Genomic DNA, 72089 nt, shown 5'->3' with positions numbered 1-72089 from the left:
CAAGCCTGGTAGGCTGCCGTCTATAGAGTCTGACACAACGGAAGCGACTTAGCAGCAGCAGCAGCTTGTCTTCTTGGTCCCATCACTTTTAGGGAATATTCATTCATTCACCCAAAGTTCACAGGCACCATTCAAAACGTTTCACGTCCATTTTTCTATTGCTATCATTCGGTCCTGTCTAGGTGCGTGAGGAAGGGAACGGATGAGAAACTGGGGCCCAGAAAGGTGAAGCGACCAGCCAAAGGGCACTGATCAGAAGGGGAGCTCCCAGCTGCAGTTTCCCCACTCCCTCTCCATGCATCCTGGAACAAGAGGAAACCTCACTGAAACGAATTCGGATCTCGGTGGTCAGAATCCTCAAACCACGGCTCTGGGGTCGGGGAAGGGGCGCGGAGCCCATCACTCCTGCAGTACAGATGGGGAGACCGAGGTCCAGAGCCCGGCGCTCCACCGCCCGCGGGGAAGAAGGGGGCGCGTCCTCCCTGGAGGGCCGCGTGGCGCCGGGGCCGCCCCCCTCCTGCCTCCCGCCCCCGCTGCGCCTGTGCCCCCTGCCCTGCCTCTGCCCTCGCCACGCCGCCTGCTGCGGAGCGAGTCATGGTGGCGGCACGGGCGGCGGCGTGGCTGCTCCTGGCTGCGGCGGCCTGCGCGCCGCGGGAGCAGGACTTCTACGACTTCAAGGCCGTCAACATCCGGGGCAAGTTGGTGTCGCTGGAGAAGTACCGAGGCTCGGTGAGTGTCCGCCCGCCGGGCCTCGGCGCCGCCCCGCCGGACCCTGGCCGGGGAGCCGAGCGCCCAGGACCCTGCCGGGTCGGGCTCCGTGGGGCTCGGGGCGCTCGGTCACCCAGCCCTGGCTCCCCGCCCCCACCCAGGCATCCCCCCCGGGCGTGGCGCCCCCCGATCCTCGGCCGGGTCTGTCCCATGACTACGTGGCACGGCCCGGCGTGCGCGGTGAAACCCGAAACTCTCGCTGCTCGCGCCGATTTCCCTCCCAGCGCTTTTGGGCAGCGGGGCACAGCCTGTCACGCACCGGTTTAAAAATTAACAGTAGCAGCCTTTGTCTCTCCCATCCCCAGTTTCCGCGACCGGAACAGAGGCAGTTGGCGATATTAAGTGCAGTGAGAACACTGTGGAAATGAAAGCTCGGTGCAGAGGAAGTAATCACTTCAGATGCACCGGGGCCTTACACATCGTCTTTTGGAACAGCCGTCCCCAACCTTTTTAGCACCAGGGACTGGTTTCATTAATGACAGTTTTTTCAGAGGGTGGGGAGGGTGGGGTGGTTTCAGGATGACTCAAATGCGTTACATTTATTGTGAACTTTATTTCTATTATTATATCAGCTCCACCTCAGGTCATCAGGAAATAAAGCCCAGAGGACAGTGCAGAGTTTAGAGTTCTCTCTAAAACTTGGGGAGCCCAGTTTTAGAGAGTACACTAAGACCCAGAGATGGAGGGTCACACAGCGCTAGAAAGCAGGGAGCCTGGAGGAGAACCGCCCATCCATCCGTGGTCTCCTCTAGGCAACCTTTTAAGATGGCAGCTCAGATTGAGATGGAAGTCATCCAGTAAAATTGCTACCTCCTTATAGAGGGGGCATCTCAGCTCAGAGAGGACTTGAGAGAGGAAGTGTGCCTGGGTGAGTCTTTGAAACAAGAGAGAGTTTTAGCAAAACCAAGAAGAGCATTTCAGGCAAAGAGAACTGTCAGTGCCAAGTGGGAGTCCCTCAGCCGGGACTGTAGCCTGCCAGGTTCCTTTGCCCATGGAATTCTCTCGGCCAGAATACTGGAGTGGGTAGTCATTCCCTATTCCAGGGGATTGTCCCAACCCAGAAGTTGAACCCAGGTCTCTTGCATTGCAGGTGGATTCTTTATCATCTAAGCCACCAGGGAAGCAAGGCTCAGAAATAAACAGCAAGAAGGGTGACAAGGGGTAGTGAAGTCCTCAAGCCATTCTGCTTGAAGGAGTATAAAGCATGACGCTGAAAGATGAGGCTGAAGAGGGTAGGGAGTGATCAAAAGGGGCCTTAAACACTTTATTCAGGGACCTAAATGTTTCACTGCGTGAAACGAAGAGCCCTCCAAGTTCATTTCTCAAGGTAGACCTGGGGCTGTGTGTGGAAAGGATAAGGAGTTGGTCTCTAATGGACCGGTAGGCCCAGCCTCCAGGTTTGGATGAACCACACAAGAAAATGGCTGTTAGCAATCTTCCAGGAGCAAGGCCATCTTCAATGAAGAAAGTACTCTCTACCCCTTGAAATTCTCAATTATGCTGGGAGTCCTGTGGATAGTAGCCCTTGTCCAGGGTCCCCCCCTCCCCAAGGTACTGTGAGGTTCAAATGACTTGCAGTGTGGAAACCCTTGGGTAGAGTGCTGTGTGCTTGTGATTCTTGGGCCCCAGCAGAAATCTCATCCAGGACTCAGGGAAATAGCCAGTCAGAGCAGGACCCATTCCCATTTGGGCCTTCCGTTCCCTCTAGTGCAGCTCATCAGAGAGAGCCCCAGGTTTAACACTTGACCAGCTCTTCTACTTGTTAACTCATTTAGTATTGAGAACCTACTATATACTAAGTACCATGCCAGCCCTGAGGGTACAGGGGATGCAACGGTGAACAAAGTGGCTAAGTTTCAATTTTAATAGAGCTTATATGAGGCCTAGAGGAGACAGACAAGAAAAGAACAGAGACACGAACAATATAATTTCTAATAGTAAAAGGTACTAAGGCAAAAACAGACACAGGCTGTTTGTTTTTAGAAGTAATAAGGCACCCAGGATGTGAGGAACAGAAATCCTGGAAAAAACCCAGAAAGTGGTCCCAGAATTCTGAATGTTTTCATCCTCTAGGTCATTGATAAATCCTAAAAAGCACTGGACTGAGAGGCCTAGAATTCAATCAGGAAGAAATTTAAAAACAAAAACAAAAAATCCACAAACTCACCCAGATGCCAAGAGGTAGAGTTAGAATTTGAGGCCAGGCAGTCCAGTTCCAGAGCCCATGTCTTAATCTCCAGCTTTGGAGGGAAACCAGTAACAGGCCAGGAAGCTGTAAATGATAACTATGAATTAACCCAAGCTTAGTCTGCTCCTTTGGCAGTATAGTCATTCATTCACCTGCAAACAGCTACTGGCTCATTATGTGTATTTTACTACAGGTTTTTTTTGTTTTTTAATTAGAAGAAAAAAAAAAACACTGGCTTCCTTACAAATACTACGTGCCTGCCACAGGGAGACATAGCCATGGGCAAAGTTGAGTGGCTTGTGTCCTCAGGCACAAGCTGGGAGACAGTCCTTTAGACCAGTGTGGAGTGCAGATGAATGCGTGACACTCGGAATGCCCTTGCCTGTGCTGTGAGGTTATGTACATGTAGGCCTGTGCCGCTTAGTCGCTCAGTCATGTCTGACTCTGCAGCCCCATGGACTGTAGCCTGCCAGGCTCTTCTGTCCAAGAGGGTTTTCCAGGCAAGAATATACTGGAGTGGGTTGCCATGCCCTCCTCCTGGGGATCTTCCCAAGCCAGGGATCACACCCAGGTCTCCCGCGTTGCAGGCGGATTCTTTACCATCTGAGCCACCAGGGAAACCCACCCCCCAACAGTGTGAATGGTTTATTTATTTTGCATACACATGTGAGTTTGCATCCGTACTTATATATGTATATATATAAATTAACTGTGTGTATTTGGGTGTATCTGTGTTTTCAAAATTCCTGGGTGGTTCAGTAGTCAAGAACCTGCCTGCCAGTGTTGGAGACAGGTTCAATCCCTGAGTTGGAAAGATCCCCTGGAAGGGGAAATGGCAACTCACTCCAGTATTCTTGCCTGGGAGAATCCCATGGACAGAGGAGCCTGGTGGGCTATAGTCTGTGGGGTCACAAAGAGTTGGACTTGACTGAGCACATAGGCATGTCTGTGTTTTGGTCACTTAAAGATAAGCTTTTTGGATTCAGGCATGGAAATAGAAGTAGGATTTCCCTCTCTCTAAAAGTATGGGCAGACACACAAGATGTAGGTTAGAGATAAACAACCTTTAATGCTCTCAGCACCCAGGGATCCAGCAGAGAAGAGGAAGACCTCTAACTAGTGAAGGGAGCTGAAGGGGTCTCACAATATGGCATATGATGACAAAATGGCCACAGGCTGGGGCCCCAAGAAATGGGTGAGGGAGTTACAGCTCAATGGTTCTCATCATCCAGCCCAGTGGTTCTCAGCTGGTGGTGATCTTTCTCCCCAGGGGACTTTCAGGAATGTCTGGGGGAGACATTTTTGATTAGTAAGACTAGGCAGCTAGTGGGTAGAGGCCAAGGATGTGGCTAAACATTCTACAGTGAACAGGGCAGCCACCTCACAACACAGATTACCCACCCCCAAATGTCAGTAGTGCTGAGGTTGAGAAACCCTGCCCAGCCTGAGCATGTCTAGTGCCCTGAGCTGCCCCTGGCTCTCTACGGAGCCAACTGGTATAATCCCGCCGCTTGTATTAACAGGTGGCCAGGTTGATAGGACTTGGCTGCCCAGATACAGGGTAAGATTTTAAATCCTGCAATAATATGTAACCAGAAGCTGAAAAATAGAGCATTGGTGCCAAAATTGTAATTGCAGTCATATAATCGAGTTCCATCGGCCAGCTTTATATTTATCACCTGAAGGCAATGAATAAATGTGTTATAAGGCAATTATAAATTTAAAGGTTAGTCTAGTGACAGAAGGAAGTGGTATATTTTTTTGCTGGAGGGAGAAGGGCAAAAAAGGATTGCCCCAAGGTTCTTGAGATCCTTTTATCAAGAAAACCACGTCTGTCTATGTACCCATTACATAGGCAATCATTTATATGTGCACACTTACTCATTCACTCAGCACATACATTCTAAGACTTTTCCATGTGTCAGCCCCAGTGAAGTGAACATAGCTCCTGCCCTCAGCAGGTTCACATTCTAGAAGGGAGGACCAACAGGTATATAGGCAACTCCAGTATAGAATGATGACTGCTAGTTGACTGAGCCAGAAATTAAACGCAGGTCTGCCTTTGTCTCCTGTATCACCTCCTGGTGGGAGTTCACCAGTATGTGTGCCTCTCTCTGTGATGGTGTTCTTTCTGTGTGTGTGGGCATGAGTGATGTGTGCCAAAGTATCTTTATGTCCTGGGCCATAGGCAGACCCATTGATGTCTACTGTGTGCTTATTCTGTTTATGGACGTGTATGCACACATATCTGTAAGCCCCTGCATGTCTGATTTCATTTGTGCCTGTGTGTATGTATTTGTGTATATGTGAGAGCATTGTTTACATGCGTATATGTTGTGTTCTTGCATATATGAGAGAATGCTTTTATTGTTGAGGGGTCACACATGTGGGCACGTCAGGGCATGTGCCTCTTCTCTGGGTTGTGTATGTGTTTGGGTTTTGTTTTTGCTGCCCAGGTGTCCCTGGTGGTGAATGTGGCTAGCGAGTGCGGCTTCACAGACCAGCACTATCGGGCCCTGCAGCAGCTACAGCGGGACCTGGGGCCGCACCACTTCAATGTGCTTGCCTTCCCCTGCAACCAGTTTGGCCAGCAGGAGCCCGACAGCAACAAGGACATCGAGAGTTTTGCCCGCCGCACGTACAGTGTCTCTTTCCCCATGTTTAGCAAGATTGCCGTCACCGGCACTGGTGCCCACCCTGCCTTCAAGTACCTGACTGGTGAGTCCCTCAGCTGGCTGGGCAGCAGAAGCTACTGGCTGGCTGGGTGACCTGGGGCCCCTTCTTCATGCCCCCAGCTGGGTTGATGGTCTATTTTAGCACAAATCTGTGAGGATGAACTGAAGAACATTCCTGCCTAGGAATATCTCCACCCTTATTGCCTTGCAGTTTCCCCCAGAGTCACTCTGCAGGCTTCTCTCCACTCTTGTTACCATCCGCAGGGGCTCCTAGAAGGAAACTGGACTCTCAGATTTTAGCTTCACACGGACGACACCACATTCCTGGAGAGGGCTGACAGGTATCTCCTGTCCTGAGGCAGAGGCAGTCAGTCTGGGGACCACAGGAGGGAAAGCTAAAATACCAGCTCTTGGGTAGTCCAGTGGTTAGGACTCAGCACTTCTACTGCCTTCCAGGGCTTGGGTTCAGTGCCTTGTCAGGGAGCTGAGATCTCTCAAGCTGCCAGGCACGGCCGAAAAAAAAAAAAAAGCCCCAAAATACACAAAAGAAGAAAAGATCTTAGTATTTGAGAAACAGATCCCTTCCCAGAAGCCTGAGAACCACAAAATGGGGTCATTAGCCAATCTTGTCATTAAATCCTGTTTCCTTTCTCAGGCTTTTCCCTTCCTTTGGGGGCTCCATTTTTGCCTTCTCCCACCTCCCACTCCATGCTTCTGGTTGCTTTCATATCCCTCACTGCCCTCCCCCAGAATCCATTCACCTGGAAGAGTAAATGACAAACAGCAGTGTTGCAAACCAAAGGTCCCTTACTGAGGCAATTTGAATTTTGCTCTGTGGGTCAGTCCTAATATTTTTCCCCCTCTGTGTGTTTTTATTAGTTCCTTCCCAGTTCCCATAGCTATAGCTCAAACCTGGCCATGTTTTAGAAGCACCTGGGGAGCTCTTTAAAATACATGAGCCTGAGACCTAGTGAAGCAGGACCCAAGAATCTGTTTAATTATAAGCACCCGCTCCACCACCACTACCATGATTCAGATGCAACCAGTCCAAGGACTAATATATGGGAACCATTAAGATTAAATCAGGGACTTCCCTGGTGGTCCAGTGGTTAAGACTTCCCTTTCCAGTGCAGGGTGCGCTAGTTCAATCTCTGGTGGGAGAAACTAAAAGTCCACATGCCTCGTGGCCACAAAACCAAAACATGAAACAGTGTTATAATAACTTAAATTAATACTCCTAAAAAAGGGATTAAATCAGAGAGCAGGTTATAGACTATGCAGTAGTTTGAGGTCATTAAAACTTTTTGTTTTTTTTTGTGGTCACACCATGCAGCATGTGGAATCCTAGTTTCCCAACCAGGGATTGAACCTGTGCCCCCTGTAGTGAAAGCAGAATCTTAACCACTAGACTGCCAGGGAAGTCTCTGAGATCATTAATAAAGGAAGGTCAGATATTGCCTTATCAGGCACTTGACAGAATTCTAAAGCAATGGTTCTCAACCTAGGCACCACATCGGAATCTCCTAGAAAACTTTTAGAAAATATTGATGCCTGAGTCTTACCCCCAGAGATTCTTCCTTAAGTGGTCTATGGGTATGGACTGGACATCAGGACCTTTAAAAGTTCTGCAGTTCATTCTAACTAATAGAACCAGTGCTTCAAGGGAGGGATGGATACCGCTAATGGACTTCCAGGAGACGGGACACAAAGAAGCACACTTTGCTCTCCTTCATTTTCTCTAGAGACTTCTGGGAAGGAGCCTACCTGGAACTTCTGGAAGTACCTGGTGGCCCCAGATGGAAAGGTGGTAGGAGCTTGGGACCCAACCGTGTCGGTGGAGGAAATCAGGCCCCAGGTTACAGCGCTTGTGAGGAAGCTCATCCTGAAGAAGCGAGAAGACTTATAAGCACTTTCCCTCCTCTCCCCCAACCCCTCCCCGGACCGTGCATGAGTGACCAAAGCAAAATGAAATGGTGCTACAAAGGGAGAGACCACTGACTCTCCTCCACTCTCATCCCCCCTACCCCATCACTCCTATTGGGGGAAAATTCTAGTAGCTTGATTATTTGAATCTTAGAGCAACCTCTAGGAACTCCTGACCAGTGAGAGTTCTTGACCAATGACTCACCAGCCGATAGGAACCTCTAGCCCATGAAAATGTGTGGCAAATAGAAGCATTTCAAGCAATAATCTCCTACCTATAAAGCAGGACCAATTCCTACCTCACAGGGCTGTTGTGAGGATGAGGATGAAAAGCCTATGAAAGTGCCAAGGGCAGTGCCAGCTAACCAGGAGGCATTCAATAAGTGGTTTTTGCATATGCACCAAAAAATAAGTTGTGATCAATAAAAACTTGAACTCAACATGAATTTATAGCCATGAGAATCCAGGCCAAACATTTGTAGCTGTTAACTGTTTTCCTATGTATTTTTTTTAATTACAAAAGTAACACAATTCATTGTAAAATAATACAAGATGATACAAAATAAAAAATGAAAGTATCTCCCTCATTTTCTGTGCTCTTGGTCCCTGGAGGTAAATTTTTAGCAATTTGGTACAAAATCTTCTCAGAAGTATTTTAATCAAACCAATCATTATTGCCCGATAAGAATTCACTGACCAAAAATACACTTCAATTACAGGCAAAGGATATGAATAGGTAATTCACTGAAAAATAGAGACGGATCATGAAGATATGAAAAGATGTTCAGCTTCATTCAAGTTGGAAAGATTTTGTTAAATGATAATACCTGTTGTTAGTTAGGATGTGGGAAAACGGGCATTCTCATAAGCTGTTGGTGGGACAAACTGGTACAGGTTTTTAGAGGATGACTTGTCAGTATCTTTTAAAACAAAATGTCTACATGCTTTGCTCCATCATTTCTCCTTTTAAAAGACTCCCAAACTGTGCAAATATGTATGTACAGTAATATACATGTACATTGTTCGTTATAGTGAATATTTTATGCAACCTTGTGTCTATCAGTATGGTTTTGTAGCAAATTATGACACAAAACCAAATGATCCACTAGTACAGTTGTTCAAATGAGTTAATTTCTATGCTGAAAGTTGTCCAAAAGTGAAAAAAGGCAAGTTATAATGAACACGTGCACACACAAAACAACATCCAGCATAAACAAGAATAATATTTTTATTAAAAATTTCAATGTTAAGCGTGAGAGAGGAAGGGAGGGATATGGACAAAACTGTTAATTGTTGCTGTCTGTGAGGGCATAGGGTGGGATAACAGGAGTCATTCGCTTTCTTTGTTAGGTATTTTTTTAATGTTTACATTTTGTATGTAAAATATGTATTTCACTTTTATATAAATCTAAAAAGGAGATATCTAAAAACTGAGCTGATGAGCAAAGTCACTGATCTATAATTTATTGGCCAATGAGAATTTCATGTCCACTTCTCCCAAAGCCACTCTTCTAGAAGCAGGAGACTCAGATTCAAGTTCTGGTTGTGCCCTTGACTCACAGACTGAGAATATGGTTCCCTCTCTGCTGTCTTCCATTTTCCCACTGGACAGAGAAAGGGTTGATCTGCACTCACAATCCTCAAAGCCTACTTTAATATTCCTTCCCCAAAGCTTAGAGTAAATGAAGGCCTTCTGTGGGCTGACCACAAACCACCCCGTGGTGGCCTCCAGCCTGTCCTTGCGTATTGTTCTCCATGCTTTGGCTTGCCACGTGATCATTTCTGTAGAGACACGGGCACACATACACACACATACACGGGGAAACTCAGCTATCACAGAAATGTCTGTGATGAACATCTCAGAACCACATTCTCAATGGACATCTCTCTGACCTCACCCTGCTTGACCTGTCAGCCGCATCTGACGTTGCTGACTGTACTGCTGCTCTCCCTGACACATTCTCTTCCCTCAGCTTTCCTGCCCCTGCCTTCTCTTGGTTTCCCCCATCTCTCCCGGTGCTCCTTCCTTCTGGGTGTTTGTTGGTGACTCTTCCTCCGCTGCCCACTCCTTCCTGTTGGTCTTCCTTGGGCTTCTAGGCTGGTCCCTTTTCTCACTTCGTATGCTCTGCCACAGCCATCTCATTTTTTCTCAAGATCTTGACCACCATCCACACCCTGCTGTTGCTGCTAAGTCACTTCAGTCGTGTCCAACTCTGTGCTACCCCACAGACGGCAGCCCACCAGGCTCCCCCGTCCCTGGGATTCTCCAGGCAAGAGTACTGGAGTGGGTTGCCATTTCCTTCTCCAATGCATGAAAGTGGAAAGTGAAAGTGAAGTCGTTCAGTCGTGTCTGACCCTCAGCGACCCCATGGACTGCAGCCTTCCAGACTCCTCCGTCCAGGGGTTTTCCAGGCAAGACTGGAGTGGGGTGCCATTGCCTTCTCCCATCCACACCCTGATGATACCTAAATCTCTACTTTGTATCTACGCTGGACTCATAGCCACTTGCCTGTTGGGCATGACCAGAGACACCTCTATTCAGTGTCTCCAGAACTAAGCTCATCACCTCTCCCTAACACACCTCTCTCCCTTCTCCACAGCCTTTGTGAACCCCTTAAGCCCTTCCTTTCACACATCACTCACTTGCTCACTTACTGCAATCTCATTCTTTATGCAACTGCCTTCCCTTCTGTCCTCAGCACAGTGCTTGGCCCTTAGCAGGTTAAACTTCATTGTATGGGAAGCATTTTGAGCACTGGCTCCATGCCGTCTCTGCCTAGACCCTATCTGGAAAACCACAGACGAGCCAACAGTTTTCTGCAGAAGTTTAGAGTCCAGCTGAGGGTTTTGCAGTCCCTACTAGACCTTCGTTCCTAGGTTTTGTCAGTTTTCTGCTGTTCCCAAGCCCCCTCCAATGGGCAAGGGTTCCCCTAGGAAAAATCTCACTTTAAGTTATCAACTGTTACCTCAGTCATTGGTTAAGCAATATCTGCTAACAACTTAGTTTTAAATTAATTCCTTGGTTATCAGCTAACACTTAAATAGTTAATATTTGATTTTATACTAATGCCTTCATTATCTTGTAACACTTTACTTATAAGTCAAATACTTTATTTATTAGGTTATATCTTTGCACTTCACAGTTTAGTTGGAGAAGGATTCATTTCTGGCTGTGGATACAGTAAGGGCCTCTGTCTTTTGCTGAACTCTTTCCACCCTCAGATGATTCTCATTCACTATCAACTGGTCCAGGTTTCAGAGAAAGAGTGGACCCATTCTGACTGCTTTTTACCTCTCTGAGCTGGGCTAGAGTGTGGAGGGAGGAAAGCATGTGCCAGGGGAATTTCTATAAAATTATGGTTGGAAGGGACATTTGTTCATCAACAAATACTTCTTGGGCATTGCCTATGTGTCAAGTTCTGCATTAGGTTTTAAGGGTACATCAGTGAATAAAACACCCATGTCCCAGCTGTCATGGTGCTAAGAGAATAAAAGAAAATCCAAACATTAAATAATTACACCAATTATTATACAATTACAATTATGATGAGCACCAGGAAGAAGTACAAGAAACTGTGACCATGTATAATACTGGAATGGGTGGTCATTCCCTTCCACAGGGGATCTTCCCAACCCAGGGATTGAATCCAGGTCTCCTGCATTACAGGCAGATTCTTTGCCATCTGAGGCACCCCTACCTCTGCAGCTGGGCCCATAGTAGGTGTTCAAAAGGCATATATTGCCTGATTAGGCTTCATTGTCATCATCTGCATCTATTTCTGAATGTCCTGGAGACTGTCTCAACCTCTGCCTCAGCTGGGTTCCCCCTAAAAGTCTCAAGTCCTCCCATGAGAGAGCTGACCAGTCTCAGTTAGATGGGAAAGCCTGGTCAGAAGGCCTTTCCTCTAATCTCTTAGAATACGAGTGCTCCCCTCTGAGCACATGACCAACTGCACCCTGCAGTTCATTCTCCAGAGGGGGTCCAAGGGCCACTGTCATCCCTGGTATTAGTAACAGTTGCATGGGACACACATATTTTAAAAATTACTAATTTTTCATATGATATTCAAATTTAACTAGCCATCTTGCATTTTATCTGGCAATGCTAATCCAGGATTGAATACCACACAATAGGAAGTTGAACTATATAGCCTTCTGATCTACCCTGTAACTCCCAGTGAAAGCAGACTCAGGATTAAAGTCCAAGAATTGAGTATACAGTTAACTGGCTAATCAATATAACAAATGACAATATCCCCTTACTAGCTGTGTAACATTGGGACAGTCACTTACTCTCCCTGAACCTCCACTGTTTCATCTAGCCAATAAAAGAAAACCAAGATTTCACCTAATACTTGCTGGATGCAGTGTTAGACACTTCTGTGTGTATGCTGTCTCCCCTAGAATATTCAGACAAGCTAGTGTCTGAAAAAGCACTTTCTAAGTGGAAGTGGACTGTAAAATATGAAATAGTATTAGCATTAGTGTAATAGCTATCTGTAGCTGATAATCTTTACTGAAAACTTGAAGGGAAAGAAGCTTCCCTGGCTTGCTGTTATTGTAGAGAAACAACACTGTCTGGGATCTAGTGTCTAGGGCAATGATTCTTAACTGAGGGTGATTTTGCTCACAGGGGACATTTGGCAATGTTTGCAGACAGTTTTGGTTGTCAAACTGGGTGATGGTACTGCTGGCATCTGGTGAGTGGAACCAAGGATGCTGCTAAACCTCCTATAGTACACAGGACCATCCCCTACAGCAAGGAATTACCTGGCTTAAAATGTCATCTGGTTGAGAAATCATGGTCTGGAGTACTGAGAAACAGAATTTATATCCCAGCTCTGCCACTTAGCTGCTGGCTGACTCGTGGACTTTACTTCTCTGGGCCTCAGTGTCCTCTTCTGAGACCTTGGGGATATTAATAGCCCTGGCCTCATAGGCCTATTATGATGATTAAATGAAAATATGCCCATAAATCACTGGAGTACCTGATACCTAGTAAACATTCAGTAAATCATAGTTCTTCTTACAGTTATTTGGGTACTGCTGTCCCCATTTAAGGGCATCCAAAGTGGCATTAGAGGTAAAGAACCTGCCTGCCAATGCAGGAGATGTAAGAGATGCCAGTTTGATCCCTGGGTTGGGAAGATCTCCTGGAGGAGAACATGGCAACTCACTCTAGTATTCTTGCCAGGAGAATCCATGGAGAGAGGAGCCTGAGGGCTATGGTCCATAGGGTCACACAGAGTTGGGCAAAACTGAAGCAACTTAGCATGCACGCACACATATCCCCGTTTAAAAGATAGGAAAGTGAGACTCAGAAAGAGGAACAGACTTGCCTAAGGTCAAGAGAAAAAGCAGTTCTACTCATGGGGTTGACAAACATCACCAAGAATCTTCTGTTGACAAAGGCTGCAGTTTTCTTGTGTGTGGACCTAATATGAGACACCAAGCTTGCTCTCAGAACAGTGGAAGGAAAAGGAGAATTTTGCTGAGTGCTCACATACCTATATCTAATATCTTAAGATAGGTATTATTATTTCCATTTTTACAGATGAGACTATGAGAAGTCTAAAGTCTCTCGGCAAGTCAATTGCCAAGTAGCAATTGAAATCCAGGCTTGGACTTCTCTGGCGGTCCAGCGGTTAAGACTTTGCCTTTCAATATAGGGGATGTAGGTTCGATCCCTGGTTGGGAAGCTAAGGTCCCACATGACTCGTAGCCAAAAAAAAAACCCAAAAAACAGAAGAAATATTGTAACAAATTCAATAAAGACTTAAAGAATATATTTTTAAAATAAACTCACTGTCCTTATTAATGACCAACTTTTTAAAAAAATTCAAGCTGACATGATACCAAAGTCCTTGCCCTCTCCCTCTATTCTCTGCTTTCTAGGCTCTGGCAACACTCCAACAGGGATGGGGAGGGTCTAAGGTTGGAGACTTTTATTCTGGGAGAAAGCCATTCACTCCAGGGTGCAGCAGTCTTGAAGTAGATTGGAGAGGTGGCTAATCTCAGGCTGAAAAATAACTGTGAATATGAAAAATGCTTGAAAACAAATAGAGTGCTGGACTCATGTCAAAACCAAAGAAGGACGTAGACAAAGGCAGGGTTTGTTTCCTTGAACTTTGGGGACTGGAAGGCCCGAGACAAATCCTTAGTCAGTCAATCAGTCAGTTCAGTTGCTCAGTTCAGTTCAGTTCAGTTCAGTCACTCAGTCATGTCCGACTCTTTGCGACCCCATGAATCGCAGCACGCCAGGCCTCCCTGTCCATCACCAACTCCTGTAGCCCACCCAAACTCATGACCATCGAGTGGGTGATGCCATCCAACCATCTCATCCTTTGTTGGCCCCTCTCCTCCTACCTCCAATCCTTCCCAGCATCAGAGTCTTTTCAAATGAGTCAGTTCTTCGCATCAGGTGGCCAAAGTATTGGAATCTCAGCTTCAGCATCAGTCCTTCCAATGAATATTCAGGACTGATCTCCTTTAGGATGGACTGGTTGGATCTCTCAAGAGTCTCTCTTGGGGACTGGAAGGGACTCTCAAGAGTCTTCTCCAACACCACAGTTCAAAAGCATCAATTTTTCAGCACTCAGCTTTCTTTACAGTCCAATTTGACTCACATCCATACATGACTACTGGAAAAACCATAGCCTTGACTAGACTGGCCTTTGCTGGCAAAGTAATGTCTCTGCTTTTTAATAGGCTGTCTCGGTTTGTCATAACTTTCCTTCCAAAGAACAAGCATCTTTTAATTTAATGGCTGCAATCACCATCTGCAGTGATTTCGGAGCCCAGGAAAATAAAGTCTGCCAATGTTTCCACTGTTTCCTCATCTATTTGCCATGAAGTGATGGGACTGGATGTCATGATCTTAGTTTTCTGAATGCTGAGTTTTAAGCCAACATTTTCACTTTCCTCTTTCACTTTCATCAAGAGGCTTTTAGTTCTTCTTCACTTTGTGCCATTAGTGTGGTGTCCTCTGCATATCTGAGGTTATTGATATTTCTCCCAGCAATCCTGATTCCAGCTTGTGCTTCTTCCAGCCCAGCATTTCTCATAATGTACTCTGCATGTAAGTTAAATAAGCAGGGTGACAATATACAGCCAAATCCTAGTTTCTACCATTCCTGGCTGGGTCCTTGGGTGAGACAAACCTTGCTGAGACTCAATATCTTTATGTATAAAATACCTATACATAGAATCATTTGTTCTCTTATTAGGGGAATTTATTAATTCTTCCTCTCCCTTTAACCCATATGGCTATGCAGATTTTGAAGGTGGCCAGCAGAAGAAACAAGAAGGAGTTGAAATCTATCCTGAATTCTTACTTACCCAGCTTTGCCTTTGGCATAGAGCTATATCAGGCCAGAGGAAGGGGTACTTTTTTTTTTTTTTTGCACAAAAGCACATAAAGAACCAGGTGGCACAAAATGGCACCCCTGCCATTGAGAACCAGGCCTTAGACTGAGTGTAGGGAAACCAGACCTGCAGCAGGTACAATTTCTATCCTAGAGGAGCCTATAGTCTGAGGCTGTGGTTCCTAAGTGATATGATGGTACATGGAAGTGCTCAATGAATGGCAGAGAGAACAGCAGATACTGCAAAAAAAAAAAAAAGAATAGTACTCTGAGTGTTGGTCACAGAAGGGCTTTCTGTGGGACAGGGTGGGGGTGGTCTTCAAGACGGACCTTGGAAAGTATAGAGGAATAAGATAAGCAGAAGAAGAGAACAACATAGGCAAAACTTGGGAAAGGAGGCTCCTTTCCCAGGTCAGATTGGCTGAAAGAGAGGCTTCCTGTAGGAGAGAAGAGGCAGGTATAGTTGGAGAGATATGGACAGTTTCATATTTTAGAGGTCAGACTAGAACCACTGGGGCTGCTCAAACAGCTCAGGTCAAGCCTTCAGAGGATCTCTCTGTTGATAAGTGTGTGATGAGAGAGAATCAAAGTGCAGAGAAAAAAAATCATATAACTCCGCCTCAAAAGTCAAATGAATTCTCTTCTACCTTATACGGGAAATCCTAGAGAGTGTAACAAAACAAGGGGGAAAGAAAAAGCACCAACTATAAAGGAAAAGTAAAACTGCCTTTAAAATATATTGCTTGTGAGGAAATTTTTTCATGTTAACATAAAAAATCCTAAGCAGCCTATAAGAATGCTGGAACTAATAGGTGAATTTAACAAGATCCCAGAATACAAGGTGAATATATGAAAATAATTTGTGTTTCTGTAAATTAGCAACAAACAATTGGAAAATCACATTTTCAAAAAATATCATTTACAATGCATCAAAAATAAGAAAAAGGGAAAAGTTTTAAAAAATGTGTACAAGACCTGTACATAGAATAGTATAAAACACTGCTGAGAGAAATTAAGAACAAAATAAAAGAAGAGATGTATACCATGTTCATGGATTGGGAAACTCGATATTAAGATGTTAATTCTCTTCAAATTGATCTATTGATTCAATGTAATCCTAAGCAAAATCCAAGCAGGATTTTGGGGGAGCAGAAATCAATGAGATGTTTCTAAAACTGATATGGAAATACAAAGGACTCAGAAGCACTAAAACAATTTTGAAAAATAAGGACAAAGTTAGAGGATTTATGCTACCTAATTTCAAGACCTACTTAGAAAGCTACAGTAATTAAGACAGAGTGGAACTGGCATAAGGATAGATTCAGATAAGGTCAATGAAATAGAATAGAGAATCCAGAAATAAATCCATACATACATGATTAATTGAGTTTTACCAAAGGTGTTAATTCAGTAGAGAAAAGATAGGGAAGTTCCCAGGTGGTCTAATGGTTAGGATTTGGTGCTTACAGTGCGGATGCCTGAGTTCTGGTCAGAGAACTGTCTGATGTGCCAAGGATGCACGCATGGTAAGTCGCTTCAGTCATGTCCAACTCTTTGTGACCCTATGGACTGTAGCCCGCCAGGCTCCTCTGTCCACGGGATTCTCCAGCCAAGAACACTGGAGTGGTTGCCATTCCCTTCTCCAGGGGATCTTCCCAACCCAGGGATCGCACCCCTGTCTCCTACATGTCCTTCATTGGCAGGCAAGTTCTTGAACACTAGCACCACTGCTGCTACTGCTGCTGCTAAGTTGCTTCAGTTGTGTCCGACTCTTCGCGACCCCATGGACTGCAGCCTACCAGGCTCCTCCGTCCATGGGATTTTCCAGGCAAGAGTACTGGAGTGGGGTGCCATTGCCTTCTCCTAGCACCACTGGGAAGCCCAAAGTTAAACATATATCTATTCTATTACCTCAAAATTCCACTTTTAGGATTCACCCAAGGTATGTGAAACCATAGGCACCCCAAAAAAGCATATATGCAAAAATTTTATAGTAACTTTATTCACAGTAGTCCCAAGGTGGAAACAACTCAAATGCCCAAGAACTGTTGAATGAACAAATTGCAATTTTTCATATAAAGAGTGTATTTCCATGTACTTGACAATAAAAAGGAAGGAACTACTGTTACATGCAACAATTTCTGTTTATCGCAAAAGCGTTGTGGTGAGCAAAAGAGATCAGACACAAAAGAGGGCATACCATCTGATTCTATTAGGACAAAAATTCAAAAACAGATAGAACTAATCTACAGGGAGGGCAAGCAGGTTGTCTCAGGCAAGGCTAGGGGTGGGGAGGAGAGTTGATTGCACCCCAAGGGACAGTGACAGGTGACGGAAATATTCTGTATCTTGACTGCAGTGGTAGCTCCATGAGTATAAATTCACCAAGCTGCACACTTGAAATGTGTATATTCTATTGTTTGTAAAATATACCTCAGTAAAATTGATTAAAAACAAATCTCAAGAGAAACAGCATTGTATAGTAATAAAAGAAATTGGAAGGAATATAAATGTTAAAGAAAATGGATAATAAGCCATCATATATTCAGTAACTGGGGAACTATACAGCAGTAAAAATGAATGAACCAGATTGAGCATACACATAAGTATGGACAAAGCTCAAAAACATAAGATTGAATTAAAAAAAAAAAAGCAGATTACAGAAGAATGCATTAATGTGATGTTATTTATTTGAGATATAATCACATGTAAAGCAATTCTATACATTATTCAAAGATCCACACATACATGATAAATGCATGAATAAGAACATAGAAATGATAAACACCAAATTCAGGAGAGTAATTGTGAGTGGAAGCAATTTCTTACAAGTAGAGAGTGCATGGGCAGTTCTTGTATTATTCTTTATGTTGTTTGTGTGCTTTAAAGATTTCACAGGAAAACAAACAACAAACTAACAAAAACCTAAACCCAAAGACCACCTCCAGCTGGGAGAGTGTCTAACTGGTATCAGGAGATCTGAGCTTTGGTCCAATTTGTCCTTGGACTTCATGTTCCAACCTGGCAAAGCCACTTCTTTCAGGATGAGAGGCAGGAGCCTCATGCTGGAAAAAAAGGGTAAGAATCCATCATGGGCATCAGAAGAGTGGTCGTGCCTAGACCCGCACTCAAAGGGAATTAATGCATGTTGGCATCCTTTTTTTAAAAATATAATTTATTCATTTTAATTGGAGGCTAATTACAATATTGTACTGGTTTTGCCATACATCGACATGAATCCGCCACGGGTGTACACGTGTTCCCCATCCTGAACCCCCCTCCCACCTCCCTCCCTATACCATCCCTATGGGTCATCCCAGTGCACCAGCCCCAAGGATCCTGTATCCTGCGTCGAACCTGGACTGGCGATTCGTTTCACATATGTTAATATACATGTTTCAATGCCATTCTCCCAAATCATCCCACCCTCGCCCTCTCGGCATCCTTTCTTTGCCTCTCCAATGCAGTGACCTGCAAGCTGAAGGGGACCTGGGTAGGGGATGGGGGAGCCCTGGGGGAGGGGTGTCGGGCCGGCACAGCTGGAGGCAGCAGGGCTAGAGGATGGGGCTGCTCCGCGGTGTCCAGATTTCGGGGACTCGTAGCAGACCACCCAGAGAGCAGACTCGAACCCTCACCGCGGGTTGTGCCCGGATTCTCAGCCTCCTTGTGGACTTCAGTCACTGAGCTGCGCGACCCTTAACAGCAAGGGGCATGTGTTTCCAGACCCCTGAGGATTCGGCTCCGGAGCAAGGAGAACCACGCACAAGAGGCTTCCAGTTACTGCGCGGTTGGCCTGGTGCCACCAACTACTGCCCTAAAGCAGAGAGGGAAAGTGACCTGCGGTCACACCGCAGGTGATTGAAACTTGATACTTGTATACCCTTGGGCAAGTTACTTCACCTCTCTGGGTCCAGTTTTCCTATGGGTAGAGTGGGTAAAAAGTTGTGTGTGTAGACGTGTGTGTATCTGGAAGACTCCATACCAAAGTATCAGTGGATATTTCTACATGGTGAGGTTTTGGGTGACTGTTATTTTTAATCTGGTTTATCCTTGTTTTCTAATTTGTTGTTTCATAATGAATACATATGTATCTAGTTATTTTTATGAAGAGAGCAACAGCACAGAATTGTAAGCATTGAAGGAGACCGTGGAAAGCACTGAGCACAATTCCTAGTTCACAGTGTGTCTCCATAAATGTGAGTTCTCCCTGCTCACTCTTCCCTCTTACACTTACCTGCCCTTCTGGTTGGAGACTCTGGCCCCCAGACCTCAGGTTGGGAAGAACGTGTGGTGGTACAGAATTCTATTTATTAGCTGTGTAGCTTTGGATAAACCACTTAACCTCTCTGAGTCTCAGTTACTTTGTCTGCAGAATGGGAAGAAAAAAAAGGAAGTTTTCAAGGACTACATGACATACAAGGTGGGAAACTGCCTGGCATATAGTAGGTCTGCAGTAAGTGTCTGTAGGAAGGAACATGATGCACATGATAAAGGAACAAGCATTACAGTAGGTTCTAGACCAGAAGAGGTCAAAGATTCTAGCATAGATTCCAAAGAGCCCAAGGGGTCCACAGATAGAGCTCAGCCAGGGAGAGATCCATGAACTTGGATTGAAAAAAGTGACATCCTTGTTTTTACTACCTCTAAGTCAAACAGCATTTCCTTCTATCATGCACATAAGCAATGTCACATAGTATTAACAGAACCTGTGACTTTGTTACCAGTGGTGCATGTGAGCTCAGTCGCTTCAGTCATGTCCAACTCTTTGTAACCCTATGAACTCTAGCCTGCCAGGCTCCACTGTCCATGAAATTCTCCAGGAGAGAATACTGGAGTGGGTTGCCATGCCCTGCTCCAGGAGATCTTCCTGACCTAGGGATCGAACCCACATCTCTTGCATTTCCTGCTTTGCAGACAGATTCTTTATCATCTCAGCCACTAGGGAAGCCCTGTCACCAATAGAAATCATAGTTATTTTTGTATTGCATTACAGTAGCAATATCTTGAAATATTGTTTTTATACTCATTCACCACCTCAAAATTAACAATAGTTAATAAATAAATCTCTGTATCTTATTATTTAATATGTTAAAAAAGAACTAATTCACAAAATAACTATTTTGATAATGGTTCTATATAATTGGTATACTTTGTAATTCTAATTTACTTTTTGTAGTTAAAAATATTCTTCTGAATAGGGGACCATAGTCTTCATCAGTGCCAAAGTGGACTGCTGGCTAGACATTCATGGTACTAGTCTCTCCTGGGCCATTGGCTGCTTTGTAACATTGGGCTTGTTATCTCTCTCAGAGGCATAATCATCCCTACCTGGTTCACTCCACAGGGTTGCTGGAGAAACTAATTCTTGGCAGGAAAGGGCTTTGGAAACTGTTGGCAGCTTCCCAATTTGCCAAAAGCCAGAGCAGAGTGCTTCGTATCTCATAGCTGAATCTCATGTCTTCAGGAGACCTTGCTCCTTTCCACAGGATTCCAAATCCTTCCTCTTTAATCTCTACCTGATAAAGAGGCCAAAGTGCACCTCCCTTAGAGTGTGTCATCCAGTTCCCAGTTTGCAGAGATTCACAGGAGGAATTTTCTAGAGGATAAAACAATTCCTTCCAGCTTTCATATCTGACCTTACAGTGGCCCTTGAAGATACTACCCCTTCAAAACTCCTCCCTTCTCTTTCAGATGGTGATCCCTCTGTGGCCATGGTCCTTGCATTTCCCCTTTCCCTGCCCTGTCCTAGATCATCTGTCTGGCTCCCATTCTGTACTGTGTTTCTGGGCAGACCCAGATCTGATCTCTCTCATGGGGCCCAGTGCCCAGGTCAAGGGCATGGCACACCTCAGCATCTGAGGAGCTGGCCTGGGTGAAGAAACGGAACCTGAAGCACAGAGAGAAAAAAAGCGGAGAAGGAGTAGAGCTACGGCTTGAGATGCCCTGATGCCCATTATTTATCCCATTCACACTGAAAGCAAGAGACAGAGGAACTGCGGACTCCCAAGGCATCACACCAGCTATCTCCTACTCTCCCCACTGCTGCAAGAAATCAGGAGAGCTAAAGATTTTGTAATCATGTGCGAGTCCCTGCTCATCAGAACAATGGGAGGTGTCAGATTCAGTGGCTTTCAAACCTTTTTGACCTGACTCAAAATGAGAAATCCTTTTTACATTGTGATCTGGACCACAGTACATACAGACATATGTAACTGAAACATTTTATGAAAGAATACTTAGCTTTGCTATTTGCACTCTACTTTTTCTATTCCATTAATTTTTTTTCTTAATGCTAGCTGTAACTCATCCACTGATTACATGATTCACAGGTTCTTTTCAGCCTAAGCACTCTGTGATGACTGAATAGGAATTATTGACAACTAAAGCCCAACAGTCCCTAGTCCTGGTTCAGTGTAACTGGGCCAAAATGTGCACCTTAACTTAGAGCCTGGGTCTCCCCAGTGTACCCTGACCGGACAGACAGACAATCTGCAAAGGCTTCCTACAGCTCCTTCAGACTGTAGGAAGGAGCTTTTTCTGACTCTAATAAGAACACTAACCTTGTGATCTGGAAAAGTTATGTGAGAATGGTCAGGCCTATTGGCTTTGCTCCTGGGTAGGTGGAGTTACCATCTGAACATCCACTAGCCCCCTTATCCTAGGCCAGTGTGGGAAAGAGAGAGTGTGAACATGTCAGTGCATGAGCTAGCTGCTCAGGGAAAGGAAGTTGCAGGCAGGGAAGCCAAAGGATGACAACATGTAAAAGTCACTGAAAAAGAGGCGCTGTGGGAACGCCAGAAAGATCAAGGGCTTGGGAACAAGAAAGACCCAGGTTAAAATCCCATGGGCTTAAGAGCTCAGGAAAATGACTCTCATCTGACCCTTAGCTCTCATTTATAAAACAAGTTTGAAAATCCCTGGTTCTCTGGGTTGTTGTGAAGGTTAAGTGAGATCGTGTATTACTCATACCTGTACTGACCCTACTGTGGGGTCGATGACAGGTCCCTCGTCCGTGTCCTACACTAGCCTGGAACTGCCCCGGGATTCCCAGTGACCCTCACAGTGCGTACCTAGCACAATGGCTGATGCTCAGCACAGATGTGGAATCCAAGCCGGTGACTTCTATTTCACCACCCTGGACATGGGCTGTCTCTCTGAGCACCCAGCGCCCGAGTGCGTCCACCGGGAACGGAGTGGGGCCGGTGGGAGCCCCGGGCCCAGAAGAGCGGCGACTCCCTCCTCCCGGCTCTGCGAGTCGCCCCCCGCCCCGCGCTCGGGCGCGATCCCCCGCCCGCCTTCCCGCCCCACTCCACTCCCGCGGCTCCTCGGCCCTCCTCCTTCCTTCCTCTCTCTCGCTCCTCAGTCCCTCCTCTTGGCAAGACCTGTGCGCGCGCCCGATTGCCTCCCTCGATCTTCTCTAGAGTCTTGGGGGCTCTGGGTGTCTCACCGCTCCGTCTGCGCCCATCTGTGTGCCTCTCCGTCTCTGTATCAGTCTCTGTCTGCTTATCTCTGCCTCTCTGTGTGTCTCTTTCTCGGGCTCCTTGCTGTCTCCTCCGTCAGTCCATCAGTCCATCTGGGGACCCGGGGTGGCGGCGGGCCGCGCGCGGGTCGCGATGAGCGGCGCCTGCACGAGCTACGTGAGCGCCGAGCAGGAGGTGGTGCGTGGCTTCAGCTGCCCGCGGCCGGGGGGCGAGGCGGCCGCGGTCTTCTGCTGCGGCTTCCGCGACCACAAGTACTGCTGCGACGACCCGCACAGCTTCTTCCCCTACGAGCACAGCTACATGTGGTGGCTCAGGTACCGGCCCTGGCCCTCACCCCACCTAGTACCCCGCGCCCGTCCTAGCCACCTTGCGCCATCTTCGGCCCAACCGCGTGCTAAACCCTCAGTCCTCATCCAAGTGCGCACTCCAAAGTCAACACCGACCCCCACCCCGCCTTTACCCCCTCAGGCTCTCACCAGCCCAGATCCCCCCTGCAGCCGCTTCTCCGCTCCATTCCCCCACTTTAACTCAACCGTTATTCAGATCCATCCTTGAACCTTACCCCAACTCCACCCTGGCAAAGCTTCATTTCATCCCCACTCCGAATGTCCTCATCCACCACCCTCAACCCAAATTACATAACAACCCCCACCCTAACAGCAAACTCCCATCCTGCACCATTCACAGGATAACTCCTCCTTTATCTGTGGGCCCAGCAGGGTCCCCTTCCTGATATCATCACCAGCCTCATCCCTGACCTTACCCACTCCCCAGTACTGATCCAAGCCCTTACTCTATCAGAAGCCCTGATCTCCTCCTTCACCCTCCCTGCAACCCCACCTCAGCTCTCCTTCCCCACCCTGACTCCTGACATTATCTAGACCTCACTCACAAGCCTTAATACCTCATCAGATGCTATTCCCCAACTCAACCCAAGTCTCAGCCCAGCCTCAGTCCGCTCATATTTAGTCATTCTTTCAGCCACCCTTGCCTGTGAACTTACATGTCAGGTCCTGTGGTGAGTTCTGAGTGAAGGCAGATGACCAGAGATTCAGAGTTGCCTTCAAGTTCATCATTAAACAATGACATAGTGCCACAGCAGAAGCCAGATCAGTGTATTTGTGGGGAACCCCCATCCACAGGACCCCAGTCTCCTCACTTGTTCAGAGAAGGAGATGATAAGGCCAGTGCTGACATTCCTGGTACCTAAGTGTGGAGCTGAGAGGGCAATAGATAAAAGATCTCAGTCTCTCCAGGTCTCCAAAGGCCTCACCCAGAAAACAGGACTTGATCCTGAGTCTGCTCTGGAAAACAGGCATCAGCAAAAATGGGGTGGGCCGTCTCTGGAGACACTGATCTTCCTGTCCCTGGAGATATGTGACTGGAGGCTGCATGCCCTCTGGGGGTGAAAGGACAGCCTGCCTCAAACCGTCTCGAGCCACTGTCTTTTCATTTATCAGATGGGGATGATGATGCTGACTAGGGCAAGGGCCAAATGAGATCAAGATCAAGGTAAAATCAGCTTGGCATATGCCACTAACAATTACAGATATCATTGCTTTTTCTAGACAGCTCGGTTTGTAATTTCAAAGGATTTTTAGATGGCCAGGTTTTCAAATCCTGCACATTTGGCAGCTGTCGCCTGCAGAATTATATTCATATATTCTCTGTTCATCCATATTTTTGTTTGTTGATTATAGCTTTTTCTTTGTGCCAGGTGTTATGCTAGGCACAGTTCAGTTGTGAAGTCGTGTCCAGGTCTTTGCGACCTCATGGACTACAACACGCCAGGCTTCCCTGTCCTTCACTATCTCCCCGAGTGTGTCCTTCACTATCTCCCTCAGGTCCACTGAGTTGAAGATGCCATCTAACTATCTCATCCTCTGTCACCCCCTTCTCCTCCTTCCCTAGTCTTTCCCAGCATCAGTATCTTTTCCAATGAGCTGGCTTTTCACATCAGGTGGCCAAAGTATTGGAGTTTCAGCTTCAGCATCAGTCCTTCCAATGAATATTCAGGGTTGATTTCCTCTAGGATTGACAAGTTTGATTTCCTTGCTGTCCAAGGAACTCTCAAGTGTCTTCTCCAACACCACAGTTCAAAAGCATCAGTTCTTTGGTGCTCAGCCTTCTTTATAGTCCAACTCTCACATCCATACATGACTACTGGAAAAACCATCAGTTCAGTTCAGTTCAGTCGTTCAGTTGTGTCTGACTCTTTGCGACCCCATGGACTGCAGTATGCCAGGCTTCCCTGTCCATCACCAACTCCCAGAGTTTACTCAAACTCATGTCCATTGAGTTGGTGATGCCATTCAACCATCTCATCCTCTGTCGTCCCCTTCTCCTCCTGCCTTCAATCTTTCCCAACATCAGGGTCTTTTCCAACGAGTCAGTTCTTCAGATCCAGTGGCCAAAGTACTGGAGTCTCAGCTTCAGCATCAGTCCTTCCAATGAATATTCAGGACTGATTTCCTTTAGGATGGACTGGTTGGATCTCCTTGCAGTCCAAGGGACTCTCAAGAGTCTTCTCCAACACCACAGTTCAAAAGCATCAATTCTTTGGCACTCAGCTTTCTTTATAGTCCAACTCTCATATCCATACATGACTACTGGAAAAACCATAGCTTTGACTATATAGACCTTTGTTGGCAAAGTGATGTCTCTGCTTTTTAGTATGCTGTCTAGATTTGTCATAGCTTTCCTTCCAAAGAACAAGCGTCTTTTAATTTCATGCCTGCAGTCACCATCAGCAGTGATTTTGGAGCCTAAGAAAATAAAATCTGTCACTGTTTCCGCTTTTCCCCCAACTGGTTGCCATAAAGTGAAGGGACCAGATGCCATGATCTTAGGTTTTTGAATGTTGAGTTTTAAGCCAGGTTTTTCACTCCCCTCTTTCACCTTCATCAGGAGGCTCTTTAGTTTCTCTTCACTTTCTGCCATTAGGATGGTGTCATATCTCAGGTTATTGATATTTCTTCCAGCAATCTTAATTCCAGCTTGTGATTCATCCAGCCTGGCATTTTGCATGATGTACTCTGCATATAAATTAAATAAGCAGGGTGACGATATACAGCCTTGAGGTACTCCTTTCCCAATTTTGAACCAGTCTGTTGTTCCATGTCCAGTTGTAACTATTGCTTCTTGACCCACATACAGGTTTCTCAAGAGACAGTGATCTGTTTCTCCCATCTCTTGAAGAATTTCCCACAGTTTGTTGTGATCTACACAGTCAAAGGATTCAGTGTAGTCAATGAAGCAGATGTTTTTCTGGAATTCTCTTGCTTTCTCTATGATCCAGTGGATGTTGGCAATTTGATCTTTGGTTTCTCTGCCTTTTCTAAATCCAGCTTTTACATCTGGAAGTTCTCAGTTCATGTACTGCTAAAGCCTAGCTTGAAAGATTTTGACCACTACCTTGCTAGCAAGTGAAATGAGTACAATTATATGGTAGTTTGAACATTTTTTGGCATTGCCCTTCTTTGAGATTGGAATTAAAATTGACCTTTTCCAGTCCTGTGGCCACTGCTGAGTTTTCCAAATGTGCTGACATATTGAGTGCAGCACTTTCACAGCATCATCATTTAGGATTTGATATATCTCATCTCGAATTCCATCACCTCCACTAGCTTTGTTCATAGTGATGCTTCCTAAGGCCCACTTAACTTCACACTTCAGGATGTCTGGCTCTATGTGAGTGATCACATCATTGTGGTTATCCTAGTCACTAAGATCTTTTCTATATAGTTCTGTGTATTCTTGCCACCGCTTCTTAATCTCTTCTGCTTCTGTTAAGTCCTTGCCATTTCTGTGCTCTATTGAGCCCATCTTTGCATGAAACTTTCCCTTTCTCCAGTTTTCATGAAGAAATCGCTAGTCTTTCCCATTCTGTTGTTTTCCTCTCTTCCTTTTCATTATTCACATAAGAAGGCTTTCTTATCTCTCCTTGCAGTTCTCTGGAACTCCGTATTTAGTTGGGTATATCTTTCCCTTTCTCCTTTGCCTTTTGCTTCTCTTCTTTTCTCAGCTATTGTAAGGCCTGCTCAGACAACCACTTTGCCTTCTGTAGGTTTTCAGGCACTCTGTCTACCAGATCTAATGCCTTGAATCTATTCATTTCCATACTGTATAATTATAAGGGATTTGGTTTAGGTCATACCTGAATGACCTAGTAGTTTTCCTTATTTTCTTCAATTTAAGTCTGAAATTTGCCATAAGAGTCTGATGATCTGAGCCACAGTCAGCTCCAGGTCTTGTTTTTGCTGACTGTATAGAGCTTCTCCACCTTTGACTACAAAGAATATAATCTATCTGATTTCAGTATTGACTATCTGGTGATGTCCATATGCAGAGTTGTCTCTTGTGTTGTTGGAAGAGGGTGTTTGCTATGACCAGTGTGTTCTCTTGACAATACTCTGTTAGACTTTACCTTGCTTCATTTTTGTTCTCCAAGGCCAAACTTGCCTGTTACTCCAGGTATCTGTTGGCTTCCTACTTTTGCATTCCAACCCCGATGATGAAAAGGACTTTTTGTGTGTGTGTTAGTTCCAGAGGTCTTGTAGGTCTTCGTAGAACTATTCAGCTTCTTCGGCATCAGTGGTTGGAGCATAGACTTGGATTACTATGGTGTCGAATGGTTTGCCTTGAAAACAAACTGAGCTCATTCTGTCTTTTTTGAGATTGCACCCAAGTACTTCATTTAAGACTCTTTTGTTGACTATGAGAGATACTCCATTTCCTCTAAGAGATTCTTGCCCACAGTAGTAAATATGATGGTCATCTGAATTAAATTCGTCCATTTCCATCCATTTTAGTCCACTGATTACTAAAATGTCAATATTCACTCTTGCCATCTCCTGTTTGACCACATCAAATTTACTTTGATTCATGGACCTAACATTCCAGGTTCCTTTGCAATACTGTTCTTTACAGCAGAGGACTTTACTTTCACCACCAGACATAACCACATCGACATCCATGAAACGGACTGTCATGATGGACAGTTCTGAAAAAATGTGGTCCACTGAAGGAAAGTATGGCAAACGACTCCAGCATTCTTTCCTGGAGAACCCCATGAACAGTATGAAAAGGCAAAGAGATATGACACCAGAAGATGAGCGCTCAAGGTCAGTAGGTGACTAGTACGCTGCTGGGGAAGAGTGGAGAAATAGCTCCAGAAAGAGAGCTGGGCCAAAGTGGGAACAGTGCTCACTTGTGCATGTGTCTGGTGGTGAAAGAACAGTACTTCACACCACTTTAGGGCTAGCTGCTTTCACACGTTCACAGCCCTGCCACTTCTGCTCTCCATTGTACAGGTGAGGAAACTCGTAAGAGGTTAAGTTACTATTGTAGATTACTTCAGTGAGAAGAAGTATCAGAGCTAGGATGAAAACTCAGGGCTGTCTGGTCCCAAGCCCTGGCTTGACCTGCTCCATGAATGTCTAAGGCTCAATGACTCTCATAAACCTGCTCAGATCATGAACTCCTTATTGCCAAATTCATGCTTAAATTGAAGAAAGTGGAGAAAACCGCTAGACCATTCAAGTATGACCTAAATCATATCCCTTATGATTATACAGTGGAAGTGAGAAATAGATTTAAGGGACTAGATCTGATAGACAGAGGGCCTGAAGAACTATGGACAGAGGTTCATGACATTGTACAGGAGACAGGGATCAAGACCATCCCCAAGAAAAAGAAATGCAAAAAAGCAAAATGGCTGTCTGAGGAGGCCTTACAAATAGCTGTGAAAAGAAGTGAAAAGCAAAGGAGGAAAGGAAAGATATACCCATTTGAATGCAGAGTTCCAAAGAATAGCAAGGAGAGATAAGAAAGCCTTCCTCAGTGATCAATGCAAAGAAATAGAGGAAAAACAATAGAATAGGAAAGACTAGAGATCTCTTCAAGAAAATAAGAGATACCAAGGGAACATTTCATGCAAAGATGGGCTCGATAAAGGACAGAAATGGTATGGACCTAACAGAAGCAGAAGATATTAAGAAAGGTGGCAAGAATACACAGAAGAACTATACAAAAAAGATCTTCACAACACAGATAATCATGATGGTGTGATCACTCACTTAGAGCCAGGCATCCTGGAATGTGAAATCATGTGGGCCTTAGGAAGTATCACTATGAATAAAGGAATAAAGCTAGTGTAGGTGATGGAATTCCAGTTGAACTATTTCAAATCCTGAGAGATGATGCTGTGAAAGTGCTGCACTCAATATACCAGCACATTTGGAAAACTCAGCAGTGGCCACAGGACTGGAAAAGGTCAGTTTTCATTCCTATCCCAAAGAAAGGCAATGCCAAAAAATGCTCAAACTACCCCACAATTGCACTCATCTCACACGCTAGTAAAGTCATGCTCAAAATTCTCCAAGCCAGGCTTCAGCAATACGTGAACCATGAACTTCTAGATGTTCAAACTGGCTTTAGAAAAGGCAGAGGAACCAGAGATCAAACTGCCAACATCTGATGGATCATGGAAAAAGCAAGAGAGTTCCAGAAAAACATCTATTTCTGCTTTATTGGCTATGCCAAAGCCTTTGACTGTGTGGATCACAACAAACTGTGGGAAATTCTGAAAGAGATGGGAATACCAGACCACCTCACCTGCCTCCTGAGAAACCTGTATGCAGGTCAGGAAGCAACAGTTAGAACTGGACAGGGAACAACAGACTGGTTCCAAATAGGAAAAGGAGTACGTCAAGGCTGTGTATTGTTACCCTGCTTATTTAACTTCTATGCAGAGTACATCATGAGAAATGCTGGGCTAGATGAAGCACAAGCTGGAATCAAGATTGCCGGGAGAAATATCAATAACTTCAGATATATAGATGACACCACCTTTATGGCAGAAAGTGAAGAAGAACTAAAGAGCCTCTTGATGGAAGTGAAAGAGGAGAGTGAAAAAGTTGGCTTAAAGCTCAACATTCAGAAAACGAAGATCATGGCATCCGGTTCCATCACTTCATAGCAAATAGATGGGGAAACAGTGGAAACAGTCGCTGACTTTATTTTCCTAGGCTCCAAAATCACTGCAGATGGTGACTGCAGCCATGAAATTAAAAGATGCTTACTCCTTGGAAGGAAAGTTATGACCAACCTAGACAGCATATTAAAAAGCAGAGACATTACTTTGCCAACAAAGGTCTATCTAGTCAAGGCTATGATTTTTCCAGTGATCATGTATGGATGTAAGAGTTGGATTATAAAGAAAGCTGAGCGCCAAAGAATTGATGCTTTTGAACTGTGGTGTTGGAGAAGACTCTTGAGAGTCTCTTGGACTGCAAGGAGATCCACCCAGTACACCCTAAAGGAGATCAGTCCTGGGTGTTCATTGGAGGGACTGATGTTGAAGCTGAAACTCCTATATTTTGGCCACCTGATGTGAAGAGCTGACTCATTGGAAAAGACCCTGATGTTGGGAAAGATTGAAGGCAGGAGGAGAAGGGGACGACAGAGGATGAGATGGTTAGATGGCATCACCAACTCAATGGACATGAGTTTGAGTAAACTCCAGGAGCTGATGATGGACAGGGTGGCCCGGCGTGCTGTGGTTCGTAGGGTCACAAAGAGTTGGACACGACTGAGCAACTGAACTGAACTGAACCTGGTCTACTCAGATCACTTCAAAAGTCACTGGCTGACTCTGCTGTCTTCTGGGCACTGCTGTGGCACTTGGGGATACAGAAATGAATAAACCCCTCAGCACCCAGTCAGAATCCCATTGCACTCCTACCACCCGATTCCCCATATACCCCTTGTGGTTCCTCTCCTTGCCTTGAACCCTCTTGAGGCATGGAGTGCCTTAGTGGCTCAGACAGTGAGGTTGAAGGTTGCATGAAGTGAGCTATGAGGTCACGTTGCACATCAGTGTGCTTCAAAGTTTATGACCCCAAGGGCAGCCTGCAGGGCTGACTTTTCCTGAGTGCATGGTAAGTCACTTCAGTCGTTTCTGACTTTTTGTGACTCTATATCCTACAGCCAGCCAGGCTCCTCTGTCTGTGGGATTCTCCAGGTAAGAATACTGCAGTGGGTTGCCACGCCCTTCTCCAAGGGATCTTCCCAACTCAGGGATCAAACCCATGTTTTCTGTGGCTCCTACACTGCAGGTGGATTCTTTTACCACTGATCCACAAGGGAAGCCCCCTAGGCTTGGCTAGAACATGGTTCATAAACATCACAGACAATTTCAAAGTAGAGAAGGGAAACTGGGGTCCTCAGGACATTTAGGTGATCAGTGTACTCCAGACCCTGAAATAACCCTTCTGGCATGTTCCTGTCGAGCCCCACCATTGCAGGGTGGAGACCTTGTTTTGCTCTGGACTCCATTTGGCCCTTTTCATGAAAGCTGGCCTTTAAAAAATTTTCAGGTAAACTGTTTCCTTGGATAGTGATAAAGGAGAATTGCTGTTTTAAAAGCATGTCTCAGGAAATGAAGATTCCCTGTGGGGAAGCAGCTGGTGTTATCACGTGTCCCGTAGACTTTCCAAACACCCATTATCAGTAGTTTCCTTTTTTGATTAAGATGTGAGCCCAAGGGCTGCAGCCTTGCTGAAGGGCAGAACTGGCATTCAGGCACTGTAGATACATTATCTCATTTAATCCGTATGGACACCTGGTGAGATAGTGACTTTTATGAATGAAGGAAAATGAATATCAAAAGGTGAAGGAGTTTTTAGCTTATATGTGAGAGAGCCAGGATTCAGACTTAGAACTGCCTGACTCAAAAACCTTAACAAATGTCAGATCACCCCTCCAGTTCTTTCCCAGAAGTCACAGTGAGTTACCTATCTTTCAGAGTTGTAGGTCTGTGAAATTCTAGAAGGCTAGTGGCTCTTCAGGCCAGTTACCCATCATTAGCAAGAATCTTTAACTTCATTGAAAGGTGGATTGATCCAGGTCTTGTGCAAACCTGTCTGATAATAAAACCCTCATCACCTCTTGAAGCAGTACATTCACCATGGGACAACTCTGATCATTTGAAGTTCGTTTTTTGAACTTATATTTTTTTGGTCACATCGTATGTTATATGAGATCTCCTTTCCTTGACCAGGGATTGAACCCAGACAATGACAGCAAAAGCCCAGAATCCTAACCATTAGACCACCAGGGAACTCCTTGGAGTTCATCTTATACTAAGGACAGATTTTGCCCCCTTGGACCCTCCCCTGTTGTTCCCAGCTCTGTCCTTGAAGCTGGTTCCCCTGTCCCCTGGAAGACGTTCAGTGCAGTGCCTACTACCTGACTGTCTGCTGATCTAGAATGCATCCCCCCAACTCTCTCACCCACTCCTCAAAGGATCCTACTTTTACTGGCTTTTTCCAGCCAAGTACTCATAGATGTCCCTTGTAAAGGGTGTGGTCCCAACCTGAACACGAATCTTCCAGATCAGTCAATCAGTTCAGTCGCTCAGTTGTGTCTGATTCTTTGTGACCCCAGGGACTGCAGCACACCAGACTGTGTCTATCACCAGCTCCCAGAGTTTACTCAAACTCGTGTCCATTGAGTCGGTGATGCCATCCAGCCATCTCATCCTCTGTTATCCCCTTCTCCCACCTTCAATCTTTCCCAGCATCAGGGTCTTTTCCAATGAGTCAGTTCTTCGCATCCAGTGGCCAAAGTATTGGAGTTTCAACTTCAGCATCAGTCCTTCCAATGAATATTCAGGACTGATTTCCTTTAGGATGGACTAGTTTGATCTCCTTGCAGTCCAAGGGATTCTCAAGAGTCTTCTCCAACACCACAGTTCAAAAGCATCAATTCTTTGGCATTCAGCTTTCTTTCTAATCCAACTCTCACATCCATACATGCTACTGGAAAAACCATAGCTTTGACTAGATGGACCTTTGTTGGCAAAGTAATTGCTCTGCTTTTTAATAAGCTGTCTAGGTTTGTCATAGCTTTTCTTCCAAGGAGCAAGCGTCTTTTAATTTTATGGCTGTAGTCACCATCTGCAGTGATTTTAGAACCAAAAAAAATAAAGTCTGTCACTGTTTCCACTGTTTCCCCATTTATTTGCCATGAAGGATGGGACCAGATGCCATGATTTTAGTTTTCTGAATGTTGAGTTTTAAGCCAACTTTTTCACTCTCCTCTTTCACTTTCATCAAGAGGCTTTTTAGCTCCTCTTCACTTTCTGCCATAAGGGTGGTGTCCTCTGCATATCTGAGGTTATTGATATTTCGCCCAGCAGTCTTGATTCCAGCTTGTGCTTCATCAAGTCCAGCATTTCTCATGATGTACTCTGCATAGAAGTTAAATAAGCAGGGTGACAATATACAGCCTTGACGTACTCCTTTCCCAATTTGGAACCAGTCTGTTGTTCCGTGACCAGTTCTTACTGTTGCTTCCTGACCTGTGTACAGATTTCTCAGGAAGCAGGTAAGATGGTCTGGTATTCTCATCTCTTTCAGAATTTTCCAAACAGGGTGTAATTCTCTTTAAGAATTTCTTTGTTGTGATCCACACAGTCAAAGGCTTTGGCATAGCCAATAAAGCAGAAATAGATGTTTTTCTGGAACTCTCTTGCTTTTTTGATGATCCAACAGATGTTGGCAGTTTGATCTCTGGTTCCTCTGCCATTTCTAAATCCAGTTAACGTCTGGAAGTTCACAGTTCACGTGCTGTTGAAGCCTGGCTTGGAGAATTTTGAGCATTACTTTGCTAGTATGTGAAATGAGTGCAATTGTGGGGTAGTTTGAGCATTCTTTGGCATTGCCTTTCTTTGGGATTGGAATGAAAACTGACCTTTTCCAGTCCTGTGGCCACTGCTGAGTTTTCCAAATGTGCTGACATATTGAGTGCAGCACTTTCACAGCATCATCTTTTAGGATTTGGAATAGCTCAACTGGAATTCCATCACCCCCACTAGCTTTGTTTGTAGTGATGCTTCCTCAGGCCCACTTGACTTTGCGTTCCAGGATATCTGTCTTTAGGTGAGTGATCACACCATCATGATTATCTGTGTTGTGAAGATCTTTTTTGTATAGTTCTTCTGTGTATTGCCACCTCTTCTTAATATCATCTGCTTCTGTTAGGTCCATACCATTTCTGTCCTTTATCGAGCCCATCTTTGCATGAATTGTTCCCTTGGTATCTCTAATTTTCTTGAAGAGATCTCTAGTCTTTCCCATTCTATTGTTTTCCTCTATTTCTTTGTAGCGATCACTGAGGAAAACTTTCTTATCTCTCCTTGCTATTCTTTGGAACTCTGAATTGAAATGGGTATATCTTTCCTTTGCTCCTTTGCCTTTTGCTTCTCTTCTTTTCATAGCTGTTTGTAAGGCCTCCTGAGACAACCATTTTGCCTTTTTGCATTTCTTTTTCTTGGGGATGGTTTTGATCACTGCCTCCTATACAATGTCACGAACCTCCATCCATAGTTTTTCAGGCACTCTGTCTATCAGATCTAATCCTTTGGGTCTATTTGTCACTTCCACTGTATAGTTGTAAGGGATTTGATTTAGGTCACACATGAATGGTTTAGTGGTTTTCCCTGCTTTCTTCAATTGAAGTCCAAATTTGCCAATAAGGAGTTCATGATCTGAGCCACAGATAACAGCCTTATAAACAGTGAATAGATCTAAAGAAAGGGAATAATATTTAATTAAAATACAAAACTAAAAAGTATTAAATGAATACTAAACAACTACAGAGTACTACATGCTCAGTGTGGGAAAAAAAGAGGAAGGCCAGGAGAAACAGAAAAGAAAAGCAATCATGGGAGATACCCCGTGTCTTAGCTTGGATTCTAGAAGACTGGGAAACAAAAGCTCTTAAGGCAAGCAGTTTACATGACAAACGATCCTAGAAAATATTGGTACAGGGTGGGGAAGTGAGATGGGAGAGGGAAGGAGCTAATGATGGTGTGCCACCAAGCAAGTCACCACCAAGGGCCACCAGCGTTTAAACTGCTATCCTGTGCCAGCCACTGTGGTTAGAAGATGCGTCTCAGAGTCATCCCAGCTGAGGGCCAGGAAGCTGGGTATTTACATATCAGTTTCTTTTAGTCATTGGCTGTATGCTGCAGGGAGAAGGGAGGCATCCATTTTCCTATACGTTTCACCTGTTCAGTGTGCAGAGATTCTTCTGGGCCCAAGAAAGCTTTCAGACAAAGAGATACATATGCTGGCATTGAAACCTTGGCCAGAATATTCCAGACTTTTAAGATCCAGTGGGACACGGACAGGTCATCCACAGCCTGTGCTATACCCAGAGACAGCCCATTAACATTTACTGTATTTCCATCCAACCTCACCTTGTTATGTTATATATGTACATGTTATATTTATGTATTTAAGTTAGGGCTACACTATATATTTAGTAGTGGGTCCTGCCTTTTTCACTTCACATTAACTCATCAGAATTTATCCTTGATCTTAAATTTTATTTGAAAACATGTTTTTAATGACTCTATACTATTCCATTGTAGGGATAACCAATAATTTATTTAGCCCTGGGAAAGCAGACTCTCCAAAGCTCTAAGGTATTTCTGTTTACTGGAAGATAACCATCAGCTAGCTGGGAATGACATCCAGCAGAAATGGCAAAGGCAGGAATCTGAGGCTGGGGTCAGAGTTGGGCTAGGGAAGGCAGAAAAGCTGCAGAAGGAGTCATAGGCAAAAGGGGCACACAGCCAAGCCTGGTCCTACCACTGGGAGAACACCCCACAGTGTCTGACACAAATTAGGTACTAAATAGCCATTGCTAAGTGCATACTATGTGCTAGGGCTCGTGCAAGGGGAGAACAGAGCCAGTTAAACGTAGCCTCAGTATGCCTACAAAGAACGCATGGGGAATATGTTGAACTACTATGTGCTAAGAATATTATAGATATCATTCACGCTCACTACCACTTGAAAGGTGCTGTGTTTTGATCATTCTCACTTTCTAGGCAAAGAAGCTGAGACTCAACAGGCTTAATAATTTCATCAAGATGTCATATCAAGTTAGTTACAGATCTGGGTCCTAAATTTACCAGGTGGATCTGTGAGAGTTCCAAAGCTCTTTGCTCTTTCCCTACCACACAGACTCCCTGACCAAGCGGAAGGAGTGCTAATGACCCCGAGTAAGGTGTTCTAGGTGGGTAGGCCTGGCCTGGGAGAAGAAAAGAAAGAGAAAGGGGACCAAGGAAAGCATTGAGGAGGAGACATTGAGATGGGCCTTCAAGGACAGGTAAAATTCCGATGTGGGGAGATGATGGGAGGGATCACATGAAACAGAAAGACGGTGGCTCCCTGAACAAGCCAGAAGGTAGTAGTCTGGAGACCAGATGACCAGGGCCTGACTTGGTGCAGAGGCAATGAGGTTGAGGGGTGAGGGACCAGCAGCAGGAAAGGGGTTCTAGATGTGGAGTCCACACTGCCGTGATGACCCACTAGAGACTGGGTCAGAAATTACCTTGAGGATGGAAGGACAGTTGATATTAAATTGAGGCTTGCTATGTGTCTTGATTTTTAAGAAATGGCAGTATGGGGAGGGCTCTTTAAAATCATCTTTAGGGACTTTTCTGGTGGTCCAGTGGCTAAGACTCTGCCCTCCCAATGCAGGGGGCTGGGTTTGCTCCTTGGTTGGGGAACCAGATCCCTCATGCCACAGTTAAGAGTTCACATGCCGTAACTAAGACATGGAGCAGCCCAATGAAGTATACAGAAATAAAAAATAATTACTGAAAAAGATCATCTCTCGCTTCTTGGGGTGGCAACAGGTTGAGGAAAGGAGAGAAGAAAGGGAACACAAACTCAGTCTCAACTACATGATGGCACTGTATATGTATATGGATAAAGCCACATCAAGTTATGTACGTGGTGAGGACTTGCCACATAGCTGATGCTCTTTCCCAGGCTTAGGCCCCAAAAGTCTGTTTAAGGGAAGCAGAGACAGAACAAAAGTTAAGGCTGGCTGATTCCTATAACACCTACAACATTTCTCCTGTAACATGCTGCCTTTTAAGTCCTTTCCTGACACTGCTTCCTTGTGGTTTTCTGTCCCCAGTATTGGTGCTCTTGTGGGCCTGTCCATAGCAGCAGTGGTCCTCCTGGCCTTCATTATCACTGCCTGTGTGCTTTGTTACCTGTTCATCAGCTCAAAACCCCACACAAAGTTGGACCCAGGCTTAAACTTACAGACTACAGGTAAGAAAGAGGCCACGTGATTTCCTTGTATTCAGCAGGCTAGCACCTTTTCAGAGGGGAGATATTTGGAAATGATGTTTGGACTATTTGCCTCATGTGTGTTTCTGGAATATATTAAGAAGCACCAGCACATTTTGCAGGAGGTTCTGATATGAACATTTCCATCACAAACTCTTCATGTGCTCATTGATAATCAAAATAATTCTATATTTGTTACAGGGAGATATTACTAAACATCCTGCAATATAGAGGACAGCACCCTACAGTAGAGTTATCTGACTCAGAACTTCCCTGGTGGTTCAGCAGTTAAGACTCTGTGCTTCCAGGGCAGGGGACACAGATTCTATCTTGGGTTAAGGAAGGTCTCACAGGCTGCATAACAAGGTCTAAAAAAAAAAAAAAGGTTATCTGACCCAGAATGTCAATATTGTTGATGTTGAGAAACCTTAGAATAGAAAAAGACTCCAGAAAGAGACTAATTAAAATATAGTAACATGAATAAAATGTTTAATTTTTTAAATAAGAGAAATATTAGCAAATTTGCCTCCAACAGATGCAAATAACACAAAAGAGACTATGTATAAAATTTAAAAAACAAGTGGTGGACTGCAAAGATACTGTAAATACAGATGCATAGTCAACCCTTTTTATTTGCAGATTCCATATTGGTGAATTTGTCTACTTGCTAGAATTAATTTGTAACTTCAAAAATCAATACTTTCAGTGTTTTTAAGGTCATTTGCAGACGTGGATGTGCACAGAGCAAAAAAACTTTGAGCTGCCCTGTTACACTGAGGTTGCCCAGCTGAGGCTGCACAAGGCCAAGCTTGCCTTTTTGTTTCAGCTCTCATACTATGAACAAGTGTCCTTTTCATGGTATATTTAGTGTCACATTTTTGCATTTTTTGTGTTTTTATTGGCAATTTCACTGTTGAAAATGGCCCCCAAATATAACGTTGAAGTGCTATCTAGTATTCAACATAAAAAGGCTGTCATGTGCCTAATGGAAAAAATACATGTGTTCAATACACATGAGTTAAATGTTATCAATTAGTAATATATATTAAATAAGGTATCTTTAAGCAGAAACATACATAAAGCAAAGTTATATATTGATTGGTTGACAAAAATGTGACCAGAGGCTCACAGGAACCTAAATTTGTATTTCCCTAAGGAGCAATTGATTCAGTATTTGCTAATTCAGTGTTAATGGTAACTTAATAGAACAAAATAACAGTGACTAATGGGCTTCCCTGGTGGCTCAGCTGGTAAAGAATCCGCCTGCAATGCCGGAGACCTGGGTTCAATCCATGGGTTGGGAAGATCCCCTGGAGAAGGGAACAGCCACCCACTCCAGAATTCTGGCCTGGAGAATTCCATGGACTGTATAGGCCATGGGGTTGCAAAGAGCTGGACATGACTGAGAAACTTTCACTTTCACTTTCCTCGTGGCTCAGTGGTAAAGAATCTGCCTGCCAAGCAGGAAATGCAGGTTTGATCCCTGGCTTGGGAACATCCCCTGGAGAAGGAAGTGGCAACCCTCTACAGTATTCTTGCCTGGGAAATCCATGGACAGAGGAGCCTGGCAGGCATTCTTCCCTGGGAAATCCATGGACAGAGGAGCCTGGCAGGCTATAGTCCATGGGGTTGCAAACACTTGGACACGACTTAGTGACTGAGCATGCATGCACAATAAATAATGAGAATCAACTGTATATAAAATAGAGACAAGATTGATATCCAGGATATATAAGTGTACCTTTAAACACATGAGAAAAACATAATCCACCAAAAAATACAAATGCCCAACACACATAAAAAGATACTCTACCTTACTAATAATCAGGAAAATGCAATTTAAGAATGCTATACCTTTTCAAAGAATGATTTAAAAAACAATTACATTGGCAAAAATTAAAAATGGATCCCACTGATAGTGAGAAGGTTACATGGGGGAATGGGTAATCTCATATACCACTGGTAAGGGTAAATTGGCAAAACCACTTGTAGAGCATTTTGGCACTATCCATTTAAACTGAAAATGTATATAGCCTATTCATGATTCCACCTCTAATTATCTGCCTTAGAGACAGTTGCACTAGGCGAGGACTTGTCAAGGTGGATACCATGACAATTTGTCACACTGGAAATAAACTAAATGTTCATCAACATAGGAGGAATGAAAAATAATACTGTCATTAAAAGGAATGCATTAACTCTAAATAGGCAATTTCATTTGCTCCTTGCTGGGGTCCAGCCTCAGCAGAGTCCAGGGATACCCTCAGGATGAACGGCGTCGGCGAACGAGTGAATGACACGGGGAGACCAAGCTTTGGTGAGCGAGGCCCGTAACTTTATTTTCAAAAAGAGCTTTTATACCCTGACTTGTACATAGAGGAAAATGAAAGATGCAAAGTCATGCAGAATCAGCTCAAACATTTCAGCAGTTTTGCCCTTATCGAAACCAGGATTTTTTCTGCATACCTTTCCCATAAACAGGGGTCTTATGTTGTGTACATTATCTTCTGGCCTTGGAGGCCTGTTGACATTTTATGACCCCTTTTTGATAAAGGTTGATCAACCAGAAAACTTGTTTTCCCTTGAAGTGTTTTTTCTTTATACCTCTAATCTGTGTGAGCCTCAGAAAGTACTAAACAGAGTTACATTCTCATGGAGCAAAGGTGCACTGGGTTACAAAAAAGAACTTATTAGCTCAAAGGTCTGATGTGGTTAATACCAAGGCTGCTACTTGTTTTTCTTACATTCCAACTATATTAACTAATGCACTCCCAGGCACACAATGGATAAGGGATATGGGAACTTGGCAGCAAGCATTGGCTCAACAATGAAACCCTTCACCAGTATTATTTTAATAAAACTTTTTCATCCCTTGAAGGGCTCTATATTTTTAGAATGCTTAGGCTTCCCGTGTCATGGTTTGTGAACAATCATATGCGTAGTTGCAAGAGTCTGGATAAAGCTGCCAAGCAAGCTAGAATGCTAACAGTGGGGTTTGAATTGAAATTCTCCTTTCATGCCCAGGAGACTTATCAGCTAGAGCCCTAAGTTGATTTTCTCCAGAGAAAGGTGGTCGGGGATAGCCCCCTGTTAACGTCAGAAGAGTTGGTGAAAGGCATCATATAATAGACAATAGACAGATTTTGGTTTGGGGCAGATGCTCGAGCAGGTCCAGGGAGTCCCTCGAGTCCTGATCTGCCTTGCCTGTCAGGTCTCCTCCGCATGACCTTGTCATGGGTAGGATCTCCCATGCTGGCTCCCGGCAGCTCCTCATAATAACCAGGCAGTGTATGGATCTTATTAAAATCTATTTTACAGATGTGGAGACTAAGGCCCACATACCTAGTGAGTGAATGATAGAGCCAACTCCATCTCCACCTTCCTTCCTCTCCTTATCCCTGTGCTGAGGAAGGGAAGTCCCTACTTGATGCCAGACACTGTTTGAAACTGTACATGCCCTATCTTGTCTAATTTTCCAAACTACCCCAGTGAGGTAGGTATTATTATCGCCCATCTTACAGATGTGAAAACATTGTTTCAAAGAGGTCAGATGACTTGCCCACAGGGGTCACAGTTTGTAAATTGCAGAGCTGTAATTCAAATGTGTGTGTTTTTCTGCCTCCGAAGTCCTATTCTTTCTACCTCACCAGACCAGGTGTGTAGGGTGCTTGTACCCTGCTCCACTCATCTCCCCCCATCCTATCACCTGCAGCCTTTCTAAATCAATGAAACACAGCTCACCTGGCAGTCCTGTGAATGAAGACCACCCTCCTGCTTTTCACTGCTCAGCCACTGGCTAGATTTTTTGCTTATTCAATCACCAGGGTTTGATACAACTTGTGTTCTTGCTTTTTGCTTCTTATTTTTAAAATGGAAAATGCACTTCCTGTTTATTAAGTAACAGTTTTCAGCTCTCTCTGTCTTTTGCCTAAACTCAGCTCTTAGTTCCTTCCTTTCTTCTTCATGGAGTGCTGTCCTCTCCTTCCTCTGAACCCGCAGCATCAACCCAACATTTGGGCTGATCAAACCCAGCATCAGCGTTTACAGCGTTTACCTTACACTCATCAGAGCTTTCCACCTTACACAGACTTTCATCTGTTTTTGTCTCCTTCTACAGTAGGACCTGTAGAGAGAGCGTGTGTGCATGCATGTGTGCTAAGTTGCTTCAGTCATGTCCAACTGTGCGACCCTATGGGCTGTAGCCTGCCAGGCTCCTCTGTCCGACATGGCATTCTCCAGGCAAGAATACTGTTGCCACGCCCTCCTCCAGGGGATCTTCCCGACCCTGAGATTGAACCTGAGTCTCTCATGTCTCTTGTGCTCACAGGCAGGTTCTTCACCACTAGCGCCACCTGGGAAGCCCATAGAGAGATCATTAGCCCCATTTTACAGAGGAAATCAGAGCCTTGGCCCAAGTCTACACAGCTAGTGGGCTTGTGATGTGGGGATGACAACCCCGATTTCCCTACTCTAAAACCCACAATCATTACACACTGTACCTTGGGTGCTAATCTCTGAGCCTGGGGGCGAGGGTGGGGTGGGGAGTTCCTTGACAGGAGCGGAGTGAAAATAGAACAGTTTCTGAAGATAGGCTCCTTTTGCTTCCCAGGTATTCTCTACTGTCCCGTCAACCCCATCCCACCCATCCCTCAAACTTGGGATGCAATGAAGACCATAGCTCTGTCATTCTTGTACTTTGTGAGGAACTAGCTTGATCAGAGACTGACCAAGCACCTACTTTTGTGCTAGGCACTATGCCAAGGACTTTAAACACATTATCCCATTTAACCTGTTCAGCTACTTTAGGTTATTATCAACTCTATTTTACAGATGGGGTGAGTGAGGTAAGTATTCTAACCTAGGTACCTTTAATAAGAGATAAAAAATGGGAGGTGGGGGGACTCATCCTCCTCTGAAAAATGTTGGTGGGGATATCATTAATCAATCATTTTCACTAACTCATCTCTCACCTCTCTCATTCATTGCTGGTTTGAATACAGTTAACAACCACCTCAGAGAACTACTGGGCATTAATTGGCTTGTGGCTCTGATGCTCAGTCGTGTCTGACTCTTTGCCACCCCATGAACTGTAGCACACCAGGCTCTTCTGTCCATGAAATTCCCCCAGGCAAGAATACTGAAGTGGGTTGCCATTTCCTACTCGAGAGGATGTTCTCGACCCAGGTATTGAACCTATACCTGGGTCTCCTGGATCTCTTGCATTGGCAGGTGAAGTCTTTACCGCTAGCACCACCTGGGAAGTCCCTCTAACTCTTAGGGCTCCTGGGAATCGAGCCTGATGTTCTCAGTTTATCAATGGGTTGCTGAGGCCCAGAAAGTGACAGTGATATGCCCAAGGTCACCCAGCCAATTGGCCAATACTTTGCTTCCAGAGCCAAAGATCTTTTCCTATAGTAGGCCCTCTGACCTTCCAGGAAGTGTTGCACTTCCTCAGAGCCCACTGCTTTTTACTTAACCACACTTGGGGAGGTGGTACCTATGACCCAAACAAGCCTCAGCGATGAGTCAGTCTTGCCTGCTGCCTGCTAAGTCATTTCAGTTGTGTCTGACTCTGTGCGAACCTATAGACGGCAGCCCACCAGGCTCCCCTGTCCCTGGGATTCTCCAGGCAAGAATACTGGAGTGGGTTGCCATTTCCTTCTCCCATGCATGAAAGTGAAAAGTGAAAGTGAAGTCGCTCAGTCGTGTCCGACCCTCAGCAACCCCATGGTCTGCAGCCTTCCAGGCTCCTCTATCCATGGGATTTTCCAGGCAAGAGTACTGGAGTGGAGTGCCATTGCCTTCTCCAAGTCAGTCTTGACTTATCTCCAATCAGGGAGAAAATCTGAGAACTCCTTTCCTGATGGTCACCACAGGCTAAGACCCCAGGCAATGGGGGGACTGGCCAAAAGGTCCCTGAAAAAAGATGGGAAAGCACAACCCTGCTGGGATGTCAGAGAACCTGGCTCTGATTCTGGCTTTGTTACTCTCACTGTGTGGCCTTAGGCGAGTCACTTCTCCCTGGACCTTAATTTACTCTGTAAAATGTGTACAATAATACCCACTAAGAAAGCAATAAAACTAGAGATGATGCTTACATTGGAGCTCGGTTTCTAATACATGGTGGCTTTTAAAAGTGAGTAACCCTCATTTTTATTATTGTTAGGCATTTAGATTTTTACACGTTAGTCGCCTCAGACTGTGATGTGTCAAAGATAGGAATCATGTCTTAAATGCCTTTGAATCCCCAGCACCTAGCAGATTTCCTAACCTATACTAAGGGTAGACTTGCTCTGTGGAAAGAGCCCAAGCTTCAGAATCAAGCAGAATTGAAAGTGTATCCTGGATCCAGTACTAATAGCTGTATCAATGGTAACCTTCTCTGTGTTTGTCTATAACATGAAATAATAACATTCACCTCAGAGAATCGTTAGAAAAATTGAATAAGATGATTGTGCCAGCGTGTTTTAGCCAAACATGAATCTTCTTATTGTAACTTGAAAATTGAATCTTTTATATGTGCCTGTAGGCATCCTCCTCTCCTCTTGGCTAGCACCTTTATAAGATGTTTCTCCTTCCCCCAGGCTTCAGGCACCACTGAGGGACTTTAATAACTTTCTTTATATATCAGCCAGAGGAAGAGGCAGAAATAGTGTACTCAAGAGTTGGACCACTCCCTATTTTGCTGGTTTCCCTGGAAGGGGATTGAAGAGTTGTGGATTTGAAGACCCTGGGATACTCATGTGAGGGAATCCATGGCATCTGGGAAGGAGAATCATGTTAAAAAAAAAAAAAAAAAGGCATATTGGGCCCACAAGTTCAGTGTGAACCTGCATTTTGATGTATCTGCCAAAAAAAACATGAGTGAAATCTCAGGTCATGTTAACAGAATTATAGAGTCTAGAAGCAAGAGAATGATGGTCCTTCTCTACCCCCAGTTGAATTAGAACATATCGGCCATCACATCTACTCCATGGGTTCACAACTTTGGGTTCCAAATATATCACTCAAGGGTCCCCAGATATAGCAAAGAGGATTCTTGAGCAATTTCCAGTATTTCAAAGGTTTCACTGGGACGAAGTTTTGTTGTGAGCTAGAAGTGTATTAGGCTAAGGAGGGTAATTAGCATGGGCTCTTTCCTGTTAATCAGAACTCTTTGATTAACAGAAAATGGTCATGGGGCGTGAGGAGGCTAGTACCTAATAAAGGCAGTCCATTAAAGAGACAGAATTCTTTACAATTTGGAATTCAAGGGAAAACAAATAGAAAAATGAGGCCAGCCCTACTTTCCACCCCATTTGATAGAATAGTAACTGAGATCCAAAGATGAGAAGGGGTTAGCCCAAGGTAGTGTAATAATTTGATATCAGGATGAGGATTTAAGCCACGGTTTTATAACTCCTAAAAGCCCGAGGATTCCTCCCAACCCTTGACTGCCTGCGGCTCAGAGCCCCACAATTTAAGAAGAACCTTGACTTATCAGTCAGAAGGTGATCAGAGGTGAGTGACCAGCTTGGTCTGAGAACCAGATTATGTGCATATGGGCTGAAGAGCTGGGGACATTTGGCCTTGAGCAAAGTAGGCTCAGGGCTCACATCCCAGGACTCCAGGCCTCTGCAAGGCTGTCCTGGGGCATGAGGAAGAGATATTTTATGAGACATCAGAGAACAGAGTTGAATCAGTGGGAGAAGCCATAGGGAGGCAGATGTTGATTCAAAAAAGCTAGGTCTTTCTTAGACTAAGACCTGAAATTCTTTCGTAAAGTGCACTCTGAAAGCTACATGAGGGCTATATTTGATTCACCAATTTGTAACTCTCCATTTAAAAAGCACCCCCAAGCCTGGAAGATAACCAGGAAAAGGCTAAATGTGGGATTCATTGAAGGAGATTCTTGAATTGAATAGAAAATTGAACTAAATCCTTGTGCCAAATGGAATGCCTTAAAATGCAAGCTTAAATAACAAAAAATCCCCAAGAATCTACAAAACACACAGAGAGAGACACAGTAAACAACCTCCTAAACCTAATAAGTGCACTTAGCAAGGTCATAGTACATAAGGTCAGAACCAAATATCAATGGTATTTATATATGTATCAGCGACGAACAACTAGAGACTAAAATTTTAAATATAGGGACTTCCCTGGAGGTCCACTGGTTAAGAATCTGCCTGCCAATCCAGGGAACAACAGGAGTTCAATTGCTGCTCTGGGAAGATTCCACATTCCTCGAGGCACCTGAGCTCTAATGCCATAGCCACTGAGCCTCTTCCCCAAAGCCTATGTTCCACAAGAGAAGGCACACTGCAACAAGAGAGTAGCTCTCACTTGCCACAGCTAGAGAAGGGGTGCGTGCAGCAACAAAGACCCAGTGCAGCCAAATAAATAAATGTTTTCTAAAAAGACAGACCTTTAAAAAATAAAATAAAATATCATCTATAGTCACTCTAAAAAATGAAATAATGAGGTATAAAGCTAACAAACATGTATAGGATCTATACAATAAAAACTACAAAATGCTAGTGAAGGAAATCAAAGAAGGCCTGAATAAATGGCCTGAGATACACTATGTCAGGGGCTTCCCTGGTGGCTCTGGGGTAAAGAATCTGCCTGCCAATGCAGGAGACACAGGTTTGATACCTGGGTCAGGAAGACCCTCTGAAGGAGGAAATGGCAACCCACTGCAGCATTCTTGCCTGGAGAATTCCACGGACAGAGAAACCTGGCGGGCTACAGTCCACAGGGTTGCAAAGAGTCAGACATGACTGAGCCAAACACATACACACACACACACACACACACACACACAATGTCATAAATTGGAAGACTCAACATAGTAAAGATTAAAAACCACAGCAGCTCTTTGGTATATATAGACAAACTGATTCTAAAATTTATATGGAAAGACAAAGGAGATAGAGTAGCTAAAATAATATTGAAAGAGATAAAGTTGGAGGAAATCACCCTACTTGATTTTAAGACACTATTGAGCAACAGTAGTGACGACAGTGTGGTACTGGCGGAGGGACAGACACCTAGATCAAGATAAAACTGATTGAGTGTCATTTCAGGGGTGAAGAGCCCTGGTACCGTAGTCCTTTATATCTCAGTGCAGAAAAGAATTCAGCAAGAGGCAAAATGATAGATAAGAAGGGATTTATTAGAATAAGAAGCTTGTGAGGTTTACAAGCCAGCAGGTGAGAAGTGCCTCACCCCAAGAACTTACTGGGCTACAGTTTTATAATCAAAGGAAAAGTGGGGAGGGGGAGAAGAACATTGTCTGTCTTGAGTAGATGTCATGCTCCTATCATCATCTTCTCCTCCTTTGGGCAGGGGAGTTTTTTGTCCGCAATGGTCAAACTTAGGTCTACAAATTACTGTCTTTCATGTGTGCAGAGAGCATGTCCAAGGGATCATTAACTTACTGAACACACTGGGCAGGATGTGGGGCATGTCTCATCTTTCTGTGGCATGGTTTTGTTGCTAAGCAAGACTGCCTCGTTTTGTGGTTAAGCAAACCCACTTTCTTGAGTAATCATTAACTTACAGGGGTCTCCCATATTTTTTAAATCCACCATGTAATTTTTGTGGTTAAGCAAACCTGCTTTCTTGAGTGATCATTAACGTATAGGTGTCTCTCATATATTTTCTACTTACAGTCCCCTAGTGAGATTAACTATTTAATCATCTACTTTGTTCCTATCAAACATATAGACCCACGTGCTATATATGTCCAAAAGATTTTTGACAAAGTATAAAAGCAGTGCAATGGGGAAAGAATAGTCTTTTCAATATATAATGTTGAAGCAACTAGACTTCCATGGGTTAAAAAAACACCTTTTACATAAGCTGATACTTTATATAAAAATTAACCCAAAATAAATCATGGACCAAAATGTAACCTATACAACTATAAAACTTTTAGAAGAAAACAGGAGAAGATCTTCATGACCCGGGGTTAGGCAAAGAATTCTTAGACATGTCATCAAAAGCACAAAAAAAATACGTTAGTCATCAGTGGTATAAATAATAAATTTCTTTTCTTAAAAAAAAAAAAGTCATTGATCTAGATCAAAATTCAAAATGTTTTTGCTGATAAAGACTCTATTAAGAAGAAAAGAAGAGCCTCTAACTGGGAAATAATATTCACATATCTGACAAAGGTCTTTTACCCAGAACATATAAAGAATCCCCTGAACTTGACATTAAGAAAACAAACAGGGCTTCTCTGGTGGCTTAGTGGTAAAGAATCTACCTGCCTGCCAATTCAGGAGACTGGCTCCATCCCAGATGCAGGAAGATCCCACATGCTGCAGAGCAACTAGGTGTGCACATGAGTTCCCACATCACAACTACTGAGCCTGTGCTCTGAAGCCTGGGAAACACACCTCCTGAGCTACTGAAGCCTGCATGCCCCAGAGCCTCTGCTCCACAAGAAGCGCCCCCGCAGCGAGAAGCCCACGCACCATAACTAGAAAGTAGGCTCCGCTCGTCACAAACAGAGAAAAACCCACACAGCCACGAAGATCCAGCCCAGCCAAAAATAAATTAATTAATTAGAATTAAAGACAAACAAAAAATAAGAAAACAAGCAATGCTGTTAGAAAATGAGCAGAAGACTTGAACTGATACTTTACTGAAGAGGAGATACAGATAGCAAAGAAGCACATGAGAATATGTTTCCTCTTCATTAACCATTAAGGAAACACATATTAAAGCCACAATGAGATACCACTTCTCACCTATCAGAATATTGAATTAAAAACACTGACAATTCCCAGGGAGGATAGAGCAACTGGATCTCTTACACATTTTTGGTGGGAATTAAAATGATATATAGCCACTTTGGAAGACAGTGTTTTCACAAAGTTAATCATCCTCACTATGTGTATTAGTTTCCTATGACCACTGTATCAAATTACCACAAACTTGGTGGCTTAATATAGTAGATATGTCTTCTCTCACAGTTCTCAGGGCTGGAAATTCAAAATCAGTTTCGCCGGGCAGAAATCAACGACTCCACAGGAGAGTCTGTTCCTTGACTCTTCCAGTCTCTGGTGACTGCCAGCATTCCTTTGCTTGTAGCTCACTCTAGTCTCTACTGCTGTCTTTACATCACTATCTGTGAGTGTCTATCTCCCTCTGCCTTTCTCCTATAAGGGCACTTGTGATGGTATTTAGGGCCCATCCAGATAATTGAGGTTAATCCCATCTCAAAGTCCTTACTTTCATCACATCTGCAAAAACCATAGAAGTTAACAGTTACAGGTTCCAGAAATTGGGACCTGATATATTTGGGGGTCACCATTCAGTCCACTATGCCACTCAAAACAATATTATTATTATTATCCTAGAGAAATGAAAATATATGTCTGCACAAAAACCTATACACAACTGCTCATAACAGCTTTATTTTTAATAGACAAAAACTAGAAACAAGCCAAAGGTTCTTTAGTGGGCAAATGGTACAACCATATAATGGAATATATGCAGCCATAAAAACAAATGAACTATCAATACACATAACAGCTTGAATGGATTGCAAGGGTATTAAACAGAGTGAAACTAGCCCATCTCCAAAGGTTGTACACTGTATAATTCATCTGTGTAACATTTCTTAAATGACAAAGTTACGTATGGAGAAGGAGTTAGTGGTTACCAGTGTTAGGTTTAGGAGGAAGTTCTGATGTAAAGGGGTAGCATAAGGAAAGTTTTCTTTGTGGTGATGGGACAGTTCTTTGTCTTGATTACAGCAGTGATTCTATAAAGCTGTACATATGATAGGGCTTCCCAGGTGGTGCTGGTCGTGAAGAACAGCCTGCCAACTCAGGAGACATAAAAGGTGAGGGTTCGATGGTTGAGTCAGCAAGATCTCCTGGAGGAGGGCATGGCAACCAATCCACTCCAATAATCCTGCCTGGAGAGTCCTATGGACAGAGAAGCCTGGCGAGCTACAGCCCACAGGGTCACAAAGAGTTGGACATGACTGAAGAGACTTAGCATGCATGCACACACACATACCTGTGATAAACTTTCATAGTACTGAACGCCCCGAAAAGGTCCATATTAAAAAAATGGGTAAAATTGAAGAGAATTTGTAGTTTAGTCAGTTATACTATATTAATGTCAGTCTCCTAGTTTTGAAATTACTCCATGATTATATAAGATATTATCATTGGGGAAAGCTAGGTGAAGGGTACAATGAAACTCTACTACATTGTAACTTTTTGTGAGGCTTAAATTATCAAAAATAGAGAGGTCAAAACAAACAAGAAATTTTATTGGCTCTGTAAATGAGAAGTCTGAAAGTAGGGTGAGCTTTAGGAATGGTTTAAGTGGAAGTTCAGTGTCCTCGGGCTTATGGCTCCATCCTCTGAGACTCTCACAACTCTGCCCTCTTGTGTTAGCTTTCTCCTCAGACTGATTTTTCGCATGGTAGTCAGTTGGCTTCCAGAAGTCCTTGGGACTGTGTTCTTTTTGTTCCCATCTCGCCAGGGGAAGAAAGAAGGAGCGCTCTCTTCCTTCATCCCTCCCCTGGGGGAGGAGGAGGCCTGACTCTGATTGGACCACCTCAGGTCATGTGCCCATCACTATATCCAGGGAAATGCTATGCACTGAATGCCCGCCCCTGTGGCAAAGGGACAGGATTACTTGACAGCCTCATATCAATCGGGCCCCTCTGCTGGAGCTGAGATGGGGTGAGTCCCAACCAGACATAACTGCTGGGTGGAAAGAGGGTGGAATGGATCTTGCGTAGCCAACTCCTGTGTCCCATACAGCCTCCTTCTTGAAATTCCCTCTTTCCTTGTTTTCAGAGGCACCATTCATCCTTGGTCTCTTCCATCAGTGGGTTTTAAAGCATAGGAGTGTTCTACATAAAGAAGGTATAAAATGCCATTCCAGACAGAAGAAACAGTAAAAGCAGAAACTCAGAAATATGAAGGAATGGACCCATTCAGGGAACAATAAAATTTTGGTATAGTAAAGCATTGAGTTCTTCAGAGAAGAGCAGTAGTGAAAAAGCTAGAGAAGGGTTGGGGCCCATACCTAAAGAACCTGGAATGCCACCTCAAGTATCACAGGTCATGGGAAGACATTGAGTGCTTTTGAGAAAGAGTCGTACATGGACTCACTTAACCTTAGAAAGATCTCTCTGGAAGATGGCCCAATCAAAGGCTGTCTTTTGGTCTGGGCAGAAGAAAATGAAAACCAGATCTAGTGTGGTGCCTTGAGGATGGAGAGAATGGGTGGGTACAGCAGATAGTGATATGGTGGAATTAACAGGACCTGGAGTGAATTGCTTGACCTTGGAAATGGGTAGGGAGAGAAGGTGTGAGAGTTAACACTTGGATACACTTGATTTCTAGCTTGAACACTTGATACATCTTTTATTCAAAAAAAGGCAAGAGTGCTTAATTGTGTCAAATGCTCCTAATAAGTCAAAGGAGACGATGATTTATAAGTAACCATGGGATTTAATGACAAAAAGTTTTAAGTTGTGTTACAGACAGAAACCAAGAAGGTTGCAGCAGAATGTCATGAATGGGAAGTGGGAAATAACACAGCCAAGTGAGCTTCCTATCAAGTCCAGGATAAAACGAGGAGAGGATCAAGCAGTCGGTGAAGAGGGTCATGAAATCTATTCTTAAAGTAAAGAACAATATGTATTTTTTAAATTACTGTACTTCCCCGCAGGCTAGCTGTGAAGTCAGCCTGAATCATTATTTAACAAGTGAGTTTTTAATAGTACCTACCCTATGAGTTTCGGAGAAGGCAATGGCACCCCACTCCAGTACTCTTGCCTGGAAAATCCCATGGATGGAGGAGTCTGCTAGGCTGCAGTCCATGGGTTGCTAAGAGTCAGACATGACTGGGCGACTTCACTTTCACTTTTCACTTTCATGCATTGGAGAAGGAAATGGCAACCCACTCCAGTGTTCTTGCCTGGAGAATCCCAGGGACAGGGGAGCCTGGTGGGCTGCCGTCTATGGGGTCACACAGAGTCGGACATGACTGAAGTGACTTAGCAGTAGCAGCACCCTATGAGTTTATGGTGAAGGTGAAGTCTTCATATCTGCTAGCAAATGTTTATTGTCTATCAGCTCCATTAAACTTTAAGTTCATGAGAAACATTGATAGCTCATAGTTCACAATGTGGTATATTATTAATGAATATTTGTTTAAATGAATGATGCATTTAAGACTCTGAGCCCACCCCTGTCCAAGGTAAGCACTCAGGGAAGCTAGCCAACATGTATAATATGATCCTGATGGAAAGGAAGGGCTTACAGGAGGAAGCCCCATGCCCTTGGCTTGCTGTTTTCCAGACCCTGATGAGGTACCCCTTGATTGCCAAGGTGGAAACATGGGCAACTCAGTGGAGGTGCCAGGAGTGAGCTCTCAGGCAGAGTCACCCCTTCCTGAACTCACGGCTGGACTGCAATGAGGAGCAGGCTAAGGATCCCAAATGCCTCCTCCAGCACTGCTTCATGGCTACAGTGACCGCCAGTGACCTTCCAGGGAGCCCTGAGGAAGTTCCCGTCCCCAGTCTATTACACCCAGCCCCATAAACATCCAATAAATGTCTCTACACCATCCTCTTCTGGAGTCTCTTTTTGGTGTTAAAAAAGGAAAAAAAAGGGTGGGAGTGGGGATAATCAAAGGGACTTTGGAAACCTAATAGAATAAATGAGTGCTTTTCCTAACAAACCCACTCAGGTTCCACTGTGAACCCAGCTACAGTGCTCTGCCTGGCCCACTGTGGGCTCAAGGGAGTTTAGACATGGGTCCCCAGTAAAATGGTCATGACAACTCCATGTGATCAGGGAGAAGTCTGGGGCCTGTGGAGATTCAGAGAAACCCCTCACCTAAACCGGGGAGTCAGGGAATTCTGACTTAGTCTTCCTGCCACAGAGCAGATGTACTTAGGAAATCCAGGGAAGATGACTGGGACTCAGAGGCAGTGACTTCTGCCTCTCCAACAGCTCAGCATTGCTCCTGGAGTGAGTCCCTCGCCAAAGAACGGAATAAGGGAATAGAGCATACTCACTGGACTTCCCAGGCGGTGCAGGGGTAAAAAATCCACCTGCCTGTGCAAGAGAGACAAGAGACATGGGTTTGACCCCTAAGTCAGGAAGATCCCCTGGAGAAGGATATGGCAACCCACTCCAGTATTCTTGCATGGAAAATTCCATGGACAGAGGAGCCTAACGGGCTACAGCCCATGGGGTCATGAAGACTTGGACATGACTGAGCACAGCATTAATATAACTACAGAGAACATACACAGGACCCCGCCATGTGTAATATCGTTCAGCCCCGCAGGTGAATGAGAGTGTGAATAATCGAGTGAGGGAATGAATGGTTAATAGGATCCGCAGCATGGCTTTGGTAAAGTCCCCTAGTCTCTCTGAGCCTCAGTTCCCTTGCAGGGTTATGGTAAGTGTTGAGATGATGTATATGAACTCTCTTCCTAAACTTGAAAGTGCTACAAAGACTTAAAAAATTATAGGTGAGTATTTTTCAATGTAACACAGTGATTAGGAGCAGGGACTTCTGAGCCCAATGCCTGGTCCAAATCCCATCTCTGCCCTTACTTGGTAAGTGACATTTGTACCTAATCGTCTGTACAAGCAGGGATAACAGTAATATTTACCTCATAACATTTGGGGGAGGACTAAATCACTTCAACCGTGTAATTAGAACAAGGTTGGCAAATGGAAAGCATTGCGTTAGCTCTTATTAGGTTTTAAAATATTATTAGTCTGACAGTGAAGGAATCTTAGGGCAGGATGCTACTGCCGCCCCTCTCTCCCAGCTACGCTCCTTATCTTTATTTTGTCAGTGGCTTTAGGCTTTTCATTGAGGGTATAAGGCAAGGATGGGGAGACTCAGAAGCCACAGAAAGCGGTTCTTGACATTTTTGACATTGACATGATCTGCCACTGGATTTGGCAACAGTGAAATGGTCACTCTTAGACCTCTGTGCGTGGGGCCTGAACCAGCCAAGGACACATGACAGGTGGAAAGGCCAGGTGAGTCACCCTCAGAAGTGCCCTAGGCTGCAAATCAAGAGATTTCAGCTCTGGTCTTGCTTTATTTGTGGTCTTGTGTGGCACGTGTCTGTGTAATTTTCAGCACTCTAAACCCAGCACCTTTTCCCCTTATTGTGCTTTCCGTGGTGTTTATCCTGTTCAGGTTACCAGAAACAACAGGGAATTATCCACAGCTTCTCCCCTCAGGGAGTCCATGTGACGGGTGAGATGGGCACACAAAAGCGCAATGGGCCCACTGTGACCCTTCATGCGGCTTGAGGGAGGAATAAGCGATGTCTGAGCTGAATCATCAGAGATGAGTCAGTTTCCAGGTAAGACAGGATCATTAGAAATTATGGCCAGAGTACAGTCTGTTCAAAAACAGTAAGAAAAAAGCCTAGCACAGCCTAAGCACTGCAAGTCATTTGTTGTAGAGAGAGCTTAGGGTATGTGTGTGTGCACGCATGTGTGGCGGGAATGGGTGACAGGTAGGGGGTGTAGTCACTGATGGACTTCGTGACCTTTCACAGGACAGATCCTGTCTGTCTCTTGGTATCCACATCAGGAAAATCCTCAGAGATTTTTCCTCAGAGCACCTTCTGGAAGGTTAAAGGAAGAATCCTATAAGGACCTTCCTTTTAGGCTGCTCTTGGTCTGTTAGGGGGAGAGGATCTGTAAATTCTAAAAATTTAAATGGTCATCAGTGGCCTAAGCAGTGGTCCTCAAACCTCAGCCAAGGTCAGAATCAGCTGGAGGACTAGTTTAAAACACAGATCCTCGCCCCCCTTTCCCCGCCCCCTCTGCTGTCAGAGTGTCTGATTGGGTAGGTCTGGAGTAAGTCCTCAGAATTTGCATTCCTAATAAGTTCCAGGCGGTGCTGGTCTGGGACCACCCTTTGAGAATGACTGGCCAGGAAGAACAAAGAGAATTCAGAGCTGGGGAGGCTAGAAGGAGACCTCACACTGAGCAGGGCCCCAAGGCCTAGTGGAATCTCCCCAGCAGAGCCAGTGTGGGCGGGGTGGGGATAGGTGGAAAACAGATTTGTGTGCTGCCTTTGCTGACCTACACATCCCAGGCCCCCGTAAAGCTCCTCCCCATGGCCCTTGTTCAGCATCTCTCATTTGAATTCAATCAGCCCCCAGAGCTGGCTCACACTGGTGTTGGCCTGCCTCAGTCCCGGGTTGGAAACAAGCTGCCCAACCTGTGCAGCAGGAACCCCCTCCCTCAGGGCAGCCAAAGAGGAAGGAAGCGGGGTGAGCTGACGCACAGACAGAAATAGTCTGAGGTCACCGCTGCTCTCAAGCACACATCGACCGGCTGGCAATTATTTCTCGTAAATTGCTTTCCTGGTTATGTTCAGAACACGTGTGTGTGCCTGCCTGAGAACAAACACTCAGAGGGCACGGGTGGAGGTGGCTTGCTGGGGAGGGGATGCTCCAGATGGAGTGGAGCCCAATTCTGAATCTTTGACCAAGAATTAGGAGGACTGAACCTTACAACGTGGAAATAGTAGAACCTTCCTCTCGGTTTTATAGCACTCCTGTCAGGTGGTTTTCCAGCCTCTCCTCAAACACGGACATTTGTTTGTTCCTTCAGCATCACTGATAATGATTCTCTGCCAGAATCTGGGCTAAAGAAAGTCCCAGTTTCCATCCTCAAGGAGTTCATGGCTGTGGTATCTACAAGAGATCCCTAACCCAGCCAAGGGCTTCAGGGAAGGCTTCTTGGAGAAATTGATGTGTAAATTAAGTCTTGAAGGAAAGGGAGTTTGTGGCACAAGATGGAGAATAGCATTCAAGGCAGAGGGAACTGAAACACAGTGACCCGGGGCTAAGAGAGAGCAAACGATGATTTCAAGAAAACAATCAGTAGTTGAGTTTGGTGGACACTATAATGTGGGAGATGGTAAGGGATGAAGCTAAAGGGGTATATGGGCCAAGTCCTGAAGTCTTGCCATATCAAGGGTCTTGGGTTTCATCCTGTGGGCAAGGGGGAGCCTTGGGAAAGAATTTAAAGCATTGGAAGGAACTCGGTACCATATGTGACAGCTTTTTACGTTCTTTGTGACACTGAAGTGAAATTTGCCACCTAGGAGCTCTGCTTTTGGGATCTAGTCAATAACTGCCACTTTGGTTCCTGAAATGTCAGAAGTCTGACAGACAGTGATGGTTCTTTTGCCTGTAATAAATGGCTCAAGCCTTGAACATCTCTCCTCTTGTCAGGAGGAGGTCATTCCATTGCCCATTGGGACATTGTTCCTCTTGGTCTGGGTCCAGTTAGCGCAGGGGCCAGAGTGCGGACAAACAAATCCCAGGCCACAGGTCAGAGCCCAAGGGAAATGTGCCTTGCTCTATCCCAGAGATCTGGGAACACTTGCAAGGGTGTGAATGACTCCCTACATGCCTTCTACATACCTCATAACGTCTAGCCTGCCCAGAGTGCATGATCCACGTAGGGAGTGTTGACTGAGGATGTACTGTGGGCCCACCATGGTGACAAGTTCTTGAGGATACATGATGCAGTCCTGCCCTTAGGGATTTACTCACTAGAGATGAAAAGTAGGTTTGACCCATGAGACCCCTAGAGAGCAATAAGATTTTGAAAGCAAATGTCAAGCTGTGGTGTATAGGCCATGAGAGTTGCAGAGATTCTGAAACAGGAGGAAAGAAGTAGTCTGAACACCTTTATGGAGGATGTGGGGATTGAATCTGACCCTGGTGGACCATGGCAATATTCAAAGGGTCTCAGTGAGGTAGGGAAAGTGTTCTATAATGTCAACTTCATATTTAAAGAGAGTACCATTTGTGGCTCCACTGCTTTGGACAAGTAGACCATTCACCAGCCCCACTCCCAGCCATAGTCATTTAACAAACTACATTTAATATGTTTGGGGTGCCTTACCCTGAGCTCTAGGAACAAAGAAATCAATCAGTCATAATTCACATCCTTGGGGAGCTCTTAGGCTATTGGAGGAAGACTGATAGGTTAATACACAATTAGAATAGTTTGGAAAGTGCTATGATTTTGTTATTTCTCCAATGGCTGAAAGATGGCTTACCATTAAGATAGGTTAGGCAAACTTACATGGTGTTACATTAGTGCAATGTAACTTTGCCACCCCCTCCCATCAAGTAGTGGAATGTATTTTCCCATCCTTTGTTTCTGTGCTGACTTTGCAACTTGCTTTGACAAACAGCAAGTGGCAGAAGTTACACTGTGCTATTTTGAGTCTAGGCCTCAAAAGACCTTGCAGCTTCCTCTCTCACCCTCTTGGAATGCAGTGTTACCATGTAAGGAAGCCTGGGCTGGCCTGCTGGTAGAAGAGACCATGCAGAACGTATTTGAGCTCTCCACTGAGGCTCCCAGGCCAACCAGCACCCAGCTGAACTACCAGTTAACTGCAGCTACTGAGTGATCCCAGGTGAGATAAGCAGAAGAACCACCAGCTAAGCCCAGCCCAAAGCCAATTCATAGACTCATTAGCAAATATTAACAAATGGTTATTATTTTAAGCCATATGTCTTGGTATAGTTTGTTACACAAGGATAGATTACTGATATAGTTCTTTTCACATATTTCATTACAATTGTGAATATACCTGTCTTCTCCATTATTTGGTGAGCTCCTCCTTAGAGTTAAAAAAAGGTCTTTGTGTTATCTTCTGTTTGCTACTCTAGACCCAGTCTCTTCCTTTCTTGACCTTGATCCATATCTTAACAGGAGGATTTGTATGGTTTACCTTAAGGCATTACTGTGCCCTTGGATTCTAGTAGGATTTGGCCAACTAAAGTTCAAGCAGAGTATAAATTCCCCTAGCTTCCTCCCTGAGGTTACATCATGGATTGGCTGCATCTCTATACCAAGAACATAGCTCCTGTCAGACTGCCCTTACCACAGCTCTCTTTGACTCCAGATTCTTGTAATTGCTCCCTCCTTGCTCCTTTAAGCCTAAGGGTAGTAACTAGTGCCTCAATATTAGTTGCCCTGCAGTATTGCCCTATTCCTCTTCCCTGCATTACATAATCCCTTTATTAAAACCCTTCTCGAAGTATCCAATTTGAGAAATGCCATCTGTTCCCTCCCAACATCCTGATTGATCGTGTATTATTGATCCACCCCAGCTGCCACCTAGCTCATGGTATATGCTCAATAAATATCATTTGGTGAAGGAATGAGATTCCAAGGGATCTGCTGATATACTTTGGTCAAAAAGACCTAGGTCTGCATCTGGGCTCTGTGGCTTCCTAACTGTGTGAGCTCGGGCAGATTTCTTCTCTCCTCTGAGCCTCATATGCTAACTAACAAACACCAACACTGCTTGGATTATTGCTTGGATTATAGATAAAGTTTGTAAAATCTTTGGATCACAGTAAATGACAAATATGACTTTGGTGGGGAGGTAAGAGGGATTTCATAACCATTTTCTCATTTGATTCTTACTACACCACTATGAAGATCACTATCCCCATATATTTTTGGTTTTTGGAGAAAGAAATGGCAACCCTCTCCAGTACTCTTGCCTGGAAAATCCCATGGACTGAGAAGCCTGGTAGGCTACAGTCCGTGGGGTTGCAAAGAGTCGGGCACGACTAAGCGACCTCAATTCAATTCAAATTCAAGCAAAGTAAGATCAGGAAGAAAAACCACCTGCCCAAGCCCACACACTGAGCTGGAGGTGGAGTCAGAGTTTGAACCCAAGGCTCGGACTCCCAGTGCAGTGCTGTTTCTGCCCTACAGGTGAGGAAGAGGCATGCCCTCCATCCGTCCTATAAGCCAGTTGGGAAAGAAAACAAAAAACAAAGTGGGCACTCCTAGAAGCCAGCAGGGGCTATCTGCCCCTGCCTTTTCTTCCACAGAAATTTTTGAGCTTTTCCAAGAAAAGGTCTTGGCCTGGCTGCCTTCCTCATGAACTCTGCCCTTCCAGAGCCTGGGGATTGGGAGAAATCACGGTTGGCCAGGAAGCCCCAGGACATGAATGCCGCGCATTTTGTAGGGCAGTCCAAGGTAGCAGACATCCTCTCCTTCACCTGCACCTGCCTGGCAACCATTTCTTGCACTCAGGGCTTCCTTGGCCAACAGGGCTTCAGCCCTCAGTGAGTGAGCCCTTCTCTGAACTACCCTGGCACGTAGTAGGTGCTCTTTAAACCTGTTGGAACAAAAGAATGACTGCGTCTATTGACACAAACATTCATTCCACTAATACCAGATGTCCCCTCTGTGCCTCGCCACGTGTTGGGGTGGGGGACCCAGAGACAAATCAGTCCATGCCTCACAGATTGCATGATCCTCATCTTAGTATTCACCACCTCCATTGTGTTTGCTAATAGTTTGATCAAACACTCTCAGGGCGCAAAGCGTCCTTGGAAACCTACTCTTTCAATTGTCTCATTGTACAGACGGGGAGACCGGCGTTCAGAGAAACAGCATTCCGGTACAGACCAGAGAGCGGATCAGAGGTCAGGAATGCCTGCCCTGCCAGTGACTTGCTGAAGACTCTCGACCTATCTGTGGACCTGTTCTCCGTGTCTATAACACGAGGCAAAAAGCAGAATGCACTCGGCGCAGAGGCCTGTCCGAGTGCAGAGCTCTGTCTCCGAGAAGGCCTTTCTCCTGGGAGAAGGGAGCTTTCTTTGTGAAACCTTCAATTTCAAACCCTGCGGCAGCCGGTTCCCAAGCCCCGCCTCCTCTCCAGGCTGCCGCGCGTTACCATGGAGACCGTAAGCCCCTCGCAGCTCCCTGCTGTTCCGCACCCCTCCCCCATTCACCTCGTCTTTAAGCCGTTTCTTCTGTGGCTGCAGCTCTACCCCAGGGCTGATAAACTCCCGAACTTTCCCAAGACAGGAATTATTATCCCATTTGTAACTGGGGAAAACTGAGACCCAGAGAAGCGAAGGGATTTGCCCCACGTTACCAGCAGCATCATAAACAAAGCTTTCCTCCACAAGAGACACCCCTTCCTCACCACAGCCACACCTCCGTGTGTCCGTATGCAATTGTATCCAGGGAGGTTTATTTTCTCTTTTTTCTTCTTTCTTCATTGTTGGTAGTTTAACTTTTTGTTCTAAGACGATTGGAACATGTTCTGACTAAACCTAGAGCGACTTGAAGTTCAGTCTTTACATTAGTGACTTTAAATCTATTCTTGGATATGTTGTTTAAGTCCTTTGTTCACTGAAAATAGTGCTGGATGATAAAACCTGCCAAAAAGCTTTCGCAGAATGTACCAGCCCTGATTATGCTCATGCAACAAGGAAAATCACATTTTAGAGCACTGCAGTTTGCCAGAAGGCATTAAGAAAACAGTACACGAACGTGCAAAATTTACTCAACAAACTTCCAAAAATTTGGACACATTATACCAAATAGTTAAAAGTGTTTTTACAACTCTTGAAGACAAGGGTATCAAAACTTTGGCATATGAAAAATAGAATTTATTCTGCAAAGCTGAGTTCCAGTCCCAACTGGCTCGTTTTGAACTACACATTACATAACCTAAAGGTAGAATACCACCCACTACAGTGTGATGGAGTGATGTAAATGGACTTTGGAAGATATGACATGTGCAAAGATGTTATTTATTGTTATTAAAAGAAGATTGGAGAAGGATAGTGTAAATTTTCCCCAAGGGTCTCCAATTGTCAAATGATTAGTTTCCAAAATTTTCTATAACTACCATATGTGATGCTAAAGTCTATGATTCTGGAATCCTGATCCTGATTCGACTCCCAGAACTCTGTGAGTTTCACTTTCTCTGATTCCATATAAGTATGAAGTTTAGATATTAGACCAGGGCAGGATGGAGACCCAGGTCAGCCTTCTGGGCTCACCCCTGAAGCCTTAGCCTAGTTCCCATCAGACCTGTCTCCAGTTCATCAGCCTTCCCCCAGCCAGCTTTTGTTGAGGCTCATTGCCTGTATTATCCATATTCATGACAAATATTCTCCCATTAGATTCAATTAAACCATTTCACCAACACTGCAGGAATAAAAGCCTCCCATGATTATTAGGCCCAGCAGAGGAGGCCCCAATTTAGGATGAGTCCGCCTCCCAACTCCTCACCCTATACCCTAAACACCCTAATTCCCTCTCACCCCAGATCAGCACAGTGGCTTAAGGAGTATTCCTTCCTGTAGGTTCGGGTACATGATGTTCCCTCTCTGCTGGCTTCACAGGCAGCTACTGACTCACCCCAGGTGGCCAATGTACCAGGTAGCCACATATTCACATGGGGCTGCTCACAGGGTGTAGCAGCATATGTGCGTGTGACCTCATGTGTGTGGACATCACCAGAACACCAGTCCTGGGGTACAGGCCACTACTGTTTATAGGGCTACTTTGAGGTATTACCTTCCTCTCTATCTAAAGAGAGGATTCTGGTGCTGTGGGCTTTTGAACCAGTGTATCAACAATAAACTGTTCAACAATAATGTGTGATGGAAAGTGGTATATAAATACACTGTACTACTAAGGTGTTCATGGTCAGTCCCATACCACACTGTGGCCTTGCTGTGTGACCTCAGACAGGATTCCAAGAGATTGGCTATGCAGACAGATCATCATCACCATCTTCATCATCACCATTACCAGTGTCATTGTCATCATAGTGCTTTTAGCTCGTAGAAGCCTCACAAAACCTGGGGGGGTAGGTATTGCCCCAGTTTGCCAAATGAGAAAACTGAGGTTCAGAGAGGCTTAGTGATTGTTCCAAGGTCACACAGCAAGTCAGAACATGAATCATGTCTAGATCTCCTGTTTCCAGAGTCTGCTCTGTCAAATGGCCTCTGTTTCAAAGGAACAGGCTGAAAGCAGAACACTGATTCAACAGAGACACAGAATGTCAGGCCAGGAAGAGGTCTTAGTGATCTGCACATCCTTTCCCTCCCTTCACTGATGACAAAGCTGAGGCCTAGAGGGAAGAAGTGCCCTTCCGAACTTCACACAGTGCCATCTGTGAAGCCTTATTCAAGAGCCAGGTTTTGAATGCAGTTCCCTTGCCTTCTAGTTTAGTGAATATTCCCCACCCCACCATGGAGCTCATTTTAAAGTTGATGTAACTGAGATGGACAGCAAGCAAATACATGATCCACCCAGCTACTGGGATGAGGGCCTGGCTAAGATGTGGGCCCGACGGCAGCAGGACGGCTGGAAGTAAGAGGCTTTGCACCTCCATCCTATTCTCTCACAATCAGGAAATGTCTCCAGACATTAAGACCCAATTACCTCTTCCTGATTGGAAATGATTGCAAGAGACTTAAATTTGTCAGTTATTAGAATAGCTGGGGCAAGAGGTCTGAAGACAATTAGTCTAGACCTGGACAGATCAAACTCGTCAGCCCAAAGAACTGGACAGTCTGCAATCATTAGCACCTTGATCTGAGCCCACACCTAGATGCTAGGGAAGTCCCATGTGCCTTGGCCCTTGAGACAGCCTTCCCACCATGCAGATACCCCTCAACTGCATCCTGACTCCAGAGTCAGCTCAAACACTATTCTTATAGGAAGAACTTTCTGGACTTCCACAGCCCTTACGACTTCCCCGTGTCACAGCCCAGACCACATTGGGTTGTCACTGTCTATGTGCCACTCTCCTCCATTATAGACTGTCAACTCCAGGGTACGATAAGGCTAGTCTAACTCCAGGGTACGATAAGGCTAGTCTTCATAGAGAGGCCTCAGCAAAGTTAGCTAATTGAATAAATGAATGGAGAAAAAGTAGAAGAGAACATCCAAGAACCCACCCTTACCCCAACTCCTGCTCCATTTCCATTCACGCCAGGCCAAGGGCAGCAGTCTCTGCCCTAGCTCAAGTCCTGGATTTGGCCTTTAGATCAGGTTTCTCTGGTAATGAAGCCTCACTGTCCCACAGCTTCCCCTGGCTTCCCCTGCTCATGATCAACTCCAAGGATCCTGAGTTGCCTTTACTAACATCCCCAGAAGTTGAACTCCAGCCCTAAGAATTCCATCTACAGATGGCCCCCTGGGCAGCAGCTTAGCCAGGCTACCCTAGAGTAGCCATAAGCTTGGCATGACCTCTGGGCAGATGCTGAGATAAACACTGAAAACACAGAAATGGACAAGGTGGTCTACTGGGGTCCTGAGTCTGCAAGGTATTTGAGCTATATCTCAAAGAAGAAAAGGCAAAGTCAGGAAGGAATAGGCATCTATGTGCAAAATTGACAGAAGCCCATGAGCCAGCCTGGTGCCTATTAGCGCAAGGCTCTAGCAACCAACCCTCACTGACCTCTTGTAGGGCACTGAGTAGGCAATGTAGAAGATTTAGAGGCTGAATCAGAGAGAAGCCTAACCCTAAGGTACAACTAAGCAAGGAGGATGCCAGGACTTCTAGAAGGAGATGTTCTAGGAACCCAAACACATGAACATTCCAGAAATTCTAATATTCTAACACACTAATATCCCAGCATACCACACTCTTTTACCCTGCCATTCCATTACGGGGGGCACTCCACCCCACCAGCATTCCTCTTTTGACCATTCTAATGTTCTGCCCCACCAACATTCCTCCATACCACCATTCCAACATTTTAAAATACCATTATGTATTACACTTGAAACTTTCAATCTTCCAACTTCCTTCAAGTAAAAGCATTTGTTCTTGGTTCATTTACACCAATGACTCCTTTAGAAAATTAAAATCCATGGCTCCTTCTCCCCAGGGGCAGGAAAAAAAAAGTATGTACACATAAATTTTGCAGATCATTGCAGATTTTCAATGACTATTGGCAAGGTACATTGATTCTAAGAATTGTTTAATTTTATCCCATATTAAAATCTAGGAAAACATTTCAGTAAAACAAGATCATTAAGACAAGATTGAGAAAAACAAAACAGAGACCAAGTGGAGCCTGGGATGGTGCAAAAAGTGCAGAACTTAGTGACGAATTCAGCTAAACTCATGTCCCACATTTTTAGCTCTAAGACTTTCAGGAGCCAAGGCAAAAAGGGAAACCTGTTCACTTACACAGTTCATTGTGTTCATGAGATGAAAACAAACCACTTATTCCTTAGGAGACATACAACTATTCTTGGTATGAACGTCAGACCAGAATTTCTCCTGAGAGCCTCGTAAAGAATGACAGAGTGGAGCATGACCTCAACAGGGCTCTCACGCAGCCCCAGAGATGTGTTATGTGATAGAGACCAACTTGGTCCAGTTGCTCGGTTTTACCACTGAAAGTCTTAAGCCCCAGAAATGCTTTAGTCCCAGGCAAACTGAGATGGTTGGTCACCCTATTTGTGAACTACAGTCCAGTCAAAACTTACCTGGGCTAAGGTTCTACAAAGCTGTGTAAAAATTAACCTTGGGAAGCCTTTCGATCCCCCATTACGTGCAATATAGAACCATTTCTCAACAGCCTGGCCAATTTGTCCTCTAGCCCTGGCACAGATTTCTGTTTCTTTAGTGAGGTATTTGATGAAGAGATTGGCTTGCCTGGGGCCAAAACTACTAGAATAACACTCACTGTGGCAAAATGCACACACACCAAGAGGCATATAGAGACTGATGTCAACAGAAGGAATAGCATTTGCCTCTCCCCTGACACACTCATCTTGAGGCATATGCTGAGTGAGTGAAATATTCAGTATGTTAATTGGGGTTTTTCTTTCCATGTCTCTTTTTATTCACAGTAAGTAAAGCTGAATTTCTGTAAGTTAAAGGAAAACAGTACCCACTTCACATGGTTTGTGTGAGAGTTAAGAGTTAATATTTACAAAGCACTTAACACAGTACCTGGCACAGAGTGCTTGCTGTTGTTATTAATATAGATATGGTGGCACTCAACTCTGTGTCTACAGCAATCCTAATATAAGTTGATGGCAATTTGGGAAAAAGAAATTCAATGACAGGGATGAGTTTTAGAGCCCCAGCCCTAAGTTGGAAGTTCATAGAGGGATACTCTCTAAGATTCTAGAGGAGCTGAGGACTGCCTGCCTTCAGACAATCCTCCTTGAGCCCTGGTTCTGAATCCAAGATCTTAAGCGTGAGTGGCAGTGAACCCTCTTTGGTGAGGGCCATGACCCTTTCAGTCCATGCCTTGCCTTAGAAGACACCCAAGTATCACCCAGAAAGCAGCAACCTTCCAAGCTCCCCCATAATGTCCAGACTGCACAGCCCTGGCTGGCTGGGATCTGTCCACAGGTCTGTACAATATGAAATGCTATGCAGATGTGAGAGACCAAGATTAGTATACAGTGGTGCCAAGTTTAGAGTCCAGAGGGATAATGAGACTGGAGCCTGGCCAGTGCCCACAGAGGAACGGAGGGAGCACTTAGGCAATTAATTAAGAAGACACAGAGCAGGTCATATTTGATAATTATGTGGAGGTCAACAATTGGTGAGAAACCCCAAAACAGCTGGGTTCCCGATTCCTCCTCCAGCAAAGCACACGTTTCCCAGAGGCTTACTATCTCAGAGATTAAAGAAATAACGATTAATTGATTAATTTAACAAAGAGTAGATGCCTACTCTGGTCTAAGCAGTGGGCTAATGTCCATGAGCTCTGACCTAACTCCGAAGGTGGAAGGTGAAAGTTCCTTGACTGCTGGTCAAATCTTAGCCCTGCCACTTACCAACTCTGTGATTGACAAGTCACTGACCTTTTCTAAGGCTCAATTTGTTGTTGTTTAGTCCCGTAGTCATGTTTGACTCTGTCGGGACCCCATGGACTGTCGCCCACCAGGCTCCTTTGTCTGTGAGATTTCCCAGGCAGAAATACTGGGGTAGGTTGCCATTTCCCTCTCCAGGCACAGGGAACAAACCCAAGTCTCCTGCATTGCAGGCAGATTCTTTACCACTAGCCACCTGAGAAACCAAGGCTCAATTTTTATTGTTGTTTAGTCATAAGTTGTGTCCAACTCTTTTGCAACCTTGGACTATAGCCTGCCAGGCTCCTCTGTCTCAATTTACATACCTATTAAATGGAACTGGAAGAAAATAATAGAATGGGAAAGACTAGAGATCTCTTCAAGAAAATTAGAGATACCAAGGGAACATTTCATGTAAAAATGGGCTCAATAAAGGACAGAAATGGTATGGACCTAACAGAAGGAAAAGATATTAAGAAGAGGTGGCAAGAATACACAGAAGAACTATACAAGATCTTCATGACCCAGATAATCACAGTGGTGTGATCACTCAGCTAGAGCCAGACATCCTGGAATGTGAAATCAAGTGGGCCTTAGGAAGCATAACTATGAACAAAGCTAGTGGAGGTGATGGAATTCCAGTTGAGCTATTTCAAATCCTGAAAGATGATGCTGTGAAAGTGCTGCACTCAATACGCCAGCACATTTGGAAAACTCAGCAGTGGCCACAGGACTGGAAAAGGTCAGTTTTCATTCCAATCCCAAAGAAAGGCAATGCCAAAGAATGCTCAAACTACCGCACAATTACATTCATCTCACACGCTCAAAATTCTCCAAGCCAGGCTTCAGCAGACGTGAACCGTGAACTTCCAGATGTTCAAGCTGGTTTTAGAAAAGGTAGAAGAACCAGAGATCAAATTGCCAACATCCGCTGAATCAATGAAAAAGCAAGAGAGTTCCAGAAAAACATCTATTTCTGCTTTATTGACTATGCCAAAGCCTTCGCCTGTGTGGACCACAATCAACTGTGGAAAATTCTGAAAGTGATGAGAATACCAGACCACCTGACCTGCCTCTTGAGAAACCTATATGCAGGTCAGGAAGCAACAGTTAGAACTGGACATGGAACAACAGACTGGTTCCAAATAGGAAAAGGAATACGTCAAGGTTGTATATTGTCGCCCTGCTTATTTAACTTATATGCAGAGTACATCATGAGAAACGCTGGGCTGGAAGAAACACAAGCTGGAATCAAGATTGCCGGGAGAAATATCAATGACCTCAGATATGCAGAGGACACCACCCTTATGGCACAAAGTGAAGAAGAACTAAAGAGCCTCTTGATGAAAGTGAAAGAGGAGAGTGAAAAAGTTGGCTTAAAGCTCAACATTCAGAAAACGAAGATCATGGCATCCGGTCCCATCACCTCATGGCAAATAGATGGGGAAACAGTGGAAACAGTGTCAAACTTTATTTTTCTGGGCTCCAAAATCACTGCAGGTGGTGACTGCAGCCATGAAATTAAAAGACGCTTACTCCTTGGAAGGAAAGTCATGACTAACCTAGACAGCATATTAAAAAACAGAGACATTACTTTGCCAATAAAGGTCGTCTAGTCAAAGCCATGGTTTTTCCAGTAGTCATGTATGGGTGTGAGAGTTGGACTGTAAAGCAAGCTGAGCACTGAAAAATTGATGCTTTTGAACTGTGGTATTGGAGAAGACTCTTGAGAGTCCCTTGACTGCAAGGAGATCCAACCAGCCCTAAAGGAGATCAGTCCTGGGTGTTCATTGGAAGGACTGATGTTGAAGCTGAAACTCCAATACTTTGGCCACCTGATGTGAAGAGCTGACTCATTGGAAAAGACTCTGAAGCTGAGAAAGATTGAGGGCAGGAGGAGAAGGGGACGATAGAGGATGAGATGATTGGATGGCATCACCAACTCAATGGACATGAGTTTGGGTAAACTCTGAGAGTTGGTGATGGACAGGGAGGCCTGGCGTGCTGCAGTCCATGGGGTCGGAAAGAGTCGGACACGACTGAGTGACTGAACTGAACTGAACTAAATGGAAATAATGCTAAATAAAACCTACACTACAGGATTATCCTGAAGATTAAACAAAAAAAAACTAACAAACATTTAGATACAGTTCAGTTCAGTTCAGTTCAGTTCAGTCGTTCAGTCGTGTCTGACTCTTTGCGACCCCATGAATCGCAGCACACCAGGCCTCCCTGTCCATCACCAACTCCCAGAGTTCACTCAAACTCAAGTCCATTGAGTCGGTGATGCCATCCAGCCATCTCATCCTCTGTCGTCCCCTTCTTCTCCTGCCCGCAATCCCTCCCAGCATCACAGTCTTTTCCAATGAGTCAACTCTTTGCATGAGGTGGCCAAAGTACTAGAGTTTCAGCTTTAGCATCATTCCTTCCAAAGAACACCCAAGACTGGTCTCCTTCCGAATGGACTGGTTGGATCTCCTTGCAGTCCAAGGGACTCTCAAGAGTCTTCTCCAACACCACAGTTCAAAAGCATCAATTCTTCTGCACTCAGCTTTCTTCACAGTCCAACTCTCACATCGATGCATGACTACTGGAAAAACCATAGCCTTGACTAGACGGACCTTTGTTGGCAAAGTAATTGCTCTGCTTTTTAATATGCTATCTAGGTTGGTCGTGACTTTCTTTCCAAGGAGTAAGCGTCTTTTAATTTCATGGCTGCAGTCACCATCTGCAGTGATTTTGGAGCCCCCCAAAATAAAGTCTGACATTGTTTCCACTGTTTCCCCACCTATTTGCCACAAAGTGATGGGACCAGATGCCATGATCTTAGTTTTCTGAATGTTGAGCTTTAAGTCAACTTTTTCACTCTCCTCTTTCACTTCCATCAAGAGGCTTTTTAGTTCCTTTTCACTTTCTGCCATAAGGGTGGTGTCATCTGCATATCTGAAGTTATTGATATTTCTCCCAGCAGTCTTGATTCCAGCTTGTGCTTCTTCCAGCCCAGCATTTCTCATGATGTACTCTGCATAGAAGTTAAATAAGCAGGGTGACAGTATACAGCCTTGACGTACTCCTTTTCCTGTCTTTGCAACCCCCTAGACTGCAGCCTACCAGGCTCTTTCGTCCATGGGGTTTTCCAGGCAAGAAGACTAGAGTTGGTTGCCATTTCCTACTCCAGGGGATCTTCCTGACCCAGGGATCAAACCCAGGTCTCCTGTGTCCCCTGCATGGAAGGCAGATTCTTTACCACTGAGCCGAGTGGGAAGCCCTTTCCATATGTAAAATTCATTTAATGACAATAACTCCAGGAGGTAGGTACCATTCTTATCACCATTTTCTAGATGATGAAATGGAGACACAGAGAAGTCGATTAAGTTGCTCCCAGTCACACAGCTAATAAGTGGTGGAGCCAGAGTGAAAGCAGGCAGTGTGGCTGCAGAGCCTGTGTTCTCAGCCACTCTGCTATCCTCTATTTTTTCAGTGAAGTGCTTAGCACAACTCCTTGCTCATTGTAAGCACTCAGTTGAGGTTAGCTGCCAGTATTATGATTGTATTTTTAACAGTTTTATTGAGCTATGCTTTACATATTAGGGTTACATTTTGACTATAAGAAAAGCCTTTCTCACACTGAGCTGAAATCCCCCTCAGATCAAGCTCCTTCTCTGTGGGTTCCTGTTGTACCTCCAGAACCTCTTTAGAGGCTGTTTTTCCCTTGCCTGGTTACCGCCTCTTAGAGATTTGCAGTCACAGATCAGACCTGTTATGGTAGGACTTGATCTGGCTTCTTTCCTGTCTGTTGGTGACTCAGTCATTGGCCCATAGGATTGACAAGCCTCTGACAAGTCCCAGAACCACCACAGGTCAGGCCTGGCTGCCTCCCACCCCAGACCACAGCGCCTACATAAACTACAAAGTGTGTAGTGTCCAGTGGAATGAAAATGAAAAGGCAGGACCCCTTGTTCAAAAATCATTAAGAATCTCAAGACGGTGATGGCAGAGCCTTAAACTGAGCGTGGATCCCTGTGCAATCACCCAGGTGGCATATCCATGAAACTGGCACTGCACAGCACCCAGCATCTTCAGCTGTTCATCACCTCACCCCGTCCTCAGCCCATCCTGCCGTGTGCCCACATGGAGGCGGGACCTGGGAAACTCCTGCCACACCTGAGAATCAGGAAGCATTTGACATCAAGAGCATTAAAGCCCACTTGGGCTCTAGACTCTATCAGTTAGCTACAAGCCTACCTGAAACCTCAGTAGCTGTAAGATTCAGTCCTCCTCCCTGTCTCCTTGGCTCCCTTTGTCAGAGACAGCCCTCTGGGTTTAGTGGATGTTGGTGCAAACACCAGACTAGGAGTTGGGTATTTAGCATCGCCTTGCTAGACAACTGGAGGCATTGCATGCCCTCTCTGGTGTCAGTTCCTCTACCTATTAAACGGTTAAATTCAGTATCAAACGAAATGTTTTTTCACTGAGCACTCACCAGGAAGGTTCACATTATAATAATCATATCATCAAACTACTTATTATTTGCCAGACACCATTACGTTACCAGACATATCACACCACTGTATGTTCCCCCATTTAATTGTTAATCCCTGTAACAATCCTATGAGTTATTTTCCAGAACTCTAAAATAAAGACTTGACAGGGGTAGCGATTTTTGTCTGATTTTTTTCACTGCTAGAACAGTGCCTGGCACACAGTAGGTGCTCAAAAGCTATTTGTGGAACAAAAAAATGAGGAAACAGGCTGAGAGAGGCAGCGATGTGATTTGTCCAAGGTTTTTATCATTAGGAAATGTCAGGGTCAGGATTTTAATCCTGCCTAGCTCCAAAATCTATGCTTATGCTTATTCACCTGCCATGTGGGTGTGATTCACATTTTATAGGTGAGGAAATAGGCTCAAGTGAATGGGGATCTCTGCTGGTTCTTAAATCCTGTGTTTCTTAGCAGATGGTCTGCATTTTGCAGGAATAACATCACTTTGAAAGTTGATGTCATTCGTCTCCTCTGCCCAGGACGATTCTGGGGTCTCAAGAGGACTCTTCTCACAGAAGCAGGGTCACTGGCAAAGGCACTCCAGGTTCAAATCCTGCTCTGCTACATACTCACTGTGACCTTGGACAAGTTCTTAGTATTTCTGAGCCCCAATTTCTTCATCTGTAAAATGGATCCTATACTTCCTAGACCTCCCTCCAAGGATGTCCCTTCCTCCAGAAGGTGCCCTGCACACAAGGGACCCTTAATAAACCTTATTACTCCACCCCAGAGCAGCGTCAAGGTCAAAGATTGCTGCTGCTGAGGGCCAGAGTCTGCTGGGGCCTCCTGGAACCTGACCGGAGGCCACCGGCTTGGGGAGAGCAGGGTCAGCTGCTATTCCTGGAGCTGATGGAACCCAGCCAGGTTTCAAGTTCCCTCAGGGAGCCCTGACCCAGGCAGTTTGGCTGGTCGTGTGAGCGGTGAGCTCTGACCTCAGCATATTCTCCCGGGCCCTCCACATAGCCCAAGCTGGAAAGAACCCTGAGGCACAGAGCGTGCTGCAGGGAGACCACGTCCTCCTGAAGCTGACCTCAGCCTTTTAACTATGTTCATTAGCATCTACTTGGTGCCCAGAAGGGTGCTATTTGGGAAATCTCCTAGAGATTTCAAGGAATTTTTAACATCTGGATGACTGACAGCCTTAGAGAAAGAGGGATTCAATTTTAACCCCAGATGCATACTTGCAGAATCTGTGTGTCTTTTTGCAAGTTATTTTGTCTACCTGGGCTTTAATTTGGCTGAAAAATGGTGAGAATAAAAGCTTCCTCAGAGGGCTGTTGAGAGGATGAGAGCATCTGGTACATAGTAGATGCTCAGTAAACGATCATTATTTAGACCGTGAGCTCCTAAATGATAGTGAACTTGTCAGATTCAGCTATGTCTCCAGTGCCCAGCCTAGGGTCCAGCCAAGGAGACAATCTCAGTGTTGGTTGAATGAATAATGAGTTACGGAGGCACTGAAAAGAAACCCCTCATGGAGCTCCCATCTTTCACCACTCTTACACCCCACTCCAAACCCCATGTAGGTTCAGTCACCTCTTCATCAGCCCTGACAGGTGAGCATCCACCCTCGGCTTGCATGCTCCTGTGATAGAACGTTCACTTACTCCCATGTCTTTCCATTCTGTTGAGTAAAACGTTCTTCCTGCTACTCAGACCTCTATGAAAAGTCTTCCTCCTTGCAGACTCCATCCACTGGGCCTGATTTCACTCTCCAGAGCTGTACAGAGTAAGCCTAGCTCCAGTTCCAGAAGAGAGTCCCTCAGCGACTTATTACACAATTTAGAATGTGTCAGGCATTAAGCTAAGCACCTCACTTACTTTATCTCATTTTACCCTTGAACCCATACATTAACCCTGAAAAGTAAATACTGTTCCTAGATCAGACATGAGGAAAATGAGGCTCAGAGAGGTAATGTAGCACTTTTGTATGTGGCAGAGAAATGATGTAAATCCAGATTCTTCTCCAAAACACTACATTTTCAACATCCTATGGACCACTGGAAGATAAGATTTATTCCCAGAGTTCTTTCCCTTCCTCTTCCTTCAATAAAGATTTATTTAGTACCTTATTTGTGAGGTTCTGAGCTAGGCCCTGGGGATAGATGAGTCAGACATAATTCATGTGCTTAACACATTTACAGCCTGTTCTAAACCATGTGAAAAGAACTAGAGTGAGAAGCACAAGGACTGTCATAGCACCACAGACCTGAGGGTCCAGGAGGGCTTCCTAGACACGTGAGCTGAGATTTGAAGGGCTGGTAGGAGTTGGCTGGGCTTGTGCCAACCAGGACAAGATGTTTTGATGGAATTATTATGCAAAGAGCTGAAGCAGTGGAGTCCAGACTGCATGGGGGTCTTGATGCCAAGGAACTCAGACTATATACCATTTGAGTGGGTGCATAAGAATCTCCTGTGATTTGCTTATTTAAAAATCCTGATTAAGCAGAATTCCCTGATAGCCAAGTTGTTAGGACTCTATGCTTCCACTGTAGGAAGTGGGTCCGAGCCTTGATCAGGGAACCAAGATCCCGCAAGCAATGGGCATGGCCAAAAAAGAAAAAAAATCCCAATTTTCTCTTAGTACATCTGGGTAGACCCAAGAATCTCTATTTTAAGTAGATGCCCCAAGAGACTGAGGAATAAAAGTCAACACCGCTATAAGGGAAAAGAGGTCTTTGAAGGATTTCAAAGAGGATAGAATTCTTGATCCCTGTCTTAGGAACCTCTTAGGTTAACTTGGAAACAAACAAGAAAAAAGGTAATTATAATGATGGGCAATGACTGTTAATCTTAGAAGTTCAAGAAAGATATTCTTAGTATTCTAAGAAAAAGGTGTGGCATATTTGTACTTGTGATTCTTTAGCCATGAGGATATTAATATTGGTTTTTTGGCATTAAGTTATTGAGCATGTTCTTTAAGGTATCAGGGTGGCCTGTATTGGGGCATTTTCTTTGTTTCAAAAACATTGTTTTTGTAAAAGTCACCTTTCTGAGCAGAACTGAAGGAAGAGTACTGATCCATTCATGTGCTAGCTCCAGCTTAGACAGGAGCTTTTCTATTTCCTACTTATTTATTTTTGGCTGTGCTGGGTCTTCACTGCTGTATGGGCTATCCTCTAGTTGCAGCGAGTGGGGCTATCCTCTAGTTGCAGCGAGTGGGGCTATCCTCTAGTTGCCATGTACTGGCTTCTCATCGCAGTGGCTTCTTTTGTTGTGCAGTGCAGGCTCTAGGGCAGGAGGGCTTCAGTAGTTGCAGTTCATGGGCTCAGTAGTTGTGGCTTCTGGGTTCTGGAGCACAATCTCAGTAGCTGTGGTGCACAGGTTTAGTTGCTGCTCAGCATGTGGGATCTT

General features: G+C 44.7%; 2 protein-coding genes across 2 annotated transcripts; both read left to right on the top strand.

The window, feature by feature from the left end:
- Positions 1–594: 594 nt before the first annotated feature.
- Positions 595–8113, top strand: GPX7 (glutathione peroxidase 7). Its single transcript, XM_052637832.1, has 3 exons — positions 595–729; positions 5413–5674; positions 7374–8113. The coding sequence occupies exons 1-3, from the start codon at positions 595–597 to the stop codon at positions 7535–7537; spliced, it is 561 nt and encodes a 186-aa protein (XP_052493792.1). The 3' UTR covers positions 7538–8113.
- Positions 8114–22531: 14418 nt separating this feature from the next.
- On the top strand, positions 22532–51125 carry SHISAL2A (shisa like 2A). Its single transcript, XM_052638252.1, is given in 5 exon segments — positions 22532–22713; positions 36401–36540; positions 49371–49439; positions 50883–50952; positions 50954–51125. Coding segments are annotated over 5 exon segments (633 nt in total).
- Positions 51126–72089: the final 20964 nt, after the last annotated feature.

Source organism: Budorcas taxicolor, chromosome 3 (assembly GCF_023091745.1).
Source record: "Budorcas taxicolor isolate Tak-1 chromosome 3, Takin1.1, whole genome shotgun sequence".
Lineage (NCBI taxonomy): Eukaryota > Metazoa > Chordata > Mammalia > Artiodactyla > Bovidae > Budorcas > Budorcas taxicolor.
The sequence above is the reverse complement of the archived record's forward strand: the minus strand, read 5'-3'. Positions and strand labels throughout refer to the sequence as shown.

Coding starts and splice junctions, on each gene's coding strand:
- GPX7 (XM_052637832.1), top strand. CDS start 595: ATGGTGGCGGCACGGGCGGCGGCGTGGCTGCTCCTGGCTGCGGCGGCC. Junction 730..5,412: donor TGGAGAAGTACCGAGGCTCG/GTGAGTGTCCGC, acceptor TTTGCTGCCCAG/GTGTCCCTGGTGGTGAATGT. Junction 5,675..7,373: donor TGCCTTCAAGTACCTGACTG/GTGAGTCCCTCA, acceptor CATTTTCTCTAG/AGACTTCTGGGAAGGAGCCT.